Below are 57,354 nucleotides of genomic sequence, written 5' to 3'. Positions count from 1 at the left end.
CCCTTCCAGGGATCAAACCAGTGTCCCTTGCATTGCAAGGCAGATTCTTAACCACTGTACTGTCAGCGAACCTCTACCGCCTTTCTAACAAGTTATAAACCATTTTATTAACTCTCTCTTGAAAGACTACCAAGAAAACAGATCTCCAGTCCAGGTTCGATGCATGAGACAGGGCGCTCAGGGCTGGTGCACTGGGATGACCCTGAGGGATGGGATGGGGAGGGAGGTGGGAGGGGTTTCAGGATGGGGGGCACAGGTGCACCCATGGCTGATTCATGTCAATGTATGGCAAAAACCACCACAATATTGTAAAGTAGTTAGCCCCCAATTAAAAGAAATAAACTAAAAAAAAAAAAAAAAAATCAAGTCCCCCTCCCAAAAAAACCAAAGGCTACCAAAATCTGGTAATTCATGAAAAACAGTTCAAACAAGTAAATTATTGCTATAGAACCAGGAAACTTGGCCTTCTTTTTTAACTGAAAAAAAAAAAAATAGATTTTCAAAATCTTGCTCCCCTGACAAAGACTGCTCTCTCTACAGATGTGATGAAATTCTTTTAAAAAGAAGGCCAGGGCTCCCCTCGTGGCTCAGTGGTGAGGAATTCGCCTGCCCATTCAGGAGACTCGGTTCACTCTCTGACCTGGGAGGATCCCACAGGTCCCGGAGCGGCTGGGTCCCTGTGCTCAGCTCTTGAGGCCTTGCGTTGGAGCCTGCGCCTTGCAGCTCCTGAAGCCAGAGCGCCCCAGGGCGAACGCTCTGCAGCAAGAGAAAGCTCTTCAGTGAGAAGCCTGTGGACAAAGACCCCCACAACCCAAAATAAATAAATGAATAAAATTATAATTTCAAAAAGAGAAGGCCAAATTTCCTATTTCATCACATCTGTAGAGAGAATTGTCTTTGGCAGGTGATAGATTCGGCAAATCTAATGAGTTTTTTCAGGTTAGTATTTGAATAAGAATTCAAATAGAGCAAGATGGTTAATCTTGGGGTTGAGATGGGTCTACATCTGATTAGCTACTGGACCAGGAGCATGTCTTGCTCTGATGAATAACTCATTGTAACTTCCGTTTCTTCATTTGCAAAATTAGAAGCTTAAACTACTTAACCTGAGGGATTCTCTGAACTCTTTAATGTTTAAGCCGTTATACTAGGACTAGGGCTGTGAGTTTTAATTATACTTGTCTCTTTCACAGCTCCTCTTAATTATTATTATTATTGTTTTAGAATCAGAGGGATATTAATGATAAGGGCATAGAGTTGGCAAAGGGTCTCAGAATAGGTTAGGAAGGAACTGAGGTTGTTGAGCTTAGAAAAGAGGAGGAACATAATGGGAGAGACATGAGATCTCCCTGAAAAATACTTGGAAAACTTGTCATGTGAAGAAGGAAAACATATATTCCAGGTTCAAAGGGTGGAAATTACAAGGACACAAATTTTGGTTCAGTGTCAGAAAAAACTTTTCAACTATTCATTCAAACATTACTAAATATTTATTAAGCACCTACTATGTGCCAGACAGGGCCATCACCAGATGGTCAGTACTGAAATCAGATTGATTATGTTCTTTGCAGCTCAAAGTGGAGAAGCTCTATACAGTCAGCAAAAGCAAGACTTGGAGCTGACTGTGGCTCAGATCGTGCGCTCCGTATTGCAAAATTCAGCCTTAAACTGAAGAAAGAAGGAAAAACCATGAGGCCATTCAGGTTATGACCTAAATCAAAATCCCTCATACAGTGGGGGTTACAAATAGATTCAAGGGATTAGATCTGATAGACAGAGTGCCTGAAGAACTATGGACAGAGGTTCCTAACATTGTATAGGAGGCAGTGACCAAAGCCACCCCCACCAAAAATGCAAGAAGGCAAAGTAGTTGTCTGAGAAGGCTTTACAAATTGCTGAGGAAAGAAGAGAAGTGAAAGGCAAGGAAGAAAAGGAAAGATATATTCATCTGAATGCAGAGTTCCAGAGAATAGCAAAGCTATTGTAATAAAGAAGGCCTTCTTAAATGAACAATGCAAAGAAATAGAGGAAAACAATAGAATGAGAAAGACCAGTGATCTCTTCAAGAAAACTGGAGACATCAAGGGAACCCATTCCACGTAAGAATGGGCATGATAAAGGACAGAAACAGTAATAACCTAACAGAAATAGAAGAGATTAAGAAGAGATGGCAAGAATCCACAGAAGAACTATACAAAAAAGATCTTAATGACCCGGATAACCACAATGATGTGGTCACATACTTACAGGTGAACATCCTGAAGTGTGAAGTCAAGTGGGCCTTAGGAAGCATTACTAATAACAAAGCTAGTGGAGATGATGGAATTCCAGCTGAGCTATTTCAGATTCTAAAAGATGATGCTGTGAAAGTGCTGCACTCTGTGTGGCAACAAATTTGGAAAACTCAGCAGTGGCCACAGGACTGGAAAATGTCAGTTTTCATTCCAATCCCAAAGAAAGGCAATGGCAAAGAATGTTCAGTTGTGCTTATTTCACATGCTAGCAAGTTTATGTTCAAAATCCTTTAAATCAGGACTTCAGCAATACACAAACCAAGAACTTTCAGATGTTCAAGCTGGATTTAGAAAAGGCAGAGGAACCAGAGATCAAATTGCCAACATTCATTGGATTATAGAGAAAGCAAGGGAATTCCAGAAAAACATTTACTTCTGTTTCATTGACTACACTAAAGCCTTTGGCTGTGTGGATCACAACAAACTGTGGAAAATGCTTAAAGAGATGGAAATACCAGACCACCCTACCTGTCTCCTGAGAAAGCTGTATGCAGGTTAAGAAGCAACACTTAGAACTGGACCATGGAACAATGGACTGGTTCAAAGTTGGGAAAGGAGTACATCAAGGCTGTATATTGTCACCCTGCTGATTTAACTTACATGCAGAGTACATCATGTGAAATGCCAGGCTGGATGAATCCCAAGGTAAAATCAAGATTGCTTGGAGAAATATCAACAACCTCAGATATGCAGATGATATCATTTGAATGGCAGAAAGTGAAGAGGAACTGAAGAGCCTCTTGATGGGGGTGGAAGAGGGGAGTGACAAAGTTGGCTTGAAACTTAACGTGAAAAAACTATGATCATGGCATCTGTCACATCACTTCAAAGCAAATAGAAGGGGAAAAGTGGAAGCAGTGACATATTTTATTTTCTTGGGCTCCACAATCACTGTAGATGGTGTTTGCAGCCATGAATTAACGGACACTTTCTCCTTGCGAGAAAAGTTATGACAAACCTAAACAGACATCACTTTGCCAGTGAAGGATCCATATAGTCAAAGCTATGGGTTTTCCAGCAATCATTACAGATGTGAAAGTTGGACCATCAAGAAGGCTGAGTGCTGAAGAATTGATGCTTCTGAACTGTGGTGTTGGAGAAGACTCTTGAGAGTCCCCTGGACTGCAAGGAGATCAAACCAGTCCATCCTAAAGGAGATCAGTCCTGGGTGTTCATTGGGAGGTCTGTTGCTGGAGCTGAAAGCAAAAGGAGAAGAGTGTGGCAGAGGATGAGATGCTTAGATATCACCACCTACCCAATGGACATGAATCTGAGCAAACTCCAGGAGATAGTTAAGGACACAGGAGCATGGGGTGCTGCAATCCATGAAGTCGCAAAGAGTCGGACATGACTTAGTGACTGAACAAGAAGGACAGCAGCTATGCGCCAGACACTGATCTAAGTTCTGGGGATTTGCCTGTGAAAAAAAAACAGGAAAACTTTTGTCCCAGTGAGGTGTACATTCTGTTAGGGTAGTCTCATGAGGCTGTCACTGGATTTCAAAGATGGGCTGATAATAGAAAATACTGTGACTTGGATTCTTTCTTTGGATTGAATAACTTCCACAGTTTCTAAAGTCTCTAAGTATATGAACATTAATCAAACATTTATTAAACAACTTCTAAGTGTTAGGTGTAGCCCTTGTCACTGGAAATGCAAAAATACATGGATAGATCTTGGCTTCAAGAAACTCTCCATCTTGTTAGGGAGAAAGACATAAACAATGTGAAAATTTGGTAATAGAAATATGCAATCAAACAAGAGTACATCAGTGGGAGGAGCAAACTCAGCTTGAAGGTGTTTTTTTTTTTCTTATTTTATTTTTTTAAATTTATTTTTATTAGTTGGAGGCTAATTACTTTACAATATTGTAGTGGTTTTTGCCATACATTGACATGAATCATCCATGGATTTACATGTGTTCCCCCTCCCGATCCCCCCTCCCGCCTCCCTTCCCACTGAAGGCGTTTTGAAAGAAGCGATACTTGAGCTAAGTTTTAAGCCTTGAGAACTTCACCAAACCTCAAAACAAGGTCACAAAGGCCATAAACATATGGTACATGTAGAAAACTGCAGATAGTTGTAGGATTCTAGTTTTTATTTTAATTCTCCATGGATAAAAGTGGGATGAGACCATAGTCACTTGGAATATACAAGTATCCCCGCCCTTTGAGTGTGGATCCCAGGATTTGGTAAGATAGACTGGTCATTTATTTTGATTTATTCATGTATTCTTTTAAAAAGCATTGAGGACATATTATGTGCTAGAAACTCCATTATACTGATTGGATCACAGAAAAAAAATTAGACTAAGTCTTTTTAGTTTAGGTCCAGTCCACTGGAAGGAGACAGACGCAATAAACCAGGTAGAACAAAGTGTCAGAGATACTGTGATAGACATTTGTGTAGGGCATTGTAGCCCCCAAGATTAAATGAGAAAGGGTGAGAGAGGAGAGAAGAGAGAGTCGGAAAACCTTCACTGAGGAGCTGACCTTGGAGCTGAGTCTCAAATTTGAGAGGATTCCAGCAAGAGAATGAAGAGCAAAATAGGCAAGCACATAGATGCTGGTAAAGAGCAGGGTGCGCCAAGAGCCAGCCTTGTCAGTGCCTGTCTTGAGTGCGGTGTGCAAGGGTATGTATCATGAAAAGTCTTACTTGTTATGCTAGAGGGTTCTATAAGTATCCTTACACTTGTGGCAGTGTAGCCGTGTTAGTCACTCAGTCGTGTCCGACTCTTTGTGACCCCATGAACTGTAGCCCTCTAGGCTCCTCTGTCCGTGGGATTTCCCAGGCAAGAATACTGGAGTGGGTTGCCATTCCCCTTTCCAGGGGATCTTCCCGACCCAGGGATTGAACCCAGGTCTCCTGCATTACAGGCAGATTCTTTACCATCTGAGCAACAGGGAAGATACACTTGTGGGGCCCAGGCCCAAAGCACAAGTACAGCGTCCTGGCTGGTCCCTTCTTTTCCCATCCCTGCTCCTGTAATTCAAACCTCCTCACACACATTTGTGAGCAGCTTGCATGTCCAGGCTCTGTCCCGTCTCCTTGCAAACAGCTGCCTTTGGCCTCCTCTGAGGCCTGAGTGAGCCCTAGTGGTGGGCTCAGGCTGTTTGGGCTAGGAATCCCAGGGGTACTGTTGAAAGGGTGGACACAGGCTCTGGATGGGATAGCCCTTTGGATAGCTGGGGATTTCTTGCCCTGAGCGGGGAGGGGTATGGTTAGGGGAGGGCCAGAGTGGAGTCCTCTAAACTTAAGTGGGTGGCAAACGTTCTCTGCAAAGGCTAGATCTGAAAACTTTAGGCTTTGTCCGCCACATGTGACAATTGCTGGGTGTTCATCTTCTTTTCTTTGGTTAAACACTTAAAAAATATAAAATCCATTCTTATCTTGAAGGCCATACAAAAAGAGGCTGCAGGCTGGATCTGGTCAAGGGCCACAGTGTATATGACATGGAAAAGCAGAAGAGTGAGGTATCACTGCAGAATGCTCAAAAGAGGAGTGATAACTACTTTATGTTTTGGAAAGATCAATCTGGCTTTGTGGGAAGTATACTGGAGTTTGATGGGTCAGGAGGCTGTTGTGGTGATCCGGACAGGAAATGATGAAGTCCTAAATGAAGTCAGAAGTCATGGGACTGGAGAAGGTGGTGCATAAAGAACATTTAAAAAGAGTTGACGACTTTGGGTTTCTAATTAAGTCAGCTGGTTGGTGATTCTAATTATTGAGATAGGGATATCTAAGGGTAGAACAAGTTAATATGTTCTAGTTTTAGCATCTGGAGCTTGAGTTCTAGGTAGGGTACCAAGGGGATGTCACAGGCATGAGGTGTTATTCTAAAGTCAGGACAAGGCTGGAGATGTAGACTCGAGAATCACCAGGGGATAGATGGTCGGTTGCAGAACATTTGGAAAGTAAAATCGAGGAAGAGATACTCCTCCATCCTACCCGTGTCTCTTTCTTGAGATAAAAGACCTCAAGACAAAGTGGGAGAGAAGACACAGGAGCCTTGCCCTGGAGGGTTGGCGGGGCTTAGGATGGATGCTGCAGTGGTGAGCAGTGTGGGGTCCGAGGTATGACTGGAGCACAGCAAAAATGAGTCTGGAAGGGTGATTGCGGAATGGTCAACAGAGGCTCTTCCTCCTGGGGTTAGTCCCTCAGCTCCTGAATTTATACCCTGAGTAGGAATCTACTGTATTGTAACAGGTCCAAATCTAAGATCAAAAGCTCAGGTGTGCAAGAAATATTACATTTCTTTGTGATCACTGGATAAACCTAGTTTTGATTCCAAGTTGCCACTCCTTTGGGCTGGTTGCTGTTTAGCTGCTAAGTCGCGTCTGGCTCTTGCAGCCCCATGGACTGAGCCTGCCAAGTCTCCTCTGTCCCTGGGATTTTCCAGACAAGAATACTGGAGTGGGTTGCCATTTCCTTCTCCAGGGGATCTTCCCAACCCAGGGATCAAACTGGGGAACTGACAGGTGGCTTCTTACTGCGGAGCCGCAGGAAGCACATTCGGCCCGTAGAAAGGTGTGTAAGTCTTTCTGACAGCCTCCATTGCCGCCTCGACTATAATCCCTGGCTATGAGTCATCTCTCCCACCCCAGCTACTGCTGGTCTTCCCATTTTCTGTGTCTGCACAATCCTGTCTGGGCTGGCAGCTTCTGGCAGTTTCCCTGACACATTGAGGGTGCTAGAATATTTGGCAAAGCTCTGAAACCCAGTGCCTGGGCCCCTGCTTCCCTGGATAAACCACGTACCGCCTGTCTGGAGCCTTGCTGCTTCTCCGGGTAATGACTTGGAATAGAGCCCGGCTCCCTGCTGCTTCTGGAACTATGGACTCCTTCCCCACCACCACTACGTAGCCTCCAAGTCTGGGTGGAAGTTCCTCCCTAGTGCTCCTTCACCATACACTTTAAGCTCATTCAATCCATAACTTGAAAAACACGTTCTTCTTTGCTCCCGGGAAGGGAGGACTTGCTTCCCCAAAGAAGCGAAAAATATTTGCATTTCACTTTCTAGTGCATTGAAATAAAAGAAAAACACAAAACCAGATAAGATTATGCATTGGAACAGTGTCAGCATTTACCTCTTGGTACATATTACTGGTGGAGGGGAGGTTGGTGACTACAAGGAAGAACCCAGGCCTCTGATGGATGAAGGAGACAGTTGTTGGGACAGGAGATGGGGATGAAGAATTGCTGAAGGTAACATCTTTGGATTTGGGCTTCCCTGATATTTTAGAATAGAGCTTTGCAGGAAGGCTGTTCTCAAGGGTCGTAGATCAAACCTGGGATATCGTCAGCTGCCTAGTAGGCCGTGGGGGTGGGAGGAGGTGGGGCCCTGGGCATTTGTGGCTGTGTAGGAAAAATACCCAGCCTTTTTATGTGTTTTCCTTTGTTTTTCCTTGTACTGACACGCTCACGGCACTTCTGATGCCAGAAGTCTTTCTGATGCCAGGGGTCTTTCCCACAAGAAGCAACACCAGACGGATGGCCTTCTAGAAGACGACGTGTGCATCGCTTTAGTCATGTGTGATTCTTTGCAACCCCATGGACTATAGCCCGCCAGGCTCCTCGGTCCATGGGATTCTCCAGGCAAGAGCACTGGAGTGGGCTGCCACGCCCTCCTCTATGTGATCTTCCTGACTCAGGAACTGAACCTGCATCTCTAACAGATGGCCTATAATTTAACTCAATTCTGACATGATCTACTTGGAGATAGCATCGGATCCAGAGGAGAGTCTCCCCCCGCCCCACCCTACACACACACACTTCAGATACCAAGCCTAAGTAATAAGTCCGAAGTTACCCACAACTTCTGTCCAACTTGGCTACAAACCAGGGGTTCCTAAGATCTCCCTCCTTAGAGTCAATCATTTGCTAGAATGACTCATGGAGCTCAGGGAAAACAGGTATGTTTACCAGTTTATTAAAAGACATGATAAAGGATGCAGATGAACAGACAGAAAAAGAGATAAAAGAAATATATGGGTCAAGAAGACTGGAAGGGTCCTAGGTTCAGGGATTACTGTCTCCATGTAGCTAGGGTACACTGACGTGGATATGTTCACCAACCCGAAAGCTCTCCAAACCCCTTCCTCAGAGATTTTAATGGAGGCTTCCTCACATAGGTATGATTGATCATTGACTCATTTCCTTCTCCTTCCTCAAGAGAATGGGGTATGTTTGGGGATGGGTCAGAAAATCCCAAGCTTCTAATAATGGTTTGGTCTTTCTGGTGACCAGCCCTCATCCAGGAGCCCACCCAGAGTTGCCTCATGAGAACACTATCACTCAGGAAATTATAAAGGGTTCAGGAATTATTGTCAGGGGTCAAATACCAAATACTAGAAAAAAAATGTTACTGATGCCCTTATTTAGCAGATCACAAGGGTTTTAGGAGCTCTGTGGCATGAACTGGGGATGGACACCAATATGTATTTGTCTATTATTTCATAGTGTTATCAGTTCAGTTCAGTCAGTCGTGTCCGACTCTGCGATCCCACGGACTGCAGCATGCCAGGCCTCCCTGTCTATCACCAACTCCTGGAGCTTACTCAAACTCATGTCCATTGAGTCAGAGATGTCATCCGACCATTTCATCTTCTGTTGTCCCCTTCTCCTGCCTTCAATCTTTCACAACATCAGGGTCTTTTCCAAGGAGTCAGTTCTTCACATCAGGTGGCCAAAGTACTGGAGCTTCAGCGTTAGCACCAGTCCTTCCAATGAATATTCAGGACTGATTTCCTTTAGGATGGACTGGTTGGATCTCCTTGCAATCAAAGGGACTCTCAAGAGTCTTCTCCAACACCACAGTTCAAAAGCATCAATTCTTTAGTGCTCAGCTTTCTTTATAGTCCAACTCTCACATCCATACATGACCACTGGAAAAACCATAGCTTTGACAATATGGACCTTTGTTGGCAAAGTAATGTCTCTGCTTTTTAGTATGCTGTCTAGGTTGGTCACAGCTTTTCTTCTAAGGAGCAGGCGCCTTTTAATTCCATGGCTACAGTCATCATCTGCAATGATTTTGGAGCCCAAGAAATTAAAGTCTGTCACTGTTTCCATTGTTTCCCTATCTATTTGCCATGAAGTGATGGGACCAGATGCCATGATCTTAGTTTTTTGAATGTTGAATTTTAGCCAGCTTTTTCACTCTCCTCTTTCACTTTCATCAAGAGGTTCTTTAGTTCCTCTTCACTTTCTGCCATAAGGGTGGTGTCATCTGCATATCTGAGGTTATTGATATTTCTCCCAGCAATCTTAATTCCAGCTTGTGCTTCATCCAGCCCAGCATTTTGCATGATGCCCACAAGTTAAATAAGCAGGGTAACAATATACAGCCTTGATGTACTCCTTTCCCAATTTGGAACCAGTCTGTTGTTCCATGTCCATTAACTGTTGCTTCTTGACCTGCATACAGATTTCTCAAGATGCAGGTCAGGTGGTCTGGTATTCCCATCTCTTGAAGAATTTTTCACAGTTTGTTGTGATCCACACAGTAAAGGCTTTTGGCGTAGTCAGTGAAATAGAAGTAGATGTTTTTCTGGAACTCTCTTGCTTTTTCGATGATCCAACAGATGTTGGCGATTTGATCTCTGGTTCCTCTGCCCTTTCTAAATCCAGCTTGAACATCTGGAAGCTCACAGTTCATGTATTCTTGAAGCCTGGCTTGGAGAATTTTGAGCATTACTTTGCTAGTATGTGAGATGAGTGCTATCGTGCAGTAGTTTGAACATTCTTTGGCATTCACAGTGTTACAGCCTCATACACACTTTCCTGCTTCTAGTCAAGATAGCTTTGGAATTTTATTGCGTTGAACCTGAGTGCCTGAATCCTTGTTGTAATATGTGGATTGCTGGGAATGGTTGGTACAAGAATCAGCTTTTATTTAGAAGTTAAACTTTTACTTGCTTATACAATTTGCTCTTCAAAGCACCTGGGGAGGTAAATGTTAACGATTTCCATTCTAATGATGGAATTCTCTGAAACTCAGAAAGGCCAGGTGAAAATACCAAAGTAAGGGAGTTAATGTGTGACTTAAACCCAGGTTGGCTTCCCTGCTGGTTCAGTAGAAAAGAATCTGTCTGCAATGCAAGGGATGTGGATTCAGTCCCTGGGTTGGGAAGATCCTCTGGAGGAGGAAAGGGCAACCCACTCCAGTGTTCTTGCCTGGGAAATCCCATGGACAGAGGATCCTGGCCAGCTACAGCCCATGGGGTCGCAAGAGAGTTGGACATGACTTAGCAACTAAATAACACACTCGTGTCACTTGTGTGTTCAACCTACAGATGATTTGTTGCCCAACAGTGACACTGTGAGAATGAAAGGGTCTGCTCTTAATAATTGTGCCAGGACAAAAGTGTGCCATGGAGTTCTCTTGGGCAGTTTGGGGTGTGTGGGCAACTGATTATTTTTCTATTTTTATTAACTTAAAAAAAAACACAAATTGTAATTTTGGTAATCATTTCTACTTTAAAAAATTCTCTGTCTTATTACTTTGCAGCCTTAGTTTTATTATTTCCTTTCTTCAAGAAAGATAAGATTGCCAATTCCTTTTCTGAAACCAGTTTAACATCTAACCTCAAAACTTGATAAAAGTACCCTCACTGGGAACAGAGATGCAAGAATCCTAATACATATTGCCTACCTGAATTCAGTAATGATTAAATAATGACATATATTGTGGTTAATTATGATTAATTTTTAAGAGTGCAAGGAGAAATTTCTATGTGAAAGATCAATTAATATAATTTCCCATACTGACAAACTAAAGAATGAAATACATTTCAACAGGTTCAGAATAAGATTCATTTTATACTTATCTATGATTTAAACTAGAAATAGGAAGGAACTTCCTTAACATAATAGAAAGGTATTTATCTTTTTACGTGGAAAAACTTGAAGGCATTCACCTTAAAATTAGAAACAATACAATAATATATGCTATCACAATGTTCATAATGTTGGAGGTTCAGGCCAATGTTATCAGATAGGAAAAAACACTAAGAAATAGAAGGACTGGGTGGGAAGAGATAAAATTGTTGCTTTCTTTTTTCTTTTTTGGCCATGTTGCACAGCATAGGGGATCTTAGTTCCCCCACCAGGATCAAGCCTGCACCCCCTGCAGTGGAAGCATGGAGTCTTGACCACTAGACCACCAGGAAGTCCCCAAATTGTCACTTTCAAGTGTCATGATTGTTTATGTAGAAGAAAATCAACAGACTCTTAGAAGTAATAAGTGAGTTCAATATTTGCTGATTTTAAGATCAATATACCAAAATCAGTAGCTTTCCTCTCAGAGAATGAGTGACAGTCACTCTGTCATGCCTGACTTTTTGCGACCCCATGGACTGTAGCCCACCAGGCTTCTTTGCCCATGGAATTCTCCAGGCAGGAACACTGGAGTATTTGCTGTTTCCTTCTCCAGGGGATCTTCCTGACCTAAGGACTGAACTTGCCTCTCCTGCAATGAGTGGCAGGTGGATTCTTTACCACTGAGCCACCTGGGAAGCCCTTAAAAACTCCATCAAAGAGCATAAGAAAGAGCTGAAATAATAGTGAGATGAATTATCTTCGTGAATGAGAATACAATATTTAGAGATGACAGTTCCCCCCAAATGCAATGCAGTTCCAAGCAAGTCATAGCCCCTTTGGAGAAACCCTGCTGCCTCATATTTTGAATGAACCATCAAGTGACTCCTGGTAGAAGGCAGGACTCTCCTTCCCTCTATGAAAGAGGAAAGGTTCTCCTTATTGCTTTTTGGAAGCTAGCACATATGTGATTCTAGCTCAGGAGTAAAATTCTCCTTCCCAGAACTCTGAATCTTATGTGAGTGGTACAGTAGTCCAAGGGGGCATTCAGAAGGCTTTTCCCTGTGGTGGCACCTGACCAAGTGTCTCCTGCATTGCAGCCTTCTCTGTCGTGCTGTTGCCAGGCCTCCTATGCTTCTTGCTCACTTTTGGAGTCTTTTTCTACAACCTCCTTTCTGAGAATTTCTGTGAATGCTCCGATATCCTCTCCAACAAATTCATTTTGCATTTAGCTAGACAGAACCAGTTTCTGATGCTTGCCATCAAATACTTGGAACTGGGAACACTGCCAGAATAATTCTGCAATTTATGTAGAAGAATTCAAGTCCACGAGTAACTTAGACCAGTGGTCAGCAAAACTTTTTCCATAAAAGGCTAGATACTAAATATCTTAGACTTTGGTGGTCAGATGCAACAACTCAACAAGAAAGTCCCTTTGAGAGTCCCTCTGATTGCAAGCAGATCAAACCAGTCAATCCTAAAGGAAATCAGTCCTGAATATTCATTGGAAGGACTGATGCTGAAGCTGAAGCTCCAAGCTTATACTACTAGATATTCAGACATGTCATCCAGCCATCCTTCATAAACAAAGTGGTACTAGTACAGGAATACACAAATGCACCATGGAACAGAATAGAATCCAGAAAGAGGCACACGGGAGTCTTGGTTATGTAAATATTTTGTTAGAAATATCTTGTTAGCAACAGTTAGGACCGGACATAGAACAATGGACTGGTTCCAAATTGGGAAAGGAGTACATCAAGGCTGTGTATTGTCATCCTGCTTATTTAACTTATATGCTGGATCATGAGAAATGCTGGGCTGGTTGAAGTACAAGCTGGAATCAAGATTGCCGGGAGAAATATCAATAACCTCAGATACACAGATGACACCACCATTATGGCAGAAAGTGAAGAGGAACCGAGGAGCCTCTTGATGAAAGTGAAAGAAGAGAGTGAAAAGCTGTCTTAAAACTCAGCATTCAAAAGATGGAGATCATGGCATCAGATCCCATCACTTCATGGCAAACAGATGGGGAAACAATGTAAACAGTGACAGACTTTATTTTCTTGGGCTCCAAAATCACTGCAGATGGTGACTGCAGCCATGAAATTAAGAGACTTGCTCCTTGGAAGAAAAGCTGTGACCAACCTAGACAGCATATTAAAAAGCAGAGACATTACTTTGCCAACAAAGGTCCATCTAGTCAAAGCTATGGTTTCTCCAGTGGTCATGTATGGATGGGAGAGTTGGACCATAAAAAAACTGAGTGCCGAAGAATTGATGCTTTTGAACTGTGGTGTTGGAGAAGACTCTTGCGAATCCCTTTGACTGCAAGGAGATCAAACCAGTCAATCCTAAGTGAAATCAGTCCTGAATATTCATTGGAAGGACTGATGCTGAAGCTGAAGCTCCAATACTTTGGCCACCTGATGCGAAGAACTGACTCCTTGGAAAAGACCCTGATGCTGGAAAATACTGAAAGCAGGAGGAGAAGGGGATGACAGAGGATGAGATGGCTGGGTGACATCACCAAGTCAATGGACATGAGTTTGAGCAGGCTCTGGGAGTTGGTGATGGACAGGGAAGCCTGGTGTGCTGTAGTCCATGAGCTCACAAAGAGTCAGACAAACTGAGCGACTGAACTGAAATATTTTGTAGAAAAAATTGTTTCACTATATGAAAACAATTAATTAGCTCCCTACCTCAGGCAAAATATAAAAATAAACTCTGGAATACGAAAGTAAGAAAGGAGCTAAATCTGAAAGATAAAATTACTGGAGGAACACATTGGCTATCTTTAGGACTTTGGGTTAGGGAAGAATTATGGTTGTTAGGCCAATAATAAACTATTTTATATTCTTGAAGGACATGTTAGCAGAGAAAGTGACTGTGTTTTTAGGAAAAGTTAGCTGAAATCTGTGTGGTAAACTTAGGTGAGCAGAGGAGCAATGCAAGAACCAAGGCCTGGCAACGTGCTGTTTGCTGAACCATTGTCTGGGTGGTGAAAGAAAAGGAGGGCCAGGCCGAAGAAAGAATGAGTGTATTTTGTTGACAACAATGATGGTAAAAATTGAAAGGGGGACTTTGGAGCCAAAAAAGCAATATGAAGTTCTGCTTGATGATTCAGTAAATACCATGGTTTTCAGGGACAAGAATGAAGCAAGAGACCAAGTCCAGACACGGAATTAGATATCCCATAATTTTGGTTTTTTATCTTGTGTATATTCTTAATGTTATCTTCTTGGAAATGAAAATAAAAGCACACGTCTCCTTCGCATCTGACTCTTTGCGATATCACGGACTGTAGCCCACCAGGCTCCTCTGTCTCTGGTATTATCCTGGCAAAAATACTGGAGTGGATTGCGATTTCCTTCTCCAGGGGATCTTCCCGACCCAGAGATCGAAGCTGTTGTCTCCTGTGGCTCCTGCATTGGCAGCGGGTTCTTGACCACTGAGCCACTTGGGAAGCCCCGTCTTCTTTGAGACACAACAACAACAACAAAAGACTGGAAACATACAAACATAGCTTCAAATCCAAGTGTCATTACTGGCTGTGAGAGTTTCCTCTTTTATGAAATGGAGGAAATAATACCTACCTTTCAGAGTTGCTATAATGATTAGAATGTACTTTTGTAGGGTGGGTTGAAGATGGTTACAAATTGTTTGAGAAATGGAGCTTATTTTCCTTCACTTTGAATCTGGACTGGGCTGGACCTGTGTATGCTTTAACCAGTAGCCCTCGGAACAAGTGATGCTTCTGATTCTGCCCCCTTAGAAATGGTAGGTCTGGGGATTCAGTCACTGTACAAAAGAGGCCGTTTGTGGGGAGAGAGGTCCCAGTTCTCCAGTCCCCCTGCTAAGGCACTAGATATGTGAAGGAAGCCATCTCCGACATTCTGGTCCAGCCACCACCTAGCTGAAGATTTATGAAAGACCCTACACAAGACTGGGCTTCCCAGGCAGCTGAGTAGTCAAGAACCCTCCTGTATCACCACTGCAGGAGATGCAGGAGACGCGGGTTCGAACCCCGGGTCGAGAAGATCCCCTGGAGAAGGAAATAGCAGTCCATTTGAAGGAAATGCCAACTCCAGTATTGCCTGGAAAATTCTGTGGACAGACGAGCCTGGCAGTCTACCGTCCACGAATCACAAAGAGTTGGCTACAGCTGAGCGACTGAGCATGCGTGCGCTCTAAGCAAGACTAGCAGAGCTACCTAGTCAAGCCCCAGAATTATGTGATAGAAAATGGTTATAGTAGTTTCAAGATACTAAGTCTGATGCTTATTTGCTACATAGCAATAGGCAATCCAAAGAACATATTAAACAATGTCAGTGCTTGGAACAAAGTATACTTGCTAAGTTTCTTCAGTCGTGTCTGACTCTGCTACACTATGGACTGTAGCCCGCCAGGCTCCTCTGTCCTTGGGATTCTCCAGCAAGAGCACTGGAGTCGGTTGCCATGCCCTCCTCCAAAGGGTCTTCCCGATCCAGGGATCGAACCTGAATCTCCTATGGCTTCTCCCTTGCAGGTGGATTCTTTACTGCTTAGCCACCACAGAAACCCTTCTAAGTGTTTACACGTTGGCAATTATTATTCCAATGAGCACAGGACATGGAGAAATCATTCAGTCAATTTCTAGTCAATGCTTTTCCAGGTCACTAATTTATACATTAATTAATTCCTTCTTTTCACAAATAATAAATGGGTGCCCTACTCACACGCTCTTCTAGGCGCTAACAAAGCAGCCAACTTCCTTGCCTGAAAGGAATTAAGATGATATCCTTTAGTCTTTGTTGGTGATGTGATGGTCACAGATATAACCAGAATATTAGGGTTTGGCCAAAAAGCAACCTAAATATCTGATATGAACATATAGAAAATGAAGTTCAAAGGAAATCTTCCCTAAGTAAGTTAGAATTAATATTTTCTAAGTATAATCCTTAATAAACTGAGTATAAACCATTAAGCTATTTCAAATTTAAATAAGCCTCCACCTTACTTATCATTCTTGAGTTGTATCATCATCTTCTAGAAAATGTCTAAAATGAAAATGCTAATTGAGCTAATTCAATTACTGTATTCATTAAATCATTCAACCATTCAAAAATAAATTTATCAGACAAGCTCCATGTGACAGCGCTAATCCTTAAGTTTCTAATTCAGAGGGTTTAGACACAGACTTTTCTGTCACGAACTACACTTTTTATATCATGGGTGAGGAGAAGTTTAGAGTGTATTAGATTAATCATGTTTCTATATGAGAATGATTCCTAAAGAGGTTGTAATCTACTTACTTTGAGATAGATTCTTCCCTAAATATGACCTAGATATAGATAACCGAAAAAGTATAATTAGATGCTAAATTTGAACAGAATTCCAATATGTTATTTAAGGTTCCCAAACTTTTCTACATAGTTGCTTGTTTTTATTCAGAGTTAGGTGAATTTGCTAACTTGAGAGGCAAGAAAAAGAAGCCTGTTAGATATGTTTTTGCTGTGATGCTGAGGTAGTTCTCAAGACTTCTTGCACGTTAACGTTTAGCCCAAACACATGCAAGTAAAACAAATGACAACCATTATTATTCAAATCTAGGAGAGCAAGTCCACCCTTATGTGGGTTTGTAACCAAGGAGAATTATTGATTCTTGGTCCTAAAGTTTATAATCCTCAGGAAAATGCCTCAGCAAAAGAAATCAGGGATGAAAGACTGAGTTATTCTTAAAGTTTATCCCACCATCCTTTGAGAATCATAATGCCTCATTTCTTTCTCACTAATTCAAGTTGGAACAGTAGCTCACAGCTGTCCCTTGGCTGGAGTCGAGCCAAAGTGGAGTTCACCATCCTCTTAATGCTTGTCCTTAATGGGAGTAACTGTTTTACACACTTAGAATGGTCAGTGAATAAGTGGGCAGGGGTCATGTTGCCTGACAGCCTTCAGTATGTGCAGATGGTAAAACATTTACCCTCAGAGAAACAGCTGGGGTCACCAGGGTCATGGTCTACAAGCCTCCACCCGAGCAGTAAAGAAGTAACTCTGTATTCCCGTTTTGTTCGTTCGGGTACTGACATCTAGGCTGTGATGGCAAACGAGGGTGCAAGCTAGAGTTTAATTTTGCTGATCCATACAACGTTTTTATTGTAGCAAGTATACTTTCAGTTAATCTCCTCTAGTTTAAATAACAGAGGGTTTCATAAGAGGAAGGCTGACCCCATGTGGCGGTTTTAAAACATGACTGCAAATTCTGTGGCACTTTTTGTGTTAAAGTGGGGTGCATGCTGCCTCTTCACTGTGGGTGAACTATGACTACTTTGACCACTGGTGTATGGCAGAAGTGAGGCTAAGTGTCTGAAAGGCTCCACAGCTTCTCTTTGTTTGTGGGAGCACTTTCTTTTGGAGCCCTAAGCCACATGTGTGAAGGCTGACCAGCAAGATCTCCATGCTGGAAAGGTCATGTGTGGGTATATGGTTGACCTTTCCAGCTGAGCCCAGATTTCAGGCACCAGAGTGGCAGGTCTTGGACCCTCCAGACCAGGCTGTTTGCCAGTGAAACCAAAGAATTACCCTGTGGACACTTGCCTGCATTCCTGACCCACAAAATATTGAGATTTAATAAAATAATTGTTTTAAGTGATTATTTAGGGCAGTTTTAAAATGCAATGATATATAGAACACTCTTTGTGTTAGTTCAAGTCCTCCAAAGAGCAGAGCTTTATACATGTAAGAGATTTTTTTTCTTCCAGTTTTATTGACATATGATTGACATACGCATTGTATAAGTTTAATATGTACAGTACAGTGACTTGACATATGTATATATTATGAAATGATTACCCAAATAAGTTGAGATCCATCACCTCTTTAGTTACAAAGATTATTTTCTTTGTGATGAGAATTTTTAGGATCTACTCTATTAGCAACTTTCAGATATATTATAGAGCATTGTTAACCATAGTTGTCATGTTTATATTATATCCCCAGCACTTAGTTATCTTAAAATTGGAAGCCTGTAGCTTTTGACCACCTTCACACACTTCCCACTCGCTGCCTCTGGCAAACACAAATCTGATCTCTTTTTCTATGAGTTTGGTTGTTTTTGATAAGACATGCAAGGGACGTATCCTCAGGTATCCTTCCTGTGTTAGGAAGGATAAACGGGGAGGGAGTAGAGTAGGTAGGTAGAGCCTTCAGGCCATGACACAGATCTGTTGTCTGTGAAGTCTTAGGATGCATCACAGTTCCAAAAAAGTTTTGATTGGGCTGGTGGGGAGTCCCAGGCCTATTTGAGAGGTCTTACTTATCTGGAATACTTTATGATCAAACTGGAGTTTTGGACTTGCTTGTTATCACTTCATGGCAAATAGATGTGGAAACAGTGGCTGACTTTATTTTTCTGGGCTCCAAAATCACTGCAGATTGTGACTGCAGCCATGAAATTAAAAGACGCTTACTCCTTGGAAGGAAAGTTATGACCAACCTAGACAGCATATTGAAAAGCAGAGACATTACTTTGCCAACAAAGTTCTGTCTAGTCAAGGCTATGGTTTCTCCAGTGGTCATGTATGGATGTGAGAGTTGGACTGTGAAGAAAGCTGAGTGCCGAAAAATTGATGCTTTTGAACTGTGGTGTTGGAGAAGACTCTTGAGAGTCCCTTGGACAGCAAGGAGATCCAACCAGTCCATCCTAAAGGAAATCAGTCCTAAATATTCACTGGAAGGTCTGATGCTGAAGCTGAAACTCCAGTACATTGGCTGCCTGATCGGAAGAGCTGACTCATTTGAAAAGACCCTGATGCTGGGAAAGACTGAAAGCAGGAGGAGAAGGGGATGACAGAGGATGAGATGGTTGGATGGCATCACTGACTCAATGGACATGGGTTTGGGTAAACTCTGGGAGTTGGTGATGGACACAGAGGCCTGGCATGCTGCAGTTCATGGGGTCACAAAGAGTCGGACACGACTGAGCAACTGAACTGAACTGTTATCCATGTTGTTGTTCAGCCCCTAAGTCACGTCCAGCTATTTATGATTCCACAGACTGCAGCACACCAGGCTTCCTCGTCCTTCACTATCTCCTGGAGTTTTCTCAAGCTCATGTCCATTGAGTCGGTGGTGATATCCAGCCATCTCATCCTCTGTAGTCCCCTTCTCTTCCCGCTTTCAATCTTCCCTAGCATCAGGGTCTTTTCCAATAAGGTGGCTCTTCACATCAGGTGGCCAAAGTGTTGGAGCTTCAGCTTTAGCATCGGTCCTTCCAATGAATATTCATGCTATCTATGGTATGCTAGAATTTGTAGAATGTAGCTAAGAAACTAATTAAAATATAGCGCCTAGAATCTCAGTATTAGGACTTTCTCCCTTTCACATAGTAAAATCCTTTGTTATAACCCATAAAATAGTGTTTTATAAAAATTTTTTTGAGTATTTTATTCATCAGACTTTGAGACTTTTGAAGACGGGTTTTCTGTATTTTTCACCTCTGCATACTTCTTCATCCCCCAAGTTCCTGACTCAATGGGTGTTTTTTGAATGACTAACTGAGAATAATGGTCAAATCATGTTTCCTGTGTAATTCTTAGAATAAGTTACAATTATCTGGTTTATTTACAAGGATTCCCTGGTGACTCAGGCAGTAAATAATTTGTCTGCCAGTGCAGGAGATCCAGGTTCAATCTCTGGGTCAGGGAGATCCCCTGGAGAAGGAAAAGACAACTCACTGCAGTATTCTTGCCTGGAAAATTCCTTGGACAGAGAAGCCTGGCAGGCTACGTGAGGAGTCACAAAGAATCGGACACGGCTGAGTGACTAACACACACACACATTGTTGATGAAATAGCTGAATGTTAATTATCTCTTTTAAAATGTGTTATAAATAGCCTTCTAAATAATCACAGTGAAGAAAATCATATGTGACCTAGGATTTTTTTTAAATTGCACTTTGTTATTCCTACCATGGTAAATATATATATATGTTTTACAGTCTTGTCAGCTAGTACTGGTCTCCTTCCCTTTCTTGGCAGAGTTGTGGATAGGAGAGTTTATAACTCATAAGGCTGACATTTTAGTTGAGGTCTAGAAAACAAATCTCATCTTGTGAGTTCCATACCTAAAAGCTTCCCTGTAATTGTAGCCTAGTATCATTTAAAAACTTAGGGGCACTGACATTTATTTTTAAAAGTAGAAGCATTAAAAGCAATCTATCACCTATTAGTGCCATCGTTTTACAAAAGAAAGAATATGTTTTTAACAAAAGAGAAGAAAGAAGTCATCTTAGAATTTAAAAACTGAATGAACTAAATTACCAACTTACTATATTATACACACTAGTTTTCGTTCCTTTGCAGATTGATACCAGCCTGTATTTTGGAAACCACTGATTTCAAATTAAAATTCCAACTTATATCTTCAAGCCATTCCCAGTTAGTTCTTGCCCTACATCTCCAGCTTCTTTTCATCCTGCTTCCCACACCCATCAACTGTAATTTTACAGACGTTGGGAAGGGGAATGAGAAAGTCTAGAGGGCACTTCTTTCATACGGTCACCAAGAGTCGGATATGGCTGAAGTGACTTAGCATCCACATCTGTGGGATCTTAGTTCTCCAATCAGGGATTGAACCCAGGCCGTGGGAGTGAAAACGTTGAATCCCAACCTCTAGACCAACAGGGAACTATTATATAATCTTGCTGCTTAGATGGAGAAAGAAATGGCAACCCACTCCAGTATTCTTGCCTGGAGAATCCTGTGGACAGAGGAGCCTGGTGGGCTGCTGCCCATGGGTTCACACAGAGTCGGACATGGCTGAAGTGACTTAGCATGCATGCATGCATTGGAGAAGTAAATGGCAACCCACTCCGGTGTTCTTGCCTGGAGAATCCCAGGGACAGAGGAGCCTGGTGGGCTGCCGTCTATGGGGTCACACAGTTGGACACGACTGAAGTGACTTAGCAGCAGCAGCTGCTGCTTAGAACTTTTGTTAATATATAATGTCTGTCTTTGACTTGTGTAAAAATTTTTGACTTAAAAGTACATTTTATCTGCCGTTAGTATAGCCACCTCTGCAATTGATTGGTTATTATTTGCATGAAATATCCTTTTCTGTCCTTTCACCTTCAACCTATTTTGTGTCTTTGCATTTAAAGTGAGTCTCTTGTAGACAGTACATAGTTGTATCATGTTTTTTAAATCCGTTTGGGCAATCTCTTTGATTGGAGAGTTTAAGACTTCTGCCATTTTGTTATTTGTTTTCTATATGCCTTATAATTTTTTGTCCCTCATTTCTTGCATTACTTCTTATTTTATACTTCGTTACTTTTTTGTAGTGAAATATTTCAATTCCTTTTTCATTTCCTTTGTGTGTATTATTGAGCTATTTTCTTTGTGGATCCCATGAGGATTACATTTAACACCCTAAAGTTATAGCACTCTAACTGTAATTCATACTTGCTCAATTTCAATAATATAAAAAACAGCTCCATCTCCACCCCTTTCAATTGCTGATGTCACAATATTGCATCTTTATATAATTGTGTGTCCCAAAATATAAATTAGTAATTTTAAATATCTTTTATGTAGAAAACAATGAGGAGTTATAAGCCAAAGTTACAATAATACTAGTTTTAGATTAATAATTAAGAAAAGGATTAGTCTTCTAAATCAAGTAGAAAAAAAAGTGGAGCTACATGTCATTGCTACAGCAATAGTAGATTCTATAATTGGCTGTCTATTTATGTTACTGAGATCTTTATTATTCATGTGGCTTTGAGTTATTGTCTTTTCACTTCAGTCTACAGGACTTTTGTAATCATTTCTTGCAGGACAGGTCTAGTGGTTATGAACTCCTTCTGCATTTGATAATGTCTTAATTTTTCCCTCACTTTTGTTGTTGTTCTTGTTGGCCACGCTGCCTGGCCTGGGGGATCCTAGTTCCCCAACCAGGGATTGAACCCAGGCCCATAGTAGTGAAAGAGCTGAGTCCTAACAACTAGGCCTCCAGGGAATTCCCTTCCCTCACTTTTGAAAGATAGTTCCACCAGATACACGGTTCTTGGTTGACAGGTTTTTTTCCCTTTCAGCACTTTGAATATATCAGCTTAATGCCTCTGATTACCAAAATTTCTGATGAGAATTTTGTTTATAATCTTATTGAGGATCCCTTGTATATGATGAGTTGCTTCTCTTTTGTTGCTTTCAAGAGTCTCTCTTTGTCTTTACTTTTCAGTTTGATTGAAATGTGTCTTGATGTGGATTTCTTTATCTCTTTGGAATTTGTTGCGTTTATTTCACATTTATATTCATGTCTTTTATCAAGTTTGGGAAGTTGTCAGCCATTATTTCTTTAAATATTTCGTATGTTCTATTCTCTCTCCTCCTTCTTGGACTCCCATAATATGTCTTTGGTCCACTTGATGATCACTTTTCTTCAGTCTTTTTTTCCTTTTGTTCCTGTGATTTAATAATTTCCTTTGTCCTATTTTCAAGTTTGCTGGTTCTTTCTTCTACCTGCTCAAATTGACCTTTGAATTCCTCTAGCGAATTTTAAAATTTCAGTTATTTTACTTTTCAGCTCCAGAATTTCTTTTTGGTTATCTTTTAAGTATTTCTTTGTTGATATTTCCACTTTGTTCATACATTGTTTTCTTGACTTTCCCCATGTCTTCTTTTAGTTCTTTGACCATCTTTAAGATAGTTGCTTTAGAGTTTTTTTGTAGTAAATCCACTATCAGGTATTTGTCAGGAACAGTTTCTGTTGGTTTATTTTTTTCCTTTGGATGAGTCATATTTTGTGGTTCTTTGAATGCCTTGTGATTTTTTTCTTTGTTGTTGTTGAAAACTGCCCATTTGAAGCTAATAATGTGGTAACTCTGGAAATCTGAATCTCCTCCTTTCACAGTGTTAGCTGTTTTTTTGTTTCTGTTTATTTTTCTTTATTGTTATAGACTATCTCTGTGCCAAAGATCTGCCTGAGGCACAAACTTAACGTTTTCTCAGGTCTTTTGTGAGCCTGCACTTTCTCCAGGGCATGTGTGGTGACTTTCTGATTTTCTCTGTATCTGCAGTTGCCTTTGAATTTCCGGGCCTGGCAACCCACTACAGTATTCTTGCCTGTAGAATCCCATGGACAGAGGAACCTGGAAGACTATGGTCCATGGGGTTTCAAAGAGTAGGACACAACTGAAGCCACTGAGCATGCACTCACAGTCTTCTGTCTGGCCCTTAATAGGGAAAAAAGACAGAAATGAGGGAGAAAAAGTCACTGATTCTTCTAAGCACCTGGAAGTCGCTTTGGTAGGATGGGGAGAGACTTGAAATGATATGAGGAGTTGACACCCAAGGAATATTTTCTTTTTGTCTGCACTTCTGTGGTCAGAAGCAGCAATCAGTTCGACTTCCTTAATGGTCCATTGGTTAAGACTCCATGCTTTTGATGCAGGGCATTTGGGTTCAATCCCTGGTTGAGGAACTAAGATCCCTTATGCCATATGGTGCAGCCAAAGAAAAAAAAAAAAAGCAGCTATTAGTGATTAGATATCAGACTTCTAACATTTGGAGGACATCCTCACTCCCACAGCTGTGCAAACTGCATACAGGCTGCTCCAGGAGCAAGTGCATAGCTGCCTGCCGTAGGGCTGAGAGGTGGGTAGCTACTACCATACTAAGAGCTGAAACTGACCAATATTGACCAAAATTTATGGTCCAAGCCTTCTCCTGGAAGGTTCAGACCCTCTATAGACTCCAGAGTTCCAAACAATTTGCCTTAGACTGAGTTGGTCAGTGCAATTTTTGTCTAGGAGGGGAGATACATTTCTGATGCTTCCTATTCTGCGATCTTCCCAGAATCTTCCTCTGTGTTTCTTTGTTTTTTTGTTTTAATTTCTAAGTTCTGTTTTTCTCTTAATTTCTAGGATATCAATCCAGTTACATTTTAATGTATAACTTGATCTTATGTCTTTTAGAAATGTTTGAATGATTTCTTAATTTGGACACAACCTAAACGAGAGGTTTCTGTGAGTGAACCTTTCATTTTGCTTTAGGAATAATTTTCCTTTGCACAAAAACACATTCAGCTTCATAAAGGAACTGACAATCTAGTGGAGACTATATTCATCAGAAAATTATAAGTCAGTGAGATAAAAGATGACTGTGAGTGTATCACCACATGTGAAATAGATCGCCAGTCCAGGTTTGATGCATGAGACAGGGTGCTCAGGGCTGGTGCACTGGAATGACCCAGAGGGATGGGATGGGGAGGGAGGTGGGAGGGGGGTTCAGGTGGGGAAAACATGTACACCCATGGCTGATTCATGTCAATGTATGGCAAAACCCACCACAATATTGTAAAGTAATTAGCCTCCAATTAAAATAAATAAATAAATTTAAAAAAGATGACTGTGAGGGGTACATGTTTGGTACCATGGAAGGTTTTAAGGGGAATGTCTAAGCAGATGCAGGGGTGAAGTGGAGGTCTTTTTGGCATGGAAATGTCAGGGCTGAGGTGTGAAGAATTGCAAGAGTTGCCAGGTGAAGAAAAGGAAATGCCTACATGCATATTTTTTGTATCTGCTTGAGCGCTGTAAGCTGGAACTGTTTTCCTTGTAGGGCCTCACTGAGTGATTCTGATGGCAAACATCTGCCTTCATCTCCTTGTTTTTCCTAATCAAACTGTTAGACAAATTTAGTCAAGAGTGAGTCCTTAGTTGATCACTGAATTGTAAATCTCTAAGTCCTGCTTTATGAAGTGAGAGAACTCAAAGGATAATCCAAAGCCAAGAGAAGATAAGGAAGCCCAAGCTTTCCTTACTGCCGGTCAGAGCACAGCTAGAAGCCAAACAGAACCTCAGACACGGTTAATACTCTTTTTATTACTTATCGTTGTTTTTACATTAACATCAACGGAGTGACAACAAAGGGCAGCTCTGGTTAGCTTCACATGGGGCTGACACAGTCTGCACCTCTTCAGTCACTTAAAATAAATGATTTTATTTATTAATTTATTTTGGCTGTGCTGGGTCTTCGTTGCCGCGAGGGCTTGCCTCTAGCTGTGGAGACTGGGGGCTACACTCCAGTTGTGGGGTGCAGGTTTCTCACTGCGCTGGCTTCTCTTGCTGCGGAGCGCAGGCTTTAGGGAGCGCGTGCTTCCGCGGCTGTGGTGGGTGGGCTCAGCGCTGGTGCCCCCAGGCTCTGGAGCACAGACTCAGTAGTTTAGGTGCATGGCTTATGTAAATCTCTCCTAGTCAGGGGAACCCGTGTACCCTGCATTGGCGGGTGGATTCTTTACCTCTGAGCCACCAGGGAAGCCCCTCTTCAGTCACTTTTGATCTGATCTTTGTTCTATCTTGTTGGACGCCATTTTTCTGGAAGATTCCATGGAGAACCATGATAGATAATGCTGATGAAGAGAGGAAGAAGATGCCTGTGTTATACTGTTTCTCTTAATTTTTGGACTTGTTCTGGTATTAGCTTAGTTGAAGAGGAGATTTATTGAAAGGACATTACAATGCCTTATAGAATCCAGAAAACTACTGAACAACCAGGCCTTAGGAGAGGAAAAATACTACGGAATTTCTAGGATCTTGAGTCACAGAAATTTATGGAGTTTTCCTAAAGACTCTGACTGTGGACAAGACTCTGCTCAGAAATTCCAGTCTCTGAGTCTCTCTGTTCATTACTGCTTAGGGTGAGTTTGTGGGATCCATGTGCATAATGACTTTATTTGTTTGAACTTATATCTTTAAGGTTAAAATTGTGTCTGGAACATGGGAAACACTCAATAAATATTATTGAATAAATAAGTGAATAGAATCACAGTCCCCCTGGAGAAGATACTTCAAGGGCCTTGCCTGAGGTGGATGTCTGCCTTTGCTCTAGACGCTGTGGCAGGAGGTGGGATAGTAAACACTTGGCACCCTAGATCCACCGTGGGTCAGTGACATTCTCAGAGAACAAGGACACTGTCAGGCAGGTGGCCGGTATCCTGAAGGTGACTGTTATTTGTGCTTATCCCTAAAAATACTGACAAGAAATCAATAGTTATGGAAAACTGACACAAAATAAGGGAAGATTACTGTAAAAAGTTGTGTCTCTTTTCATGTACTACATCTAAACTCCAATGAGCACATTTCAGTGAATTAAAATGTCATCTATTGTAGGATGAACCATCTCTTTGTGTTCAAGACGTTTAAGAACCAGATTCTAAAAGAAGATCCCGACATAAAGCTGGGATACCAAATGGCTGGTCTTTTGGTAAAAGAATTAAAGAGAAGTAAACCTGCCACACCAAAAATGTAGCAAGCGCACATGGCTGCCTCAATCATAGTGTTGAGAGGAAGAAACCATCCTACCTGACTCCAACCATCTCATCCTCTGTCATCCCCTCTCCTCCTACCTTCAATCTTTCCCAGCATCAGGGTCATTTCAGATGAGTCAGTTCTTCACATCAGGTGGCCAAAGTATTGGAGTTTCAGCTTCAGCATCAGTCCTTCCAATGAATATTCAGGACTGATTTCCTTTAGGATGGACTGGTTGGATCTCCTTGCAGTCCAACGGACTCTCAAGAGTCTTCTCCAACACCACAGTTCAAAAGCATCAATTCTTTGGTGCTCAGCTTTCTTTATAGTCCAACTCTCACATCCATACATGACTACTGGAAAAACCATAGCTTTGATTTAGATGGAGCTTTGTTGGCAAAGTAATGTCTCTGCTTTTTAATATGCTGTCTAGGTTGGTCATACATTTCCTTCCAAGGAGCAAGTGTCTTTTAATTCCATGGCTGTAGTCACCATCTGCAGTGATTTTGGAGCCCAAGAAAATAAAGTCTGACACTGTTTCCCCTGTTTCCCCATCTATTTCCCATGAAGTGATGGGACCGGATGCCACGATCTTAGTTTTCTGAATATTGAGTTTTAAGCCAACTTTTTCACTCTCCTCTTTCACTTTCATCAAGAAGCTCTTTAGTTCTTCTTCACTCTCTGCCATAAGGGTGGTGTCATCTGCATATCTGAGGTTATTTGTATTTCTCCCAGCATTCTTGATTACAACTTGTGCTTCCTCCAACCCAGCGTTTTTCATGATGTACTCTGCATATAAGTTAAATAAGCAGGGTGACAATATACAGACTTGATGTACTCCTTTCCTGATTTGGAACCAGTCTGTTGTTCCATGTCCGGTTGTAACTGTTGCTTCTTGGCCTGCATACAGATTTCTCAGGAGGCAGGTAAGGTGGTCTGGTATTCCCATCTCTTGAAGGATTTTCCACAGTTTGTTGTGGTCCACACAGTTAAAGACTTTGGCATAGTCAATAAAGCAGAAGTAGATGTTTTTCTGGAACTCTCTTCTTTTTTCTATGATCCAACAGATGTTGGCAACCTGGTACTCCCACAGAATTGCTGACTGAATTCACATGAACAGTGTGGTGAAAACAACCCCAAGCACATGTTTCAGTATACAGTGCTGTCAGGTTGATAGGGCTCCATGTGATAGACAAGAGCAAACCCAAATCTCCTGGAGAATTGCCAGCCCCAACTACAAGATGTCATCTTATTTTTAGCAATGTTAATATGTAAACGTGTATGTTATGTTTTATAATACATGGAATTGGCAATGTTCTCTAATTTCCTACATTTTTATATTGTCATGATTGATCAAATTACATTTCATCCTGTAACCATAGTTGACACCGATTTCCACTTGAGATCTCTTCACATATCTCAGACTGAATTTGATATATTTCACCTATCAGCTCTATTAGGTCTTCATAAATGTATTGAAATTCCTTGTCCATGGAGAGACCTCCTCCTATGCTGTTTTATTGCCTTACAACCACTTAGATGGAAACTCAGAGGAAAGTAAAGGTAAATTTCTGTGCTTAACCTTCTATTTTAAACTGGAATTTGACTTTATAATTAGAAAAGATAACAATAAAAGTAATCAACAAAATACAAACAAGTTTTGTGAGCTTCTGTAAGTATGCAGTATTTTGGTTTTAACATAAAGTTGGTTTTATTCCTTAAAATATTAGAGTCTTTTCATCAAATAAATGTCTCAAAAGCAAAGTCACATTAATCTTTTATTGGTTTTCCTTTCCCATGGGATGACACAGGATTAGCAGATGAAAGGGATGAAAAAAGGTAAAGAGGGACATTGTGTATAATTCATTAAAATAAGAATTCATTTTCTTTAGCTTCATAGATCTCAACTAAGGGTTATTTTGCCCCTTAGAGGTCATTTGGCAATGTCTGAAGACAACTATTTCTGCTTTATTGACTATGCCAAAGCCTTTGACTGTGTGGATCACAATAAACTGTGGAAAATCCTTCAAGAGATGGGAATACCAGACCACCTGACCTACCTCTTGAGAAACCTATATGCAGGTCAGGAAGCAACAGTTAGAACTGGACATGGAACAACAGACTGGTTCCAAATAGGAAAAGGAGTATGTCAAGGCTGTATATTGTCACCCTGCTTATTTAACTTATATGCAGAGTACATCATGAGAAATGCTGGGTTGGAGGAAGCACAAGTTGGAATCAAGATTGCTGGGAGAAATACAAATAACCTCAGATATGCAGATGACACCACCCTTATGGCAGAGAGTGAAGAGGAACTAAAAAGCCTCTTGATGAAAGTGAAAGAGGAGAGTGAAAAAGTTGGCTTAAAACTCAACATTCAGAAAACTAAGATCGTGGCATCTGGTCCCATCACTTCATGGGAAATAGATGGGGAAACAGGGGAAACAGTGTCAGACTTTATTTTCTTGGGCTCCAAAATCACTGCAGATGGTGACTACAGCCATGGAATTAAAAGACACTTGCTCCTTGGAAGGAAATGTATGACCAACCTAGACAGCATATTAAAAAGCAGAGACATTACTTTGCCAACAAAGGTCCATCTAGTCAAGGCTATGGTTTTTCCAGTAGTCATGTATGGATGTGAGAGTTGGACTGTGAAGAAAGCTGAGTGCCAAAAAATTGATGCTTTTGAACTGTGGTGTTGGAGAGACTCTTGAGAGTCCCTTGGACAGCAAGGAGATCCAGCCGGTCCATCCTAAAGGAAATCAGTCCTGGGTGTTCATTGGAAGGACTGATGCTGAAGCTGAAACTCCAGTACTTTGACCACCTCATGGGAAGAGTTGACTCATTGGAAAAGACCATGATGCTGGGAGGGATTGGGGGCAGGAGAAGAAGGGGACGACAGAGGATGAGATGGCTGGATGGCATCACCGACTCGATGGACATGAGTTTGAGTAAATTCCAGGAGTTGGTGATGGACAGGGAGACCTGGCGCGCTGCGATTCATGGGGTTGCAAAGAGTCGGACACGACTGAGCGACTGAACTGAACTGAAGACATCTTTGGTTGCCATGACTCAGGATGGTTTACTGGCATCTAGTGGGGAGGAGAAGGGAGCAATAGAGGAAGAGATGGCTCGATGGCATCACCGACTCGATGGGCATGAGTTTGAATAAACTCTGGGAGTTGGTGATGGATAGAGAGGCCTGGCGTGCTGTGGTTCATGGGGTTGCAAAGAGTTGGACACGACTCAGCGACTGAACTGAACTGAACTGAGTGGGGAGAGGCCATGGGATGCTGCTGAGTATCACTCAATGCCCAGAACAGCCTCTCACGAAGAATTATTCAGTTGAACATGCTAATAGAGTGCTAAGGGTAAGAACATTTACTCTTGCACAACAATATGGATATACTTAATATGAACTGTACATTTAAAAATGGCTAAAACAGTACATTTTATATTATGTGCACTTCACCACAATTAAAAAAAAAAAAGAACATGGGTTCTTATTTTCTAGGCAGAATTTCTAGTTAGAAGTGAGCTTTAGGCATTTTGCATAGGAATAAGAAAATTCAGCTTCTATGCTCAGTTAGTGCTTCACTTCATACTTAAGACTGGCGAGATACGCAACAGAGCCCTTGTGTCATACACCATAGGAGAGCTGGTCAAGCTACTGTGGCAGAGATTTGTAAACAACAGGCATAAACTGACTCTGGTGAATAGAAGCAAAAGATAAAATTTATTGGAAGGCCCTGCAGTCAGCTGCAAAACCTCAAAGAGAAGCCCTGTACCTAAGCTGTTTGTAGGACAGGACCCAAAGCAGCTTCAGAGATTTACCTGAGTGTAGGACTGAGTAGGCAGTATCTCCAAAATCCACTGGCAGGGTAAATCAGCCTCTGATGTTTATAGGTGAGTGTCCGAGAGATCAAGGTTCTGTACCCCTTTCTCAGCCCCGGCTGTATGTGGCATATTTAGTGATGTCTCACTAAGACAGTCTACAAAGGAAAAAGACAGTCCCTGTCCCCAAAAGTAGGGTGAAAGGATGCTGGGCAGGTAAAAACAATTAAAATGCATTTTAGCTGCAAGATAGATACTGCCTTCTGCTGCCCAAAGCAAAATGCAAACTGGCAAACAAAAAAACAAGAAATGCTTAAAGTACAAGACATTTGTTTACTATGAAATTGATGGAAATCACTTAACTTCTCTTGATCTGTTTTATCATCTACAAAATGAGGAACTTTAATGACTTCTATCTTCTACATTTTTATTATAGACCTGTTCCCTTATGTTTCTAAAAAAAGTCTTTGAACTCCTATTCATATATACCTTATATTTTGCCTAGGTAGTGGATCCCCCTCTCATTTTATCTGTTCTTGGAATGGCTTCCTAATGGTTTTGGTGGTATTTCTGAGTTTTGATTTACTGATACATTTTGGGTGAAATAATGGATCTTCTCGGGGTGCTTATGTGTGGTGTAATTTGTATCAGAAAGAAAATCAATTCCAAATATTCATCCCTCCATTTGCAGAGAAAACCATGCAGGGGTGTAGGGAGTATGGAGGAGGAACAGCTGAAAGACAAGCCTTTGCTGGTTCTGTGTCCTGCTGAAGGGTTAAGCCCTGCACAGAGAGTGTTTTTCCCACAGAAACACGGTAGTGAGTCTCTATGCCTGGAAAGGGAGAGCTCCCTGGACTTCAGGAGATGAGCTTCTGGGGGAAGCAACAAGGACCAGGGTGTAGAGATCTGAAGATTAGGAGAGACGAGGGAGGAGGTTGGGGCCTGCAGGGGCAGGTGGCCAGTGGGAAATTCCTGATGCTGAGATGCGTCAAGGATGTGAAGGATGAGGATAATATCCAAATGGAGTCTTGGTTAATCACTGTCTTTGTGCAGTGTAAAACCGGACAGTTGATACAAATCTCACAAGGTGTGTAGGACTGGTTTGGAGAAAGGAAGAGAGAAGAGGGTGAGACATATCTGGGATGCTGTGGGACAGAGGAGGGGGGCCAGGGCAGCTGTGGTGGGACAGATGGAGTGAGGTCAGGTCGGGGGGAGCTTGGTGCTGGGAGTGACCATAAGAATGCAAATCCTTGGGAATTCACACGTGTTTTGTGGGAAGCCCTGGACTACCCAGAATACTCAGAGTGAGCACTTGGCCCAAAGGGTGAGGGGAACTTAGTGTACTTTTGGGCTCTACTGTCTTGGGTTATATTACACTATACCTGACCTGATAATAGGTTAGGGGCAACTGAACACCCAAAATAATGTGGTGAGGTTACTTATGTTTTTGGTTTCTGCCTTTGATTTCATTGTATGGCATGTCTTCTTTTGCCACAGTCCTCCCAAATAGAAATCATTTTTGTACTCAGTCACTTTAGTCATGTCCAACTCTTTGCCGCTCCATGGGCTGCAGCCCGCCAGACTCCTCTGTCCATGGAATTTTCCAGGCAAGAATACTGGAGCAGGTTACCATTTCCCACTCCAGGGGATCTTCCTAACCCAGGGATTGAGCCCGAGTCTCCGGGGTCTCCTGCATTGGCAAGCAGATTCTTTACCACTGCACCACCTGGGAAGCCAGAATAGTTTTACCAAGAAATAAAAATTGTATTTATCTGTATGGTTAACATTTATTGACATCCACCAAGTGCATCTTGCTTGAGGAGAGTCATAGATGAATAAGACATAGTGATGTCGTAAACAAAGTTTATCCGCAAATGGAGAGAGAGACATAAAAACCAACCACAATACAAGGTTGGAGGCAGCAAGTGTTAAATGGAAGGCAGGAACAGTGTTCATTAGTTCTGGTTGGGAACGGTTATATAGAATCCAATGAATGAATGTGTGTTCTTGCTGAAGTTTCTATTTTTTTCTTGAATAATTTCTCTTTCCTGTTAAGAGACAAAAATAAGAACATTGTGGCATTGTATAAAACACACACACAAAAATCCCAAGGCTAAAAAAACACAAGAAGTGTTGCAGTAGGTACTCATTCATCCAGCCCACTTTTCTATGCCTGGGGCAAGTTTTGAAGATTAACCTCCAAAGGCTAAAAAGACAGCACTGTGTGTAGGCCTTGGGGGTCAGATACTTTTGCATCCTGTGTCTGCCATTTTACCAGCTGCATGATCTTGGGTAAGATACTCGCTATTAATAGCCTCTCTTTGTATTAGATTACCAATCTATAGAACAAGAGCACGAATAATTTACTGGATTGTTGGAATAAACAAGATAATGCATGTGAAATGCTTGGTACGCTATATAAACTTGATGCATTTTAGCTATTATTTTTATTAGCCTGAAAAGAATGTTGGGAATTTTACACTTGTGAGTTTAATCACATTCTTTTGAGTTTACATTTTCTGCTCACATCACTTCTTGGATTAACAAACACCTTACATTTAATACCTATATAATTAAATCTTGCTTTAATTTATCCAGAAGCTACCTCTTTCCAACTTTGACTGGAGGCACCTCACTCTCTAAAACATAGGATTTAAAGCACTAATCCATGAGTTCCATGGTTTTATATAAGGGGAGGTACTAATAATATTTTCTACTTCGTTGGTGATAACTGCCAACAACTGTCAGTGTTTCGTGAGCTTTTTTGACAGCAGCATCTCCTTAAATAAGAACTTTGAGGTACAGTTACATGATATTTTTCAAACTGTCTTCTTTGAAATACTATTCTGAGAGGGCTCAATGGGTGTTCCACACAGAGGATTATAATTTAGGAAGCGCTGAATTAAACGAGAGTTTGTTAGGTTCTCTGTAACATCCGGTATACCTCAAATACAGTAGGTAGTGGTTTTTGAAATTGTTTCTCCAAAGCATCTTTTTTTTGGTGGGGGCCGGGTGGGGGCGGGAATGGTCTGGTAGGACCAGTGTTCTGGGAACACAATTTGAGAAAACTTGATTAATAGTAAATTGCAGCTTCAATCTGTTATCTTACAGAAGGAATTTCCCTCTGAGGACATTACATTATTTATTATGTGGAAGCACTTTCATTGCTTTTCTGAACATTCAGACTCTCAGGTGATCTTTATGCAGTGTATTCTTATCATCCTGACATTTTTGCCAGAAAGTTTAATTGTATCTGTTTACTTAAAGATATCATTCTGTATGTATTCTCTTTTCCAAATTGCTTTTAAAAACATACTAAGTAGTGATCAGCTGAATTGTGTAGCAGAAAGAGTGTGAAGTCATGCAGCCCTGGCTTGGAATCTTTGTTCAAGAACCAAGAATTTGTCCTCGGATGATTTATTTAGCTTTTTTGATTCCTACTATTATATTTTCTGCTCTCATCACTTCTTGGATTAATAAACTTCTCACATTTAATACCTATATAATTAAATCTTTCATTTGTCTGGAGACATAGCTTTTTATCTTTGTCCTTTGATTTCTTTCTCACAATACTCTTTCTGACTTGATCAAGCAAATACAAATCATTTTATTTTTTTTAAACTGAGTTTGGAATTTGCTTAAAACAAAAAAGTGTAGATTGGGACATGGGATATTCATACACATCATGACTAGCAATTGTCACTGTTGATGGTTAACCCCTCTCCCTATGTACATATGCAGGCAGGAAAAATTAGGTCACTTTTCCTCCTCTAGGGCCAAATCTGTGGGAGTGGGAAACCCCTGAAGAAAGTGTTATATTCCTCAGTCTATCCCTCTGGGGGAGCCTCCGCTAAAGTACTTGAATCCAGCCAGAAGGAGGAATGAGTTGCAGCTTAAGGAAAAACCCCTTGAAGTTTCTTTTCCATGATTTCATCAAATGATACTATATTACTGAAAACTTAAAATCACAGTATAAATATTCTCATAGTATAAGATAGTCTGATTAAGTTTCAAGTATCCAATGTCTCAAATTTCTCCCCTCAATAGGCTTTTAGATATATATGTTCCAGTGTGTTTTTCAAAGTAAATACCTATTTCCCAGGCTTTCTCATTCGAGCCTACCATAAGGAGACAATGCCTCCTTATGGAAATATGGAAATCATAAATATTACCGTATAACATCTGAATTCCGTTGATATCATCCTGTGAAAGTTTGAAGTTCTTGGAATCTTCTTTGCTGTAGGTTGGATACATCACAGCATTAGGATCAGACGAATGACTCAGACCTAAGGAATGGCCAAGCTCATGTGTTGCAACATACAGGAAGTTAACTCCTGAAACCAAAGAGAGACATATAGTGACTGTAAAAATAACTATCTGTATAATAACATCAAAACAGATAATCAAAATTAAACTATAAGATACCTAATTCTTCAAATCCTTCATAGTTTTCTTATTTGTTTCCAGGCCTTCATGAGGGGGTGGGCTTAAAAGAGGAATCAGAAAAGTAGTACTTTAATCTTATCACCACTTCTGGTTTTAAGAAAATATAATTTTTTTTTTCTGTCTGTTTTCTTCTTATGTAATCATTCAGCAGTGTTCAGAAGCAGAAAGCGAAGGCTTTTAAAAAAATATAAAGACCTGAGTTTGAAACCTGGCTCAGCTACTTACTAACTGGACAATTCTGGACAAATTAATGGGTATTGCTGAGTCTCAGTTCCTCATCTGTTAAATGGAGATAATAATTCTGACCCTGTAGATTTGTCATAATAACTCAAATTTCCTAATATCTGAAAAATGATGAATATCCAATAAATGATAGTGGCTCTGAATAGCAGGAGAAAGAAAATTGGTTTCGAGAAAGCACAACCGCAGGGCAGGCCCTCCAGGCAAGGCTGCAGTTTGCTTTTGATTTGTTAAAGTGCATTAAATATATGTTCTCTCTGCCTCAGACTCACAGATAGGCTTTGCAAATAAGAAGGAAGTTGTGAGTGTGTGAGTTTGAGGGGCCAGAGTTCCAATCATGGTGCATTAGATTGAAGGAAGGTGTCTTTACTTTGAGTGGGAAAAGGGAAGAATGAAAAACACATGCAATATGTGAAATGGAAGCAAGGTCATAATTTTACATAGGTTAGATTTTCACAGCAAGGCATCACTATGGTGGTGAATTCCCATTGCCAAACACAAGTATTCATTTCACTTTCAGGGCCAGTTAGTAGCCAATTTTTTAAAAGCATTGTCTCCAATTAGGATTACTTATCTAGAGCTTCTCTTCATTAGTTTTCTGTTTTGTCTATAATCTTCCACTTTGTAAAATGATGACTATAGTGGGCTGGGTTATAGCGTGACCAATAGTGACCAATAGTGACCAATATTAGTGTGTGTGTGCTGTCACTTCAGCTGTGCCCATGTCTTCGCAATGCTGTGGACTGTAGTCCAACAGGATCCTCTGTCCATGGGATTCTCCCGGCAAGAATACTGGAGTGGATTGCCCTCCTCCAGGGGATCTTCCTGTCCCAGGGATCGAACCTGCATTTCTATGACTCCTGCATTGGCATGTGGGTTATTTATGACTAGAGGAAACTAAGAAGCCCGAATAATACTAGAATTATATACAATTCTCCAAATATCATAGTCTCTGCTCTTTTTCTCCTTTAACTAAAAAACATTTTGGGGATATATACAAAAGAGTTATAATTTATTGAAATATTAATATATTCCAAGCACTATGCTAAGCATTGTATAAGCATTATCTCATTTAATTCAAACAACAATCCTGTGAGGTGGGAATTACTTAGAGTTCCATTTCACAGATGAGGAAACTGAGGCTCAGAGAAGTTAAGTAACTTGTCCAAAGAGAATGTGAGTAATTGGTAGAGGTAGAGCAAATTGAACCCAATGTTACTTGACTCTATAGCCCGAGCCTCCATCTTCCATACGTGGAACTTTATGAGCACATTTAAAGCACAGAGGTTGGCAATTAGCAAGACTAGATAATTATTATTAATTAAAGCAATTATCAAAATTAGAGACAGTTAAGATATAGAAAGTTGAGGATTTTGAAAAGGATGTGTAATGGAAGAGATAAGGGATGCTGTACCTATCCCACTGCCATCAGTCCAGAGCTCATCCTCATCGAAGTGAGCATCTCCTCCCAGGCCTGGCCCAGGTGCAAAGGCATGAGCCAGTGTGGCTCCTGGTCCATCAAAGGGATACGAGTCCCCGTGAGCTGAAAGAAAACAGGGTGATTGCCTTTAGAGACTGAATCTATATCCAGTCATTCCATCTTTTAGTTTATAAGATTATTGAGGTGAGAAAGATCAATCCAAGCAGCCAGCTACATGCTACATGACAGGGTAGTTTGGGTATTTGTTTGTTAGAGGAACTTTTTCTTTTGTACAACTGCTGCTCATCCCTGATAACCTCCACATTTTGAAAGCTTACTGATGCAAAACTTTAAAAACATTCGCATCTGATTTATGGTGGCATTTAAATGTTAAATTTGATCACTTTCCATTGCCGCATGGTGGCAGAGTGGAGAATACTGGATTCAGCAGGTAATTGAATATCATTTAATGTAAGTTTTCTTAAAAACCTAGCTTATCCTTTGTGAGTATAGCAGATAGTTTCTTGAAGAACTGTGTTCAAGGTGTCTTAAAATGGGGATTTTGATGTGCTTTTATTTGTGATGCAGAGAATTTTATTTTCAGATTGGCACCTGGCCATATCCGGTTTATCCGGTTCCTAAAAAGCATGGAGCGTCATGTCAGTGCTTTCTGTAAGGTTTTCTTCACGCTTGTCAATATTGTGATTTAAATTTAAATTTCAGCTAAATTCACAGCACCCATGAAGTGTAATATTAAAGCAGACCAAAAGAGCAATATTTTCCTCTAAAATTTGCACCATGAAACATCAGTAATTAATAGCAGTTCATGTATATGGGTTTTATCTCCTTAAGCCCTTTAATATAAAATTTTCTATTTTCTGCTTTCTTACTAAATGCATGAAAGGTGTTGGCAATAGGCCACAGGAGCAGTTCACTTCTTGGAGACCACTTAAGGCTTTTGAAAGTTGTAACCTCTTCTTTTGCTTAAATATGTGCGTGCATGCTAAGTTGCTTCAGTCATGTCTGACTCTCTGCGACCCTGTAGACTGTAGCCTGCCTGACTTCTCTGTCCACGGGATTCTCCAGGCAAGGGTACTGGAGTGGGTTACCATGCCCTCCTCCAGGGGACCTTCCCAACCCAGGGATCAGACACGTGTTTCATATGTCTCCTGCACTGGCAGGCAGGTTCTTCACCACTAGCGCCACCTGGGAAGCCCTCGCTTATAACTTATATATGTATATAAAATGATTCATGTTATAAAATAGAGGTTGGCAAACTTTTTCTGCAGAGGACCAGATTTGTGGGCTTCATGATCTCTGTTGCATTTACTGAAGTCTGTCATTGTAGCCCCAAAGCACTCACAGACAATAGGTAAATGAAAGAAAATGGCTATGTTTGGGTTTCCCTCATAGCTCAGTTGGTAAAGAATGTGCCTGCATTGCAGGAGACCCCGGTTCAACAGACGTAAGTTTGAGTAAGCTCCGGGAGTTGGTGATGGACAGGGAAGCCTGGCGTGCTGCAGTCCATGGGGTTGCAAAGAGTCAGACATGACTGAGTGACTGAACTGAACTGAATGGCTATGTTCCAAAAAATATTTATTTACAGATTTGGCACATGGGTCATAGTTTGCCATTTTCTGCTATAAAAAGTGGCTCTAAATTAATGGGCTAGAAAAAATGTAGTAACATTGACATATATATATATATATCTTTATATCTGTATACCATTAATGAGATCTATGTGTCTATCATCTATCTATATCTCATTAAAGATTTTAAATCTGGAAAACAGGAGGGCACTGAAATAAACAACAAGCAAAACAGCACACAGGATCAGCCTGAAGGAATCTTCCTTACCTCTTCTTGCAAAGCCAATCATGATATCAGCAGTTCCCCATCTAACTCTCTTAAACGTCAGTGGGATCTCTTCACTCCATATTTTGAGGGCCTTGGCCACTAATTGATTCACTGTGATATGTGGTAAGTCTGAAGTATATGACATGATCCTGGTAGCAAGCAAGAAAACAATGTTTGACCTTTTAGGAGAAAGGCTATATTGTTTTTGCCAAAATGAGCCAAAGCAAAACTGACCTGTAGGTGACTACTTTGGAAGTCCATTTTGGGTGATTTGGGAATAGCGAATATTCTGCAACATCTGGTACTCCACATCTGGGCTTCTGCATGATCTCTATAATACGGGGGCTTAATATTCCAGTTATAGGCAGGCGAAAGAATCCTTCCATCCGCTTGAGTCTGACTTCTAAACTATTGGCATTCCTGATTTTTGAGTCAGATGCATAAAATCTCTTGAGATAGTCCTGTTGGAAAGAGAGTAATTGATCTCTAATTCTTGTTTGTTGTCTTCTTTATCTCAGAAGTCTGCACAACTTTGCCTCTGATTCCTATGAACCCAAATAGTAGTTTGAAGGCAAAATAGTTACACAGTAACCAGGTAAAAAAAGAGTGCATTCATGAGAAGAAAATTTAATATTGATGATGAGTCATTGCCATTTCTTTTCATGGCCAAAAGAAAAGAGTCCCTCTATTTTTCTATTGTCCCATTAAATGTTTTGAGGAGAAACCCACTGTATAGTTTATAAAACAGACTTGTTTTAACAGTCCGGAAGAGTGCCCAGTGTGCCCTCAAGGTGCACCCCTGAGGTCTGCTCTTGGCATCAGAGACCCTTTGGGGAGATCCAAAGTCACCCAGCCCTTTCTAAGACTCTCTGGAGGTCAGGTCCCCTGAGGTTAAAGCTCTTAACCTTTTAGTCCTGGGAAAGGATGTTAGGACATTATTTCATTCTCTAGGTGAAGAAATCAAAACTCATAGTAACTAAATGACTTGCTCCACGGTCATGTATTAAGTTAGTAGGCAAACTGGTCTTGAGTTTCTTGACTGCTTGCCATGTCAGCGCTCTTTCCATAGCTAAATTCTTTGTAAAACCCTCTTTGTGAAGCTGTAAGGTAAAGAAGGTCTCTTAGGTGTGTTCCATGTGCAGTTAGGTCCCTGGGAATTTCTTAAAGGACCTCAGTGAATGGGTGTGAGGATAGCGGTCCCGCAGCCTAAATAGAAAAAAATAGAAAGTGAATGAAAATAATAACAGCAGCAGCCTCCCAAGAACCTTGATGAAGCACTTACTAGTGGCAGGGACCAGACCAAGAGCTTTGTATGCTTATCAGATTTAAATCTCATGACCACCCTGTAAGTTGGGTATGGCAATACTTTCCTATTTCACATTTGAAGAATCATGGCTCCGAGAAGGGAAGTAACTTCCATGAAGTCACCCCATGAGTAACCAAAGGAACGGGTATTTGAACTCCTATTCTGATTCCAAAGCCCATTTCCTCAGAAAACCGTATAGCATCATGATAATGTCTGATAGTGCCGTCGAAATGAGTTAGGAGTATGAACTTCACGTAAGTAATCTTAGCAGTAAGGAGCTCTCTCTTCCTGTTCCCAAGGACTGTGTTTCATTCAATGCAACAAGTACTCACTGTTCATCCATGACAGTTGTGAGTTAATTCCTGATTTAAAAACAAATAGCTCATTTTCTCCCTTCCAGAGCTACCAGTTTTGCAAAGACACCCTCTGGAAGAAATCTCTCTGAATCCTTGAGATGAGTTTTCCTACCTTCCTTTAAAGCTAGAGAACCTCCCTCTGGTTTACTGGCAATCTGCACCCTGGGTGAAGGGGCTCCACACTCCTGCAAGTGGACTCCCGCTGGAGAATCCCGAAGGTGGAACCATACAAAATGGACGTTTTTCAGATCAAAAGAAAACAGTCAAATAGGACCTCCCTGATGGTCCAGTTGTTAAAACTCTGCCTGCCAATGCAGAGGACATGGGTTTGACCCCTGCTCTGGGAGGATTCCACATGCTGTGGCGCAACTAAGCCTGTGTGCCACAGCTACTGAGCCTATCCTCCTTACGAGAGACGCCACCGTGATGAGTAGGCCATGCACTCCAACTGGAGGAAGCCCGCACACAGCAACGAAGACCCAGCGCAGCCAAAAATAAAATAAATACATTAAAAAAATGGTCAAATATCAGTAATTTCATATGGTTCAATCCAACACGTTACAGGGACTTTTAAAAAAGTCAAAGTTAGTGTGAAATAGAACTCAACTTTTCTTATGCTTAAAGCTTAAAGTTATAAACAATACTTTTACCAAGTAATAATTACTTAGACTTTGGGCTTCTCTGGTGGCTCAGCTGGTAAAGAATCTGAAGGAGAACCCAAGGAGACATGGGTTCGATACCTGGGTCAGGAAGATCCCCTGGAGAAGGGAATGGCCAACCACTCCAGTATTCTTGCCTGGAGAATCCCATGGGCAGAGGAGACCTATCGTCCATGGGGTCGGAAAAGAGTTGGACTTGACTGAGCCACTGACACTTTCTGTCCCTCGCTCACCTTAGGATAATTATTAAGTAATATATTGGAAAGTTCATGAGTTTTGAACCAGAACTTGTTCTTGACTCTTGTCTCTACAGTCAGCGAGTATGTGGGATATGAATCAACTTTACTTTGGTTTTTTCTTTCTCCCAGGATAGAGCTGAGGATTCAAAGACATCACGTATAGGACGTATTTCATAATCTGAAGTTGTTACATACACGATAGTTGGTAGTGTTACCACTTCATTTATTTGCTGGACTCCTCCAGGTATAAAATACGGTATAACTGTTTCTACTGGATATATGAGAAAACGGTCAGAAGTTCATGCCTCACCCATCATCTTCGGTTTATCAGCAGGAGAGCCGCAACATCTACCCTCATTTTCTGTTCTCAAGTCTCTCCATCACCAGGGTCCTCATCTCGAGCGGCATTGCTCTTTAAGAGACTATCTCAAGTCGCGATACATGGTAGTACCTGCAAAAGCTTCAATCTATATAATATGTCTCGGGGATGTTGTTTCACATCACCCCCATTTGATTGATATCATATCTTCCAGCTAGAAAACCGAAGCGCAAAGGTTAATAACATGCCTCTGTCCATCCACGCAGTAGAGTGGAGGAGGTGGAACTTGAATCCCCTTTGGGCAGGCTTCAGAGCCTGCACTTGATTAAAGCATTTATTGCCTTTATAATCGGGAAAGTTGTTAAAGTGGAAAGCCCGTGGCGGCCCGGGAGAGCGGGCCAGAGACGTACCTGAGCCAGCCGCCAGCGCGGGTCGCCCTCGCCTGCCGGGCCCGGGCCGAGCGGCAGGGCCGGGCTGCCGGGCAGCAGGCACGCGGCGCAGAGCAGCGCCAGCCGCATAGCTGCCGCCTCGCGCCTACAGGGCATTTGGTGTTCTGTGCCGGCGGCTGGAGAGATTTATATGGCTTCTTAACCTTGGATGTGGAAACGGGTGACTCATTTCAGTGTTTTCTTTGTTTGCAACGTCTTACGGAACTTTGAAAAGCGTGTGTTATCTTTCATTAATGACAACGAGGAAGTATTGTGCCCTTATTGGCAGGAAGCACAGTGGATTTGTCTTTCAAAGGGCTTTTTCCCCCACTTGTCTTCTGTATTAATTTAACCCGTGAGAAGACACATTTTCTTTGCCAGGATCAAGTTGCTACTTTTTTTTTTTTTTTTTTCATTTTTAAAGCCTTTATCTGTGCGTTCATTTCTGGCTGTGCTGGGTCTTTGTTGATGCGCAGGGTTTTCTCTGGCTGCAGCCAGTGGGGGCTGCGGTGCGCAGGCTTTTCATCGCGGTGGCTTCTCTTGTTGCAGAGCACAGGCTCTGGGGTGTGCAGGCTGCGTGAACTGTGGCCGGAGGGCTCAGCGGCTGGGACCCCCGGGCTCTAAGCACAGGCTCAGCACTTGTGACAGATGGGCTTAGTTGCTCCGCTTCCCAGATCAGGGGTCCAACCATATCTCCTGCATCGGCAGGCAGATTCTTTACCACTGAGCTACCAGGGAAGCCCTCAAATTGCTACTTAGACATGTCTTCTCAATTAAAAAATCGAGGGAGCGTTATAAACAGGACATTCTGTATTTTAAATAATATTTAAAAAATTGAAATGCATAGAAAAATATTAACGCATAAAAATATTAACATGCATATACTTAAGTCATTATGAAGCAAACGCTTTGTAACTGTCTCCAAAGTCACAGAGGGGAAGTCACATTTTTACATTGCGCTCATTCCTGAGTATACTCCACTGTAGCGACATTGTTTATTTCTGAATTTTCTGCATTTAGCTTAAAATGTGTTTTGCTTTGAACTTTTGCTTTGTTGCCCGTGTTTAGTCATGCTGATTCTGTGCCTTTTGTAAAAGAATGTTGCCTATAGCCTGAAATATATAGGATGGCCTATTCTTAAGGCTCTCGCTTTTAAGAGTCCATTCATTTAGAGATTAAAGAGTTGCAGAAGAAACAATAATATTTGTCTTGTGGAAGTTTACAGGAACATTGTGGCTGACCCACATGGGCAACTGAAAGAACAAAGGATTCTTCCATCAAGAAGTTGGCAACAACTCTCATCTTGCCTTGAAAAGTGATTTGCTAAAACCCTTCGAGGAGTTGGGGGCTTTTCAGATACAAGGCACCTGTCTCCTTGCATGACCCTGCAATAAATCTTTCTGTGCTCCAACTCCTGATGTTTGGTTTGTTTCATCTCACTTGCATTGGGCACATGAACTTGTGCTTCGTAGCAATAGCTTCAGATGATTTTTTCAAAAGAAGGAATCATCAAGTAGACTAGGTGAATATTTGAGGGCAAGGGGCAGTCGGGAAGAAAACTTTTCCTAAAACCAGCTACAAATACTTCCTAAATTGTTTTGATAATTCTTTCTTTGTAGATATATTTTTATTCACCATAGCAATTCTCTCTTTTGTGCATAAGACTTCACTCGGGAAAGAAAACCCTTTCCTGATCCGTCTTTGAGCTAGCACCATTAAGTATATTTCTATGTCCCCAAATCTGTGTTGTTGTTTGGTTGCTAAGTCATGTCTGACTCTTTGCGATCCCATTGGACAGTAGCCTGCCAGGTTCTTTTGTCCCTGGGATTTCCCACGCAAGAATACTGGAGTGGGTTGCCATTTCCTTCTCCAAGGAATCTTCCTGACCCAGGGACCCAACCCACATCTCCTGAATTGGCAGGCAGATTCTTTACCACAGAGTCACCTGAGAAACCCTTGCCCAAATTTACTCATTCATAAAACAAAAACATTCATTTATCCATTATATGTGCTTGGTCCTAGGGATAAAGGAATCAGCAGACATATACTCTGAACTCAATTATCTTGTAGGGAGATATAATGGAATCATCCTACAGAGCTTAAGTTAAATATTAAAGTATAAATATGTGTAGAGTCATTTGTTGATAAATCTGGAAACCTCATTTTGGTCCTTCTCAAATTTGATCACTGACAGGCAGTTGATTCCTGTGTTCTTTCATGAAAGGCTCTCTTCCCTGGGATTCTGTGCTAATACATTTGCTTGTTTCTTCTTCTGTTTTGATCCCCATTTTCCTGTTTAAATTCCTCTTGCGTCCACCTCTTAACTCTTGGTGAACTGTAAGTTTCCGTCAGTGGCCTTTACTTCTTGTGATATGAACATTCCTTCAGTTCAGTTCAGGTCAGTCGCTCAGTCGTGTCCGACTCTTTGCAACACTGCAGACTGCAGCATGCCAGGCCTCCCTGTCCAACACCAGCTCTCGGAGTTTACTCAAACTCATGTCCACTGAGTTGGTGATTCCATCCAACCATCTCATCCTCTGTCATCCCCTTCTCCTCCTAACTTCAATCTTTCCCAGCATCAGGGTCTTTTCCAATGAGTCAGCTCTTCGCATCAGATGGCCAAAGTATTGGAGCTTCAGCTTCAGCATCAGTCCTTCCAATGAACACCCAGGGCTGATCTCCTTTAGGATGGACTGGTTGGATCTCCTTGCTGTCCAAGGGACTCTCAAGAGTCTTCTACAACACCACAGTTCTCACATCCATACATGACTACTGGAAAAACAATAACTGACTAGATGGACTTTTGTCGGCAAAGTCTCTGCTTTTTAATATGCAGTCTAGGTCGGTCATAGCATTTCTTTCAAGGAGCAATTGTCTTTTAATTTCAAGGCTGCAGTCACCATCTGCAGTGATTTTGGAGCCCCAAAAAATAAAGTCTGTCACTGTTTCCACTGTTTCCCCATCTATTTGCCATGAAGTGATGGGACCGGATGCCATGATCTTAGTTTTCTGAATGTTGAGTTTTAAGTCAACTTTTTCACTCTGCTCTTTCAGTTTCATCAAGAGGTTGTTTAGTTCTTCGCTTTCAGCCATAAGGGTGGTGTCATCTGCATATCTGAGGTTATTGATATTTCTCCTGGCAATCTTGATTCCAGCTTGTGCTTCCTCCAGCCCAACATTTCTCATGATGTACTCTGCATATAAGTTAAATAAGCAGGGTGACAATATACAGCCTTGACGTACTCCTTTCCCAATTTGGAACCAGTCTGCTGTTCCATGTCCAGTTCTAACTGTTGCTTCTTGACCTGCATACAGATTTCTCAGGAAGCAGGTCAGGTGGTCTGTTATTCCCATCTCTTTAAGAATTTTTCAGTTTGTTGTGATCCACACAGTCAAAGGCTTTTGGCATAGTCAATGAAATAGAAGAAGATGTTTTTCTGGAACTCTCCTGCTTTATTGATGATCCAACGGATGTTGGCAATTTGATCTCCAGTTCCTCTGCCTTTTCTAAATCCAGCTTGAACATCTGGAAGTTCACGGTTCACGTACTGTTGAAGCCTGGCTTGGAGAATTTTGAGCATTACTTTGCTAGCGTGTGAGATGAGTGCAATCGTGTGGTAGTTTGAGCATTCTTTGGAGTTGCCTTTCTTTGGGATTGGAATGAAAACTGACCTTTTCCAGTCCTGTGGCCACTGCTGAGCTTTCCAAATTTGCTGACATATTGAGTGCAGCACTTTCACAGCATCATCTTTTAGGATTTGAAATAGCTCAACTGGAATTCCATCACCTCCTCTAGCTTTGTTCATAGTGATGCTTCCTAAGGCCCGCTTGACTTCATATTCCAGCATGTCTGGCTCTAGGTCAGTGATCACACCGTCATCGTTATCTGAGTCATTAAGATCTTTTTTGTGTAGTTCTTCTGTGTATTCTTGCCACCTCTTCTTAATATCTTCTGCTTCTGTTAGGTCCACACCATTTCTGTCCTTTATTATGCTTTATTATGACCATCTTTGCATAAAATGTTCTTTTGGTATCTAATTTTCTTGAAGAGATCTCTAGTCTTTCCCATTCTATTGTTTTCCTCTATTTCTTTGCTCTGATCACTGAGGAAGGCTTCCTTATCTCTCCTGGCTATTCTTTGAAACTCTGCATTCAAATGGGCATATTTCCTTTTCTCCTGTGCCTTTCATGTCTTTTCTTTTCTCAGCTATTTGTAAGGCCTCCTCAGACAATCAATTTGCCTTTTTGCATTTCTTTTTCTTGGGGATGGTATTGATCACTGTCTCCTGTACAATGTCACGAACCTCCATCCATAGTTCTTTAGGCACTCTGACTGTCAGATCTAATCCCTTGAATCTATTTGTCACTTCCACTGTTTAATTGTAAGGGATTTGATTTAGGTCACACTTGAATGGTCTAGTGGTTTTTCCTACTTTCTTCAATTTAAGTCTGAATTTGGCAATAAGGAGTTCATGATCTGAGCCACAGTCAGCTCCCAGTCTTGTTTTTGCTGACTCTATAGAGCTTCTCCATCTTTGGCTGCAAAGAATACAATCAATCTGATTTCTTTGTTGATCAGCCAGTGATGTCCATGTGTAGAGTCTTCTCTTGTGTTGTTGGAAGAGGGTGTTTGCTATGACCAGTGCATTCTTTTGTCAAAACTCTATTAGCCTTTGCCCTGCTTCGCTTTGTACTCCAAGGCCAAATTTGCCTGTTACTCCAGGTGTCTGTTGACTTCCTACTTTTGCATTCCAGTCCCCTATGATGAAAACGACACCTTTTTTTGGGGTGTTAGTCCTAGAAGGTCTTGTAGGTCTTCGTAGAACCATTCGACTTCAGCTTCTTCAGCATTACTGATACTGTGAACAAACAATCACTGAATTGTTTGCCTTGTAGATGAAGAGGGATCATTCTGTTATTTTGGAGATTGCATCCAAGTACTGCATTTCAGACTCTTTTGTTGACTATGATGGCTACTCAAGTTCTTTTAAGGGATTCTTGCCCACAATAGTAGATATTATGGTCATCTGAGTTAAATTCACCCATTCCAGTCCATTTTAGTTCGCTGATTCCTAAAACGTCAGTGTTTACTTTTGCCATCTCCTGTTTGACCCATGATCTCATATCACTCCACGGGTTCATTTACTATCCATACTTTAATCAGTTCCAGGCTTGTTTAAATCTCATTTTCCTGGACTTAATAATATCTTGTCACTTGGTTGCTATCAGGATAAAGGAAATGTTTATATATCACTTACCTCATTCCCTGGCATAAATTTAGTCTAAATCTCTTCCTTATAAATTTGTATTTCCTATCGCATTCTAGAAATGTTCATTTGGATGTTCTATAGGAACTACATGTCTTAAGCTAAAGTCATGATCTTCCTCATCAGTCCTCTTCAGCTCTGGGTTTTTTTATTTCAGTGAGTGTTACCACAGTTCACATTTGCTTTTGTGACTCTATAGGCATAGTGTAGGTCCGGAGCCAAAGTTCTGACTCTGGCTTTCAAATTCTTGGATAGCTGCTAGGGTGGTGGATATATTGTACAGCACTGAAAATGAGTGCTGCAGTCCATGGGGTCACAAAGAGTCAGACACGACTGAGCAAATGAACTGAACTGACAGAAATTATAGCCAATATTTTATAATAGCTAAACCTTTAAAAATTGTGAATCACTTATCTGAAACTCATGTTGTGCATCAACTATACTTCAATAGAAACAAAATATAATACATGTTTAAGTCTTTAAAAATGCACACAGAAAATAAAATATAATACATTAAAAAAGGAAAAAGAAATAATACTTGCTAAGGAAAGCAGAAAAACCAAGAGCAATTGAATTTCAACAATATTAATGACTGTAATTTAAAAATAATTCAAAGATGAATTATTGAGCTCTTACTATGTGTTAGGCATGGTTTTTAATGTACCATGTGCATTATTTCACATAATACACAAAGTAATCCCATGAAGCAGTGTAATAGTCAGGGTCCAATTGATAATGACAGAAATTGCCTTACCTAGCTTTAGAAGAAAGGGAATAGAGGAAGAACTTTCAGAACACCACCACAAAACTTACCAGTCAAAGAAACCACTCCTTCCATATGCAGGATCCTGGGAAATCAGAGAGCTGCTCTCTACATCAATGGTCCCAGAATTCCATACTTTATATTTGTCATCTGTCTGACTTATTTCATCAAGCATAACATGCTTTAGGGTCTCCGGCATTGCAGGCAGATTTTTTGCCATCTGAGTCATCAGGGAAGCCTTAGGCCATCCACATTGCTGCAAATGGCAGAATTTCATTTTTGATGGCTGAATAATATTCCATTGTGTGTGTGTGTGTGTGTGTGTGTGTGTGTGTGTGTGTGTGTGTGAGAGAGAGAGAGAGAGAGAGAGTGAGAGAGAGTGAGAGAGAGAGATCTTAATCCAATAATCTGTTGATGGGCACTTGGATAGCTTCTGTGTCTTGGCTATTGTAAATAGTGCTGCTGTGAATACTGGGGTTGTTTGTATATTCTTGATTTAAGTGTTTTCATTTTTTCCAGGTATCTATTCAAGAGTGGAATTTCAGGATCATATGGTATTTCTGGGCTTCGACATAGAGAAGCTGGTTCAATCCTTTGGTCAGGAAGATCCCCTGGAGGAGGGCAGGGCAACCCACTCCAGTATTCTTGCCTGGAGAATCCCATGAACAGAGAATCCTGGGGTGCTACAGTCCATGGGGTCGCAAAGAGACTGTAGCGACTTTGCACAGAGGTATGATATTTCTACTTTAATTTTTTGAGGAAACTTCATACTGTTTTCCATAGCGACTGCCTCAGTTTACATCCCTACCAAGAGTGTACTAGGGTTCCTTTTTCTCCACATCCTCTCCAACATTTGTTATTTGCAGACATTTTAATGATAGCTATTCTGACAAATGTGAGGTGATACCTCATTGTGGTTTTGATTTGCATTGCTCTAATAATTAGTGATGTTAAGCCTCTTTTCATATGTCTGTTGGTCATCTGCATGGTCTGCTTTGGAAAAATGTCTATTCAAGTCTTCTACCCACTGTTTGATTTGGTTGTTTATTCTTTTGATGTTGAAATGTAAGTGCTTTTTATATATATTTTGAGTATTAACTCCTTATTGGTCATATAACTTGCAATATTTTCTCCCAGTCTGTAGGTCATCTTTTCATTTTATTGACAGTTTTCTTTGCTATGAAAAATGTATAAATTTAATTAAGTTCCATTCGTCTATTTTTGCTTTGGTATCCTATGCCTTTAGGAATAGATCTTGGGAAATATTGCTATGTTGTTCAGTTGCCAAGTTGTGTCTGACTCTTTGTGACCCCATGGACGGCAGCACCCTAGGCTTCCCTGTGCTTCACCATCTCCCGGAATTTACTAAAACTCATGTCCATTGAGTTGGTGATGCCATCCAACCATCTCATCCTCTGTTGTCCCCTTCTCCTCCTGCCTTCAATCTTTCCCAGGATCAGAGTCTTTTCCAATGAGTCGGCTCTTCACACCAAGTGGCCAAAGTATTGTACCCTCAACTTCAGCATCAGTTCTTCCAATGAGTAGATCCCGGAAAATATTGCTATTTATGTCAAAGAGTGTTCTGCCTCTATTTTCTTCCAGGAGTTTTAGGGTTTCCAGTCTTATATTTAGGACTTTAAACCATTTTGAGTTTATTTTTGTATATGGTGTTAAGGAATGTTCTAATTTCATTCTTTTACTTGGTGCTGTCCAGTTTTCCCAGCCCCATTGACGCTGGCTTTTTTCTGTTGTATATTATAAACTCCTTTGTCATAGATTAATGAACCATAGGTGTGTGGGTTTATTTCTGGGCCCTTTATTCAGCTCCACTGATCTATGTGTCTGTTTCTATGCCGGTGTTATAGTGTTTTGAATACTGTAATTTTGTAGTGCAATTTGAAGTCAGGGAGCATGATAGCTCCAGTTTTTTCTTTGTAAAGATAGCTTGAGGAATTCAGAGTCTTTTGTGATTCCATGTAAATTTTAGAATTATTTGTTCTAGTTCTGTGTAATGTGTAATGGGTATTTTGATCGGAATTGCATTTAGTCTGCAGATTTCCTTGGGTAGTGTGGTTATGTTAACAGTATTAAAATTTCCAGTCCAAGAACAGGGTATATCGTCCCATCTGTTTGTCATCTTTAATTTCTTTCATCAGTGTCTTATAGTTTTCCAAATACAGGTCTTTTATGTCCTAAGGCAGGTTTATTTTTAGGTATTTTATTCTTTTTGATGCAATTGTAAATTGTATTGTTTCCTTAATTTCTCTTTTTGATAGTTCACTGTTTGTGTATAGAAATGCAACAGATTTCTATATAATTTAGAATCCTGCAATTTACTGAATTCATTGATGAGCTTTAGTTTTTTGGAGGTGTCTTTAGGATTTGCTAGGTATTATATCATGTCATCTGCAAATAGTGACAGTTTTACTTCTTGCTTTCCAATATGGAAGTGCTATCTATTTTTGTATTATACTTTATAATACTAAAACTTTATAATATAACCATAATAGCAAATATTCTTATAAAGTTTACAGTGTCCTCAGTTCTAAGTGTTTAACATATTGTTAAATCCTGAAAACAAACCTGTGGTAGGTACTATCATTTTCATTCTTTTTTACAGTTGAAGAAACTGAGGTGCAGAGTTTAAGCAGACTTACCCAGTGCATGCATGCTCAGTTGCATCCGACTCTTTGTGACCCCAGGCTCCTCCGTTCAGGAAACTTCCCAAGCAAGAATACTGGAGTGGATTGCGATTTCCACCTCCAGGGGAGCTTCCTGACCCAGGGGTTGAACCTGTGTCTCCTACATTGAAGGTGGATTCTTTACCGCTTCCTGCTGAGCCACCAGGGAAGCAGCTTATCCAGTATCACACGGCTATTAAGGTGGCAGAGACAGGCGGTCTTTCCCACTCATCACTGTATAATACTGCCTGTATCACGGGGTGAAATATTGCTTCATAAATTACTTCAAGGTTATTTCCTGACTCAATGGGGCTACAAGGTCCTTGAGAGCAGGAGCTTGTGTTTTTTTTGCTGTATGCTCCACTTTACATGTCCTCCAAGTTATTCTTTTCATATTTACCTTAAAACCTTTTTAGTTTAAAATAATTTTAGATTTTCAGAAAGTTCTTAAAAATAAGACTTCCCGAATACCCCTTACCCAGCTTCCTTTAATATTAACATCTTACACAACCATGATCTTTATAAAAATGAAATTAACATTGGAATATCACTTAACTAACATACAGACTTTATTTAGACTTCACCAGTTTTTTCAATAATTTTTTTCCATTCCAGGGTCCAATACTGTATACCAAGTTGCATTTGGAGTCTTACTGGTTTTTAAACCTGCGAATAAGAAAGAGAGGAAAGCTGACTACATGGGCCAATCTGATAATGATATCCAACAGTCTAACTCTAAATATTCAGACTTTTTAACTACCAGGTTTTCCTCCTTAGTTTTCAGTGATAGCAGTATAAATTTCTGTGCTTTAAAGTAGGACAGTATGACACAGAAAGTTCAACATTTAAATATAAGTGGGTTTTTTTTTTTTTGTATTTGAATACGGAGAAAATTCAAATTGAATGCAATTCTTGCACATTCTAATTACAATTGAATTCTAATTGCAATTCTAATTACACTGAATTCCATTCCTCTTAAAAGCTTTGCTATTAAAAAAGTTACAGTTTGTTGACTGCCTATTACTGTTTAGTAAGTACTTTGCATGTGATTTTGCTGTTAATCATCACATCAATGCTAAAAGCTAATTATAGGGCAAAGACGTTAGTTTTTGTTTCTTTGGCAGTTTTTATTTTTGTCACTGGCCTTCCCCAACTTGGTACGATCTCCAGTTTGTGGATCGCCCACTTGGCAGCTCCGTGGTAGTACTATTGGGGACCTCCTCCAAGAGGACTGATGCCAACACACTGCCCCTCCCAGGACTGCTGTTGCCAGTGTCCCGACCCCGAGGTGGGCCACTGTGGACCCACACCACCGCAGGAGACCCCCAGACACTGACAGGCGGGTCTGCCCAGTCTCTTGTGGGGTCACTGCTCCTTTCCACTGGGTCCTGGGGTGCACAAGCTTTTGTTTGTGCCCTCCAAGAGTCTGTGTTTTCCCCAGTCCTGTGGAAGTTCTGTAATCAAACCCTGCTGACCTTCAAAGTCAGATTCCCTGGGGATTTCCAGGCCCTTTGCTGGATTCCCCAGGCTGGGGAATGCAGGGCCTGACATGGAGCCAATCATACCAAAAAGGTTCTCGCACTGTTGCAAAGGTTCTAGGCCCCACCTCTGCTAGACTAGTTATGGCTTTTACAATCCCTCCTTTTGGTGTTTGCATGAGTTTCTTTGAAACTTATTCATTTACTTACCAAATACTTATAAGCATATGGTATATATGTGGTATAGCCCTGTGAGAGGGCTAGGGAACTCAAGAAAACTAACACTTAGACACTACAATCAGGGACCTGGCAGCTTCGTTGAAATAGCCACAGAAAATTAGAATGCAATATGGTCAGTGCAATGCTAAGTTTTTCTTGAGATACGAAGGAATAAGGAAGAGGAACATTTAGCACAGCCTGGTGTTGTTGGCCGATGCACTTAGGGCAATGGAGGCAGACTCACTCATACCTGCATCATCTGATTTAATCTCATACTGTCTCAAGTAACTGACTGGTCCCCTTGAGGAACGGTGCCATACTGAAGGCTCAGATTTGGTTCTTAATACTGACAAGTCAAATCTTAGTAGCAGCGGCAACAGCTAGATCAACTCTAACTGAGCTCATGGATAGCTTCCATGCCCATTACTGTGCATTTTGCTCACAGGCCCACTGTGTTCATGGGTGGCTGAGGGCAGAGGCGAGCTGACCTCTACTAGACACGTGACTGCATCCACAGAGGTGTTCAGGGCTTCCTCCTGGGGAGATGTGCTCCTTCAGGCATTGAGGTGAGACACAACGATCCACACTTTGTGCTTACTTGCCTAGGTTCATTCAGGTGCTACTTTCCCAGACCTCTTTATATTTGATCTTATAATCTTTCTATCTTGTTCCTTCTAGATTCCTGATGAACCAGTCAAGTGACTTGTGATTACAGGAATTTATGTATATTTTTATTTTTATGTGATCACTTCCCCCTCCAGACTGAGCTGGTGACTGCTTATCATCATCAACATCAACAGCAAATGCACTGTTCAGTGCTCTGCTTGCTGGAACCATCACCCTTCATTACTGCCTTTCACAGTCACCCCCCGGGGGACTCGAGGACGGCAACAGCCTACAGTGAGCCAGGCATGAGAGTTTTCCCTGTCATCAGTTAGAGAAGGGGAGCAGAAAATGCCACCCCAAATATGTCACGTTGGCATAAGGCTTATTTTGAGCTGAAGGCCAGTGAGAAGAAACAGAGATAAGAACAGCTCTAGGCCCTCTCCCTCCTTTCCTAAAAGCTGGACATAAGTTTGTAAAATATCAGTATTCTCTATTTAGGAGGAAAGACTAGACCTCCTACCAGCTCAGAGACAGCCCTAGAGGAATCTATATAACAAGGTTTACTCACTAGATCTTCCGTTAGTTCCCCTATATAGCTACCTTCCCACAGTTTGCTGTCCCAGAAACTTAAAGCACATTGCCTTGTCTTGTCATTTCTCACATTCATCTTCTCCGCTGAATTAAACCATCACCTTTATTCTAAAAGGCGACTGAACTGATGTGAACTTTATGCTAAATTAAATGCCATCCTCGTTCACTGCCACGTAAATGATTCCAAGTATCCAAAGATGTATAGATAAGTTAAAAGCATTTAGCTTTTAAATAAATTTAAATAAAATGTTTAGTGTTATTCCCTTGGACACAAAGGAGATCCAACCAGTCTATCCTAAAGGAAATCAATCCTGAATATTCATTGGAAGGACTGATGCTGAAGCTGAAACTCCAATACTTTGGCCACCTGCTGCAAAGAACTGACTCATTTGAAAAGACCCTGATGCTGGGAAAGTTGAGGGCAGGGGGAGAAGTGGACGACAGAGGATGGGACGGTTGGATGGCATTACCGACTTGATGGACATGAGTTTGAGTAAGCTCCGGGAGTTGGTGATACACAGGGAGGCCTGGTGTGCTGCAGTCCAGGGGGTCACAGAGAGTTGGACATGACTGAGTGACTGAACTGAACTTCATCCTAAATTAAATGACCCTCGTGCACTGTCATGTAAATGATTCCAAGTATCCAAAGATGTATAGATAAGTTAAAAGCACTTAGCTGAATAACATGACTAGCATTATTCTATTTGCATAAACAAATATATATTAAATATAAAACACATGTGCAGTAGGGATTTCTTTTGAGGAGAGAGAGCAGCGGAGTGCAGATAAAGGGAGATTTTCACTTTTTACTTTATAACAGTTAATAAAAGATAGCATTTTTGCATGTGGCAGAGTCTGCCCTAAAGCTTTACTTTTTAAAATTTCACTTACTCATTACAACCCCAGGAGGAAGATACTTGTGGTTGAGCGTGTAGACTCTTCTAGTCTACAGACATTTAAGAGTTCATACCTCAGCTTATAGCCTAGCAGTGGAACTGTGAGCTTAAAACAAACAACCTAAACACTCTGGGCTTCAGTTTCCTCATCTGCAAAATGTGAATAGAAGTCATAGAGTTGTTGTGAGGATTAACTGAGGTACACATGGGAGCTTATTAGAACAGGCCTTGACACATAAAGCACTCGTAAAATTATTATCATCATCATCATTTCCATTTTATAGACAAACAGAGTGAGGCCCAAAAGTTTAAAGTAACTTGTTAGTAAGTGGTAGAGTCAAGTATTAAACCCAGCCTGTCCCCAGAACCTAGGCTCTTCATTATTTAGTCAAACTGCTTCTCAGTTCTCTTGGATAATTGAACTTTTTGTAAGCATGCTTATGAATACATGTGTTACATGTGTGTCTTGGTAAAATTAAAAGCTGTGAGAAGAAATGTGAATGGAAAATAAATTTTTACAAGATGAAGATGAAATTTTAAACTATCACCTGTGCAATTTTTAAGACAGCATCATAGATATTAATGGGGCTTCCCAGGTGGTACAGTTCAGTTTCAGTTCAGTTCAGTTGCTCAGTCGTGTCCGACTCTTTGCGACCCCATGAATCTCAGCACGCCAGGCCTCCCTGTCCTCCCAGAGTTTACTCAAACTCATGTCTATCAAGTCGGTGATGCCATCCAGCCATCTCATCCTCTGTCATCCCCTTCTCCTCCTGCCCCCAATCCCTCCCAGCATCAGGGTCTTTTCCAATGAGTCAACTCTTCATATGAGGTGGCCAAAGTATTGGAGTTTCAGCTTCAGTCCTTCCAATAAATACCCAGGACTGATCTCCTTTAGGATGGACTGGTTGGATCTCCTTGCAGTCCAAGGGACTCACACTACAGTTCAAAAGCATCAATTTTTCGGCACTCAGCTTTCTTCACAGTCCAACTCTCACATCCATACATGACCACTGGAAAAAACATAGCCTTGACTAGACGGACTGTTGTTGGTAAAGTAATGTCTCTGCTTTTTAATATGCTATCTAGGTTGGTCATCACTTTCCTTCCAAGGAGTAAGCATCTTTTAATTTCATGGCTGCAATCACCATCTGTAGTGATTCCCAGTGGCAAAGAATCTGCCTGCCAAAGCAGAAGACATAGATTTGATCCCTTGGTTGGGAAGGTCCCCTGGAGAAGGAAATAGCAACCCACTTCAGTATTCTTGCCTCGACAATCCCATGAATAGTGTAGCCTGGCAGGCTACAATCCATAGGGTCGCAAAGAGTCAGACACGACTGAGCACACATGCATGCATAGATATTAACAGTATTTTTTTTAAGCAGCTTTATTGGGATTTCATTTACATACCATAAAATTCACCTGCTAATGGTGGTTGGTTTAGAGAAAAAAAGTCTTGGTTACAGAGTTTTGTTTTAGCTCATGGTAGCATTTTCAAATTCACTGTAGTATTTAGCTTGGTGTCCAATAATTTGGTTCAATTCAACCCACTCACAATTATTAAGCACTCACTGAGGAGAGGCCTTGGGGAATACAGCAATCATGTGAAAAGTCCCTGATCTTCCCTTAAGTATAATAGCTGGTGTCTTTTTATCATTTGCATTTGAATATTTTTGGCCTTTTTTTTTTTGTCATGATGTAAATCATGATTAAATTATTCATCACACCACTGTTGTTTTGTGTGTGTGTGTGTGTGTGTGTGGCAAGAGATAATAAATTCAACATTTTTGCTATCAGGAAAAATGTTTCTCTTGTGTACTTTTTTGTTTTGAAGAAGCTGCATTCATTTGTGGTGAAGGAAGGACTTCTCTAATAATCTACTATATCCCTTGGAAGTAATTCTAACATCATGTCATATCTTGATCATTCTAGTCTGAGAATTTCCTGAAGTGTTTGTACAGTCAGAAAGATTCCCCTTGGTTATTAGGAAACTCCATCAGTTCTCCTTTCATGGGACTCTCTTCATAACTGAATTTCCAACATCCCATGTCTAGCCTTCATCATACACTGGCCTGAATTGACACCATGTCTCTATGTATTCTAAGTCAGGTTATTTTGTAGAAGGGTAGTCTTTTTCCTTAGGGACTTGAATTTGATATATGTTATGAGCCAGACAGAGATCATCAGTTGGAGAAATAAAATGAAAGTTACTGGAAGATTATAAATATTTGGAGTGGGTGATATAATGCTGGACTTCCCAGGTAGCTCACTGGTAAAGAATCTTCTTGCCAATGCAGGAGATGCAAGAGACATGGGTTAGATCCCTGGATCAGGAAGATCCCCTGGAGGAGGGCATGGCAACCCACTCCAGTATTCTTGCCTGGGAAGTTCCACGGACAGAGGAGCCTGGCGGGCTACGGTCCACGGAGTCACAGAGTTGGACGCAACTGAGCACACGCACACGTGATGCTGGAAGGGGTTGCTGTAGCCCCCACAACAGGCTTGGCTACATTTGTGAACCCCGTGATGAGGAGTGACTGAGTCTGACCAAGCGTTTCTATTGATGGAGATGGTTTGTTTTCTCACATGCAGCAGGCAATACAGGGTGGTGGAAAGAACGTGGACTTTGGAATCAGATACATATTGATCCAAATCCGAGCTTCATCACCTTGGACAGGTTACTCAACTTCTCTGAGTCTGTTTTCTTACCTCTTCAATGGGGTTCTAAAACTCTTGTTTCTGGTCCCCTGGCTCTTGGTAATTTTTTTTTTTTGCAGGGCTTCTTAGCCAAAATAAATGTCCAACAGTCTTGTTTATTAAGTAGTAAGGCCTGAATCAACTTAATAATTATGTCCTAACAACTTAATAGCTATTTGAAAAAAATAGACATAAATTGAAAGAAAAATAATCTTTTTATTTTATCCTTAAATAATAATGATTTCACACTAATGGAATGTGTACAGGCTCCTGGTGGACACTACACAACTTCTGGATTTTGGGGGAAGACCAATCCACACTGATTTTCACACAGTACTTGCTTTTTATCACAGAACCCAGTTTTGCAAAGTTTGATGACATCCAAAGGGATGTAGTGTGATCTAATATTGAAACTGTGAACTACCTTGAACTACTAGTTTGCTCAGTTTCCAAGAAATACTGAGCATTACTGTATTTCCCCTGAAAATTTAAGCTATCCCATGAGCCCACCTGCGTGAAGTTTGGGAACCATGGGGTTGAGAGAATTCAAGTGCAGTGATTTTGGAGGGATGATGTAATAATGAGCAGCCAGTGCCTGGAACGTCACGGGTGCTCAGTAAGTGCAGCGACAGATGTGGGGGTGGGAGAGAGAGAAC

The 57,354-nt window shown here is 41.1% G+C and overlaps 1 protein-coding gene across 1 annotated transcript; it reads right to left on the bottom strand.

Annotated features, from left to right (window-relative positions):
• Window positions 1-32,049: 32,049 nt before the first annotated feature.
• On the bottom strand, window positions 32,050-41,593 carry MMP7 (matrix metallopeptidase 7). The gene is made up of 6 exons (XM_061124423.1): window positions 41,486-41,593; window positions 38,431-38,657; window positions 38,197-38,345; window positions 36,334-36,462; window positions 34,406-34,567; window positions 32,050-32,281 (listed from the first exon to the last, which is right to left on the bottom strand). The coding sequence occupies exons 1-6, from the start codon at window positions 41,591-41,593 to the stop codon at window positions 32,253-32,255; spliced, it is 804 nt and encodes a 267-aa protein (XP_060980406.1). The 3' UTR covers window positions 32,050-32,252.
• Window positions 41,594-57,354: the final 15,761 nt, after the last annotated feature.

This window comes from Dama dama, chromosome 1, assembly GCF_033118175.1.
Source record: "Dama dama isolate Ldn47 chromosome 1, ASM3311817v1, whole genome shotgun sequence".
Taxonomy (NCBI): Eukaryota; Metazoa; Chordata; class Mammalia; order Artiodactyla; family Cervidae; genus Dama; species Dama dama.
Note: the sequence above shows the minus strand (reverse complement) of the source record. Positions and strands in the feature narration are given on the sequence as shown.

Bases quoted from the DNA above. Each gene is read 5' to 3' on its own strand.
- MMP7 (XM_061124423.1), bottom strand. From the start codon at position 41,593: ATGCGGCTGGCGCTGCTCTGCGCCGCGTGCCTGCTGCCCGGCAGCCCG. The intron at 38,346-38,430 runs GTCAGTTTTGCT...GCTTGCTACCAG, and splicing joins TCCAAAGTAGTCACCTACAG to GATCATGTCATATACTTCAG. The intron at 32,282-34,405 runs GTAATATTTATG...GTCTCTTAACAG, and splicing joins CGGAATTCAGATGTTATACG to GAAAGAGAAATTATTCAAGA.